We start from the raw sequence: 72,089 nt of genomic DNA on the forward strand, positions 1-72,089 counted from the left end.
TCGACCCGCTAGGGGCCGCTGACGGGGCCAGGTGGCCCAGCCCGGTGCTGCCGCTCGGGGCCGGCCGCCGCTGCCACTGGGCTCGGTCACCCCGGGTCGGCGCTGCCCCACGGTGGCAGGCAGGGACGGAGCTTCCCCCGCTCCTACGGCAGCGGCGGCGGGCGGGGACGGAGCTTTCCCGCGCCCGTGGCGCCGGCGGCGGGCGCAGACAAAGCACCCCACCCCCCTCCGGGCCACGGCAATGGCGGCGCGGGGCTCCCGTCGGCTCCCCGAGACGCGGCAATGGCGGCAACCCCCCCCCCTCCTCCCCTGGGCTGCGGCAGAGGAGGGAAGAAGAGAGCTCTCCCGCCTCTCTCCCCGCCCCCCGTGCTGCCTGCAGGGAGCCAGGGCAACACGGTAACACTGTAACAATTGCGAAATGCCGGCTTTTACTGGCCGGTGCTTGGCTCGGCACTCTGGCTGGCACGTCTGGGGTTGTAAATGTCAGAAAATTATTAACATATTAGCCGCACCCGACTATTAACCGCACTTCCGGGTTTCCACCAAAATTTTTGTCAAATTGCTGCGGCTTGTATTCGTGAAATTACTGTAAATTGAAATCTACAGTGGTCTGCTGAAGGCCTTTTCAGGATGGACAGCTTCTTGGCCAATGAACATAAAGGGAATCAGATCTGTGATTTTAATAAACTTCCTAATGAAATTAAACATTGTAGGTAACACATTTATCCTGCAACCCTGACCCACACATGTACATGCAAAATTGCTTGAAGTTTAAAACAAAACCATTTATTTCTGAAGTTTCTTAGCCCAGTTTAATGGCATACATATTCATACAATACTTCAAAATCTAGGTCTGCACTTACACTGTCTCAACAGCCGCAGATTGGATGATGTAAATTTGTTAATTTCTACACTCAACTCTCTGCTTAGGGTTGCAGTTTTGTATCATTCTGCTCAGCTGTAGGACAGGGTTTTTCACTTGTTTCCAAGTTGCAAACAATTTGAGGTAGATATTGTCTTGGTTTAGTTTTTTGGGTTTTTTTTTTTTGCTTGTGCCAATGTACCTGTTGCACTATGGTGTCAGGACCAAAGCTTGAGGCTGCTGCGATGCTGCAATGATAACATACTTTTGGCTCTGTAGCGCAGTGTTTTATTGGTTTTTCCACCATATCACCTCATCAGTTTTCTAGCACTGTCTGCTTTCTTACACTAATTTACCAAAGAATTTTCAAACTGAAGAGCCAGCACTTGAAATACAGTTTCAGCTTGCAGACTAGCATGCTGTCCTTTAGAGGTGGAAAGGTCTCTCAGTGTTTTGCTACTTGAGGACAAATGGTTCACAAATTTTACTTCAAAGAGTCATGTGTCTAGGCATTGTCACTTGCTTTATAAATGGGGAGCTAGGAGAGAAATTCTGCTTATGATGGAGAACCTTTACTCCCATTGCATGCCATCAACCACATTTCCATGTATCAGTAAAAGCCAAAGAACAGGACATGCTTACTCATAAGTAGTTTTGATAATTCAAAGTTACACGAGCCTGCATTGTGTCGTGCAATTCTGAAACATTCCCGCATAAAGAATTGCCTGTGCATATCCAGAAATTGCATGGAAGTTTTATGAAGGTTTTTTCTAGTACTTGGCCTTTTTGTATTCCTCTTCTAATTGCATTGCTAAGAGGACAAGAGATGAACTGAATTCTGTACACATACACACCTCCAGGCTCTGTGGAAAGAGCTCCTGAATTTGGTGGACTAGATTCTGACTCCCAGCTTTTGATATGGCACAGCATGTGGTTAAAATGAACAAACTTCAGCTGTTTATATCTGGTTATATGCCTTTTTGCTTTGTTGCTAAATATTGTGGAAGATCTTTCTGCATCATTCTTTTTGTTTGTGGCCAGAAGAGAACAGGGTTCATGGTTTGTCAGGTTACTTTTACTGTCTCTTCTCAACAAGGATCCTTTCAGAGAGACTCACATCAGCTAGGCATCTCTGTTTTTTTGCCTGCCTGTTGGATATGTTTCCATCTGCTTTCCTTAGTACATTCTCCCCTGCACAATCTAAACCCAGGGATGACAAAAGTTGTAGCAATATCTTCAACATGTCTGATTCTCGTAATCTGCTGCCTCGAGGTTTGTGGACATACAAGTCCCACAAGAAGAAAAGACATCTGCTCAAATGTTTTTCTGTCATTTTTGGAAGTTTGTCCCAAAAAAAAAAAAAATTTTTTTTTTTTTTTTTTAACCCGACATACATGAGGTTGAAATTTCCAGCAGTTTCCATGGTTTTAGCTTTAAAGCGCTAGTGCATAGAGTATATATTTAAGAATCCTTTCATTTTGACTTCCAGTTTTAATGTGATTTAAAGATAAGTTAGGCAGCAGGTGGGAAACAAGTATTTCCTTTCTGGTCTACATACTTTACTACTGAAGGGAATCATAGCTGAGGACAGAAAGTGCTTATAGAAAAAGAAAATAATGGAATTAATATTTTATAGCGATGATGTCGCTTCTTTGCTTGCACAGTAAATGGCCATCAGCCCCAAAATTTGCTACAAACCATTGAGCAACAGGAAAACATGGCATGAAAATGAGCAAAGGGAAAACATAGAATCATATGATTAATGGATAACATGGAAAACTAAAAGCATAGAATATGGAATAGAGATGTATAAACTGCAGTTTCTACTAGTTGGTAAAGATAATTTAGAAGTCAACTCAGAGAATCAGTTCTTTGGGGCTTCTTTTTGTTCATCCCACCCTCTCTTCTCTCTGCAAGTGTTTTGATCTAACTGTGAAACTGGAGGTTTGAGTCTTCAATTCATACCATTCAGAAACTAGAAAGAAATTTTTTAAAGAGAAATAAATTTACTATGTGAGAAAGAATGGATTGATTATCAGCATAGACATTAGGAAATAAAAATGTAGATTCTCTTTCAATATTTTGGGCACATACTTTGCATTAACTTTTGGCACCTATCCAAATGTGTAATTTTTGCCTTATATTTAAGAGATACTTTAAAAGGGCAACAGGATCCACAGATAACTCATTACCTTATGTGAAAGTGTTATATTCAGTACTCATTCCGTATTCCTTTCTTTGGGAAAAAACAAGTAGAAGAGATTATAGACTAAAACCAGAACAAATAAAGTAAAATCATTGTTGCCACTTTCACCTTTATTCAATGTAATATGGCAAATGGTCATTGTTGGTTAAAGGAAACTACACAAATCAACTGCCTTAATGGGAAGAAATCAGGAAGCAACTTGTTATAAAAATTTGTACTGTCATGCACCTTGAGACTGCAGGGACCACAGCTAAACTCTAGAATATATTTTGTTTCTTCTTTTAAAAATCAGTAACCACTAATGATGAGAGTCAGGAGAATTTTTTTCTCCTTTTTGTACATATTCTAAAAAGTTCTAAATATTAGAAATTTAAAAGGATCTCTGTGACTTGGTTTGCTCTAGTTTTCTGATTTCTGATATGACATGGTCAGAATGAAGCTGTAATCCACACGACAATGAAATACCAACTTTCATTCAAATATCTCAAAGGCTTTAACCAATTAGTAAGATACCACAATTTTCTGTGAAATTCTATGTAAATAGCCATTTTTCATAGAGTATATCGGAAACATGAGGCTTATATGGCTTCTGCAACAAAAATATCCTCTCTGAGGATGCTGGAGTAAGTAGATTTGAAAACTTTTTTCAGGTCTCTTTTTCATGCTAACCACTCCCTTTACTATAAACAAACATAAATTAAAAATAAAAAATAAAACAAAACAAAAAACTCCCAAAAAAACCTCAAAAAAAAAAAAACAAATTAAAACCACCACAAATCCCCCACATTTAATGACTGATACTGACATTGGAAGTCACATTCTGCAGTGTTCTTGTTTTTTTCAGTTAGACTGTGGTTTTTTAGAGCAAAATGGTCTTTTTAAGAACCATACATCCTCCCTGCGTTGTATTTTTCTTATTACTTCTCCTTTCTCTCAGTTATGAATTCTAACACTTTATGCTAAATGGTGAAAAGTAGTTGTCCTGCTGTTGCTTCTAACTTTGCAGTTTCGTTATATCTGAGTAAGTCAATATGGAAAATAGCTTGAAGTCACTTTGTGCATTGTGTTTACTGAAGAAAATAACAATTTAAGCTATTTTTTTCATCTGTAAAAACTATTTGCATTTATATTTTCTCTATCAATGTGTTTCCTGAATCATCTAAACTGATTTATACAGGTGTCTGCAGAAATTATATCTATTCTATAATATATTATAGGTTTATGCAAAGGAGGCTTAGTGCTAAACTTCATACAACTGTATTTGTGCTCAACTCAAATTTAATGAAGATGAGAAAGGTAAATGTGAAAAAGCTTGAAGTCTTTCTTTCTGTATGATTTGACTACCTGGTCTGGAAATTTTTCCTTGGGATTTTTCAATCCGTTTTACTGTATTTAAGCAGAACCATTAGTTCTATGTTTGTTTGGGGTTTTTTTGTTTGGGTGATTTGTTTTTTGTTTTGCAGCCTGGCCTATATTATATTTTGTTAATCAAACTTTCTGTTGTCATTTTCACTGTAAATACTGGTCACTTCTAATGAAAATGCTGATTAGGGGATGCTAAACTTGAAATCCTTTGTCAATCAGTTTTTTTCCAAGTTAATTTGTGTGGCAGCAGTATGTTTTTAGGCACTTCATTTCATTGTCTTTGTTTACTTTTGTCAGTATACGCTGTCTGTGTGAATTAGTAAAATTGGATAGAAAAGTAAACAAAATTATTCTGAGTCTTTCATTAGACATAAAAAAGTGTATTATGACTCAAAATCATGAATAATTTCAGTTTTGGGAATGTCAGAGTAGAATAGTTGTTTCTTGAAATTTCCAGGTCTTATTTTCACAGAAAGTTGTTATATGTATGATAGTCAAGAAGATAAAATTTTCTTTCTTAAGGCATCAGGCATGGAATAAGACAAGAAAATGAACTTTGAATTTATTACCTTTGGTATTTCTGGATTTTGAAGTAGATATCCCATAACAGTCCAAATCTTAGACTCACAGAACTGAGTCTAGTAAACTCACCTTCAGTTTGTGCATCTATCTGCATTTTGTATGATCTTTTTGCCTTTTTAGAAATAGGTCTACAGCCATACTTGGTGTTTGGAGTTGGTTTGGAAAGTGGGAACTTCAGAAATAATCATGTAGGAAAAGAATTTACCTTAGATAGAGCCCTGATTGAAATCAGTAAAAAAATCTTAATAATAATTCATCAGTTACTGAATTCCCTCTTGTTGGTGACGCATACTAAAGCAAAGTAAAATGGGGGTTATGTCTAATTGTAATGGCCCTTTGTAGTGACATAGTAACGTCATTTGTTGCTCAGATGGCCTATTTTTGCTATAACTAATTAGTGAAGGTAATCAATATTAATGATGACTTTATCATTGACAATAACTCACTGCTTATTTTAAGGGTAATTAGTGCTAACCTTATTAGAGAAATGGCTAATAATTGGCAGTTAATAATTTGCAGACTCTTCAGTTGATCTAACAGCGCAGTAACATAGCAGAAGTTGATCATGCAAGGACAATAGGGTCAAAACAACTTAAAGAGAAACTGTAATTGTCTGATGAGGGGTGCAAAAAGATCAATCCACTAGCATACATTGGTAAAGAATTAAGAAAGAAATCAACTTGTAATTAAATTTTGAATTGAGTTAAAGTTACCTGAACCAAAACCTTGAGTTGGTGAAAAATGTAGATTAATGAGTAAAATTAATATTTCCAGGTCTCCAAGACATTATTTGGGTCGGGTTATATAATTTATTTCCACCAAAATATGCAGATAGTTAATGCATAGGGATACACAAAAGCTAGAGTGATGTGACTGATGTCCCAAAATATTAGCCTCACCAAGACTTTCACTTGATTGTGGTATACTCGGGGAGCCACTGCATAATACAAGGGTTTCATTTGTGTTTAAGGCTTTCTGGATTGGTAAGGAGGTTGCAATGTTCAAGTAGTAAGCTCCTGTAGCTCCTGCAAGACATTTAGTTATGGTTAATCCAAACTGGAGGGATCACTAAGAGGCTGAACAAACAGGCACATGGAGTGGGCAGCAAAAACACAAGTGGAAAATGTTATGGTGAAATAAAAAATGGAACATGTGTTTAGACAGTTTCATGCATGTTGCTGAATTCACTCTTCCCTTCAGTAGCTATGTATGGTACAGAATAGTCTCAGTCCTGTAGGGGTTTATATGTAATACCTGGGGAGCTAATGGGCTGTTTCCAAGGCTGAAAGCTATTCTTAACAGTTCTTCCATTAATTTGACATTTTCCTCCAGTAATTCTGATCTTTGTCCCTGTAGCGCAAGCTAGTGATGAGTCCAGTGTAGGTGATGTCATGGGAGTACAGAGAGGAGTTCCAGACACATAACACCAGGCCAGGGCCCTGCTTTTTTGATATTTGCTTTTGCAACCAAGATTCCACAATCAGGAGCATTTTTTTTAATGTAGTGTGGAAAACACTGTGGATGTGCTGTCCCAGTATTTTCTGAGGAAATCAGAATTTCCTGATGTCTATAACCAATATATAGCTTAAACTCTGAGTTGTATTTGAATGATCAGGGTATTTGGGAATGATACTTCAGGGCTGGAAGAGAGCAAATGTCTCTCTCATCTTGGAAAAGGTAAGAAGAGTGCAGGTAATTATAGATCAGTCTACCTTACCTTGAAGACTGGGAAGATGACAGAATAAATAATCTGGGAAAACTTTACAGGTATGTGATGGGAAATCAGTGATGAGTAGTCAGTAGTTAGTATGGATTCATAGAGAGGAAGTCTTGTTTGACCAAATTTATAGTCCTATGACCTGGTAGATGAGGGATATTAACTGTAATTTGCATGACAAAGCAATGTAAAAACCCAAGCACACCTAACTCATTTTAAAACCCTGTAGTTTCTATTGATGCCTGCAGCAAATCTTTGACATAAATTATGTCTGCAAACATAGGGTATTGTCTTATCTGCATCTATTCATCAGAAGTGCTTCACTACAAACATTGGAACTGCAAGAGCAGAAACTTTTTAGTAATTTATTTTGAGAAGTTAGTGGTTGATACCAACAATTTGCTTTGTAAAGCAATTCCATCATCTACCTTGTTTCCATTCATTTTGCATTTTGCAAGGCAACACAAATGCATCCCACTGTAGTTATTTCATATGGGTCTGTATACTAGTTTGAAAACAAACCAGTGGGAGATTCTAAGTCAGAATCACACTTTAGTAGGAAGATTAAAATAGAGGCAGAAAACACTGGCTTAAACTGACTAGTCAGGATACAGCCTGACACCCTGTTGGTCAGGGTGGTGGTAGCAGTTCGATTAGATGGTGGCTGCAGTCCTGTTGAAATGATGGATTTGATTCTGTCAAAGTGATTATCCTGTAGATGGATACAATCTTCCTCAAAAAGTCCAGTGCTGGTCATGTAGCTCCTGTCCTCTGGGAACACAGTAGGTGAGGCTGCTCATGGTGTTCCAAACCTCAGATTATATCCAGGTGGGAAAGCTTGGTTCCTGCCCCTGGGCAGAGCATCTCACGATGGGATGATATAATTTTATGAGTCGTGCATCGAGACCTTGATGGCCCATTAACAGAGGATATCCCTTGGAGTGAGTAATCAGGGATGTGTCATGGAAGAGATAAAGAGTGCTGCCCCACCTGGTTTTGACAGTTTATGAAAATGGTGATAAAATACATACTTTTGGTTGCATCTTACATTGTAACCTAAGACAAGGTCAAGAACCTTGGCATGAACCTCGTGACATCCCAATTAATGCATAGTTCAGAGAGGACTAAAGATATGCCAAAATATGCCTTGATATGCCAAATTCTTGCCCGAGGAAAGGCAAGTTTGATACTGTTCTTGTCAGTGCACAAAAGGGAAATATTGTCACTTATATTCTGAGACAACTTTGTGAAATGTTTCCATTCTGTAGATGATAGGTACTGGTAGATATAATGCTGATAGATATTCTGATTTACTTTGGTGTTGAAAATTCTACTCATTGCCCTATACTGCCTTTTTCAGGTGTTATTTGAATTTGAACAAAAAATAAAGGAATTTTCTTTTCCTCTCTTGAGAGTCACTCTAGAAATCTGGAGACTAGGGCAATGTTTCAGTGATGACATTTGATGCTGGGGAGTTGGTCCTTGCTCAGCCATACTTAAAGAATTAACATACATCTAGATTTTTCCTGTTAGAAATGTCTAAACTGGGGTTTTTTTCTTCAATAGAAAGCTTTTCTCTGTACTGAATTCAGACCTGTAACTTAAATTCTCAGAATAAATGGAACATGCAAATGGAACATTGATGGTGTTCCTATGCTTATGCTGGCCTGATGATTAAAAAGTGGATTTTACATTCTACAAGCAGAAATGTCCTAGCAGTTATTTTGTTACAGATAAGGAGTCTATTATTTTTTATAATTTCCAATTTATAGTCCAATATTTTGCTAGCATTGCTGCATGTCCTTCTGAGATATTTTGCGGATGATGCACAAATAAGAAATTTCTACTATGTTCCTGGTAAGTACATACCATGAGAACATCTGTGCTTTGCTGTAACAGAAAAATTTGAAAAAAGAGGACTTGGTAAATGCTGGATATGTATTAGGGTTTTTTATGGCCAAAAGACACTACCCTCAAACACCTTGATAATGTAAGGGCTTGTGTTTGATTCCTCCAGCATGCCTGAGTCCCTGGAAAGAGAATGGGAAACTTTCAGCTTTGTTTAAATGATGTGGCTCTGCTATAGCTCACTGAGTAATCCTGAGTAATGTACAATTTATTGACCATTTGGAGGCTACTTAAAACCTGTTTAATAGGCACCTCAAAGCAACAGCTCTGCCATAATAATATTACTGTAATACAACTGCAATACAGCAAAGTGCTTTTGCTGTAATGATGTATTATGGAAAATGTGGTGCAGGCCTGAAAATCACCAAGGGAACTCATAAAATATTATTCACCCTTTTGTTAATTTAAAGGCTCCAATATTATCTAATTTATTTATTATGTGAGGAAAGTATCTGAAGTCAATTACACTGTGGATCATGAGATCTGTATATGGGCTTCAGCTCTGCTATAAATTATGGATATTGAAAAGCTGAGATGTAAGCTTTTAAACCTGCCCTCAAAAGCAGACAAGGTACAGCTTAATTTGTATTAGTGACAGGTATTGCTGTTCAAATGAAAAGATAAAAATAATTTGAAACTGTGGTCAATCCCACTGCAGAGTCTGTTTAGAAACTGCGGGTCTTAGTCTTTGATCTTTCATTAGCAAATTCCAGAGTAGTCTGTTGGAGTTTTTGCATAAATAATTATGACTATTCTTTTTGAAGTGTTTTAAAACAACTCATTTCAAAAGGTGTAGTGCTTTGCACATTTTAATGGGATGTTACATTAGGTGCAAGCTGCAATAGCAAGAATGAACTATGTAAATCTGTCAGTGTCAGTTCACTGTGATATTGTAAAGAACATGAGGCTCAGATTTAGAATGGTTGAAGAGAAGAAGGGTTCCTTGTGCAAGAGCTCTCTAAGGTGCACAGAGACACAGCAGTAACCTTTTGCATAAGAAGTCAGTTGTAGCATTCAAGAGATCAGGAAGTGTTTGAGTGATGAGGAATTTCAGTACCTGGCCTGTCACTACCAGGTGTTATTAGCTGCTGCAGAACACTGAGATACCAAGCTCACTTATAAGCTGTGTGTGATCTGTAATCCAGAAGGAAAAGTTTCCTGCTGGTCAAAGTATAGTAGCAGATTTACTTACAGTAAAGTGAGTGAAATCAATACAGTTGTTTTACTGGTTTGTTTTTATGTTTCATGGAGTACACGGTTCTTGTTTGGCTGTAATTCAACCTTGTGCAAGTAAGTGTTTAGATTGCACAGGTCAGTTACCAGACTGACAGTTGAAATCTTTTATGCAAAAGAAAAACTCACACGTTTCCATCCTTACTGTGAATGTGTAAAAGACTTAAAGATCACACTTCCCTTAAACACTATTAAGATCACAAAGGACTTTTCACAAGGACTATGGCAAATTATATAAAAATGCAACTGGTCATCTTGGGATACTTCAAGGTAAGAGATTCCCTGCTCAGGTAGCTGGAGTAATCAGGCATAGAATCTCCAAGGGAAAACTGAGGTGGCAGATAGTGCTGTGAATGCTGATGCAGTATATATTTGTCCCATGCATAGGTATGCATTTTTGTGAGCCCAGATATTATGCAAACATCTGGCATTTCTGCAGACATATTTGAAGACAATACTTCAGAAGAGTTTTTCAGAATATTGGTGTTGTTTTGAAATGCAAGGGCTGTATATTTTTTATTGGAAGGATATGAATTTTCATTTCTTGCTTGCTGTCAATATGCCAAAGTAAATCTAACCTTTCTTTTTCATGTCTTAAGAGTCTGCTCTGTGGTAGATCTTTATCTTCATCCTTTTTACCCTTGTCACGCCAAGTGGGAAGTATGTTGGCATATATCATAGATCTCTCCATCCTCAACTGCTGGATTTCCTTCCTGCAGAAACTGTGATGAAGACCAGGGATACTGGCTATGTAGAACTCATTCTAGCATGAGATGTTAATGCCTGCTCTCAGAGATGGGAATTACAAAGTTCCCTCAGGTACCACAGTTTAGATGAAGCCTTTGCTTACCAAGTTACAGGTTGCTGAGCACCTAACAGTTGTACAGCTGTGTTGCACTAAACAAAGTAATAAGTTCATTTATTTTCCTTGGAACCATTGCCCCTAGCAACTAGTGTAATTAATTGGGAATTATTTAATACATTATATTTGACCTGATATGTTGGCAGTTAGTAAGAGACAGATTCTGACACCTCCAGCATGCCAGTTAGAGACTGTAGTCAAAACAGGACTGCTGTCTTTATATACGCTTCGCTGAAAGCAGCAATTAATATCTCAAGGTAGATTCCTGCAGGCTTTTAGGATTTTCACATTGCTGGTATCCCGTGCTCAAAAGGAGTGTGTCTAGTTGGACCATGGCTTTATACCACATCTACTTCCATTTTAAAGCTAGTACTTAGGCTAGGATAAGAAAGTGTTTATTCCCTCAGTTCCTCAGAAAACATTCTGCCAACTTGTGTTGTCTGTAGCCAGAATCCTGCTGGAAACTCCCTGGGGTAAAGTGTTACTCTGAACCCCTCTGCAGTTCCCATACAGACCTGAGAGTCTGGGGTAATTAGAGCCCTGCATCTGGAAAGTATATTCAGTAATAGAGTATTACTCCTTGCAGACTCCTGAGGTGCTGCACAGATGCTTCTCTGTTCTGTCTCTATTCGTACCCTAAAAGTATCTATCTCTCTATGTTGTAACTGGTAGATACCAATCTTTCTTGGCTCAGCTGTTTCATCTTTCCAGAGGAAAAGCAATCACCCAATTATACACACTCATAAATTAACTTGACAGCCCACATACTGGAATTGTCATGCCTTCCTGGACCATTTAAATTTTTCATGAGTTCGGAGTCTCTGCAAATAGGGGCCAGAAAGGCCACTTTACAAGCCCCTACAGAAATTGTTTCTTCTTTATTTTTCTGGCTTACTGGCAATGCACTCAGAGAGGTGATGGTTACGAGCTTCTTTTTCTCACTGGAGTTATTATGCTAAAGAGGCCTCCTGTGTGCTTTCATATAAACATATTCTTAGTAAGATAGTTGGGATCACTGGATCATTCATCGTGTTCACAAAAAAATGCTGGATATAGAGGCTTGAAGGCTGCTGAAGTTTAAATTTAAAAATAGGAGGGATATTTCTCAAACCTTCTTTCCCAAAGCATCCTTGCTCACTGACATCTAAAGTGTGAAAAGAGAAATTAGGGTAAATTAGGACCACTCATTACTCCCACAAATACAAAGTGTAATCTTCAGGGTCTTGTGGAACAGTGCAAGGAAGTGCAGGGCAGTTAAGGTTGTATCCAATTTGATGTCTGATTCTAGTCTGCTCCAAACACCATCATCATCCCCTTCGAAAGAAAGAATAGTTTCAGAAATATCAAAGTAACAGTAAGTGTTTTCAGTTCTTGCTCTCATTGATATGCACTATCAGTTCTCATTTTCCTCTGCTTTTACTTATGTATCTGGATATTCTCCTTTTTAGAAGCTTTTAATTAGGCCTATTTTATTTTATTTGGACTTATTTCTGAAAAACTGACTAGATGGAGAGTCCAGTATGTCATTTTAGCTCTGATTCCAGTAGACATATAGATGGGCTGAGTTATATTTTGCTGAATTTTGTGATTCACTGTGGTTCTATTATTGATCCAATAATATGTGGGAGATATACATGTTGAAGAAATCAGATGTAGAAATCCCCTTAGAGTTTTTGTGAAGGGACTATTTAGCCTGTATTTAAACAGTTGTAGACAGTCCCCTTTGCAGTCCTCCTAGTGCAGTTTCCCAGTCTTAAAAGTCAGTGCAACCATTTCATTGACAGTGCTTAACTCACCGTGGTGCCGAGGGTAATATGCACCAGTGCAGGTTTACTCAAGGCCAAAATCAGGCGAGTCCTGAGGGACTGGGAACACCTTGGTGCTAACCCCAGGAAACTCCTCCATGTAGAATGCTCTCACAGCACACTTTTAGTTCATGGAGCTAAATCAACACTGCACTCTGCAAGATACATCATCATGTTTGGATTCACAGAGGTAGCTCATAGGCTGGTGGCATGGCTTTTTCATCCATGTGTGCTGTGTGCAGTAACATTTATTGCTTTCCCTTATATAATACAGGAAAAACAATTGCTCCTTCAGACTGCAGAATGATCAGATTGGGGTTTTTTCTGGCATCATACATACACTATGAAATATGTGGGGTTTTTTTCCCCTCAATGTCTAAAAATGTTGTTCAAAACACACAACCCTGTGCAGTTCATACCATAGAGCTTTTCTATCTTTTTGTATGAGTTTAGTTTCTTTACATGGTCAATGAGACAGAGAGCCATTCCTTGGTATGAAGTCACTGAATTAACAGACGTGGTTAACAAAAAGAAGAAGGAAGTACAGCGGAAGAAAGTTGTGATTGTGTGACATTTAGAAAAATCCTTGATAAATAATCCTTTCAATTAACCAAGGTGTCAATTGTGATGTTAAAGAATAATACAATATCTGTTAATTTATCCTTAAAAGAGTACCCTGTAAGAAATTCCTGCTACTTTTCTCTGTTTGTTTTTATCCCTGTGTTAACCTCTTGAGAAAATTAACAGGAATGGCATAATGCAATGGCTGCTTTCAGTTCTGCTTTGAAAATCTCCTCACCAAATTAATCCTGAGAAATGGTAAAGTAAAAACTTGAAAGAATTTTGGCACCATATATATTAAGATAAGGCATTTGCTTTCAGGATAAAACTTGGTGCTTCATAAGTTGGAAGTCTGGAATCTATGCACATTGACATTTATAGCCAAGCCTTTTTTTTAATATCAGTCTTGCCTCAAGCCCTGACCAGCCTTTTTGAGAAAAGGGACAAAACTCTTGCTGTTCCTTCATAGCAGCAAATTTTGGAAATCAAACAACTGTAAGAGAGAAACAGAAACAGATTAGATAGATAGATAGATAGATAGATAGATAGATAGATAGATAGATAGATAGATAGATAGATAGAAAAAGCCTGCAATTAGAGCTGTTGCCAAGAAAATAACACACTATCTTTCCTTGCCTCCTTGCTTCCTGGGAGGCATATAAGCTGCTTCACAATTGTCACAATTTGAGCTGTAGAATTATAGTGCCATTCTGACTTCACTAAAAAAAACCAAAAAACCCTTGATATTTATTGCTTGCTTCATAACAGTGGTAGCTCTCAATCATAATGATCAAAAATTAGTTTTCTCTTTCAGCCATTGTGCCCTTAATTTTCCTTTGAACTTGCTTTTAGATTGCACTTCCTCCATCATCAGCTGACTCTGCTGACAGAGCCCACTGTTTATATGAACTGAAACTGAGAGAGTACGTCTGCTAGGGATTTTCAGAGATACCTCCACCAGTCTTGCAGGAACCTGAGACAGTCATTAGACAATTGAAAATGCTTCCTAAGAAGCATTTTTAGTTGTGTGGTTTTAGCAAAAGCAATTGATGGATGTGATCCCATACACTTGTGTGATTAGCTGTTGTTAATACAGTGTTCACAGTGTACTGATACTCTCATTCTGACACAGAGAACAGCTAAAATTTCTTCCAGGTTAGGAAATTAGGTCCAAAATGTAATGAAATATATTTCATTCATTAATAATTTGCTACAGGGAGAATTCAGTAAAATGCTACAACATAGTTTGCTAAAGAGAGCAAACAGTATTGCATTTTGAATTTGTTTCTTTTTATTTGTAGTATTCAAAATATAAAATTATCTGTTTATTTACTAATATGATTAAGATGGGTAAGCGTATTTAGTGCAATTCCCCCTCTGCACAGTACTGCTACTGGGAGTTGGAGCCACATACTTGAAGGTTGCAAGCAGGATCTGAAATATTTTTGTTTGCAACCTAAGTGATGCCTGAGGTGAATCTGTGGTGTTAGAGCAGTGATAATTGCCTTCTCCTGGCTTTCCCCACTAAAAGAAATTGAAATTCAATTGGCTTTCAGTGGAAATACTTGTGGAGCAGCAATTGTCATTGCTGTGACATTGTGTATTTCTGTGTCAGGCAATTTTCAGAAGCCAAAAGAAAGTGTTGTTGTAGATTAGAATATGATCTAAGAATGCACCTCATGGAGGCAAGACACCACATGTGATGAATTTCATATTCTCAGTAGTAGGCTTATGCTGAATGGTGTTGTGCAGGCTGTGTGTCTACAGCACAAAAGACACCGGGGTGTACAGCTTTGCCAGATGCAGTGATACTTGAATGATAACTTCCTTTTTTTTCAGCGTAAAAACAGTAGCTTCAGCAATAAATCAGAGGCTGAGGCATTTATTATGTGAAATGAGGGATATTTAAAAGGTATCTGGATATTCTAGGGGTACATTTTCTGGGCTGATTTTAAATGATAGGGAGCTCATTAGCTCAAAATAGGTTTTACAGCAATCTTCTTAGTCAAGACATTTAAGCTGTTAGATATTCTCACTGTTAGAAAGCTTTTCTCTTTCTCTAGTCTAAATACTACAATATAATCCTAGTTCATTCCTGGAAGATGCAACACAGAAGTTACTTTCTTATTTCTAGCTGAACATTCTTCAAATATATTTTTACTATTCAAAGCTTTTGTTTTTGTCCCTTCATTCTGCTCTTCTGTAAAGATCCCAGTGAGTTAAATATATCTCCATTTCATAGATTTGTTTCTCTAACAACTCAGTAGTTTTATTGACTCAGAATACCTGAAACTGTCAGGGCCCATATTTGATATTAATATAGATCAGAATGGGAATATTCAGGTATTCACTTGCCTTTCTGTTAATATTCCTCTTTATATTTCCCTCTATGTTGAAAGTGTTTTCCTTAGAAGTTACATCATGAGGTGTTCTTCTACAGACTTACCTGCCCATGCCCTCATGTCCCTTCCTCCAGACATATTAGTCCTCACCACAATTGTACAAATGTACATATTTTGTACGTTTCCTTGTGGAATTAAATATTTTTATTCAAAGTAGTTTTACACTTTCGAAACTCAGCTTTGTCTTTCAAATTTCATATCCAGTTTTTCATGACCAATGTTTATGCTGATAAAGCAACAGTTTTTAGCACAGAGTGTGCAGTAAAGTATTCTTAATTACTGAGACCTTGCTGATACCACTTATAACAGTTGTATGTGGTTTTCAAGAGGGGAGACCTTTATCACAGTTTTGTACAAGCCATGTTTCCCTAGCTTGCCTGGAAGCACCTTAAAAATGCCAAAAGCTGACCTAAAGCTAAGATATATGACATATTCACACACCTCTCTATTTACAAGATATGTGACTATGTCATAGGAACAAATTAATAAATTTGATGCTAAAGTTATTTATTACTTAATTTCCTGCTTCTGAATTATTATTTAATTATTTTATAGATGCTTAATTTCTTTAAACCTTTTGTGTCAGTGGCTTCCTGACCCGTCTTCCGGTATTTTTAAGGACAGAAAAAGCAACCATGATGCTCAAGTCTGCTGGACTCTCCCTTGTTTCCAAGAAAGGAAAAGGGAACTACCTTTAATTCCTGCATCACCAGTCGGTTCTCTCTAGTTTATCTTTTCTTCAGTACTCAAAGACTGGTTTAGGCTGATAATTTGTCTCCTTCCTGTCACAGTCTGCAGGTATCTTATGGAAGATGAAAGTTTAAAAAGATACCAAACCTCTGCCTTTCAATGTCATGTTGGTAAATCTCATTCTTCAGCAAGAAGCAAACTCTTTGGTCTGCTTAGTATTAGTGGACTTGAGAAACAGAGGATTTGGGCATTTTTGGTGCTGTTTAAATTCCTCAGACCTCTGTGCCCTGAATGTTGTCCTTGCTAACAGCATATTGTAGCTTTGTTTCTTTTTTCTGAACTCCTTGGATGGCAGCATGTGTACTTTCACTCTAGAAATATCCTCCTTCTGTTAAATACAGTAATTTCACAATTACAAGCCGCACCATTTTGACTAAAATTTTGGTCCCACACCGGAAATGTGGCTTACATTCAGGGGTGGCTAATATGTGAATAATTTTCTGACGTTTCCAAACCCAGAAGAGCAAACCGAGGTGCCGAGCTGAGCACCGGCCAGTAAAACCCGGGTTTATGTGATTATTACAAATTGGTTACTCTGTTGCGCAGTGGGTGGAGCCGGGATGCCTGCTGGCAGCGCAGGAGGGGGAGGGAGGCAGGGGAGCTTCCTCCTTCCTTCCTCTCCTGCAGCCTGGGGGAGGCAGGGGCTCCGTGCTGCCAGCCCCACGGCTTGGGAGGGAGGCAGGGTCTCCGTGCTGCCATCCCCGCGGCTCAGGAGGGAGGCAGGGGCTCCGTGCTGCCATCCCCGCGGCTCGGGAGGGAGGCAGGGGGCTCCCTCCTGCCTGCCGTGGCGGGAGTGGGGGCATTCCTTCCCCTCCTGCCACCGCCGCCGTGGGTGCTGGTGGGCTCCATGTCCCCCCTGCCACCGCGGGGCAGCGCTGGGCCAGGGTGAGCGAGCCCAGAGGTGGCGGCCGTCCCCGAGCGGCCCCGCTGAGCGGCAGTGCCGAACTGGGCCACCTGGCCCCACCCCGAGCCAAGCCAGTAAACCCCCGCCCCCGAGCCCACGATCTGTTACTAATTGACAACTTTGTTGCACGCGGGTCCTCCCTGCTAACGACAGAGTGGCTTATAATTGGGTGCGGCTAATTTATGGACAAAGAACAAAATGTTTGCCAACACCCGGAAACGCGGCTTATAGTCTGTGCGGCTTGTATTCGTGAAATTACTGTAATGAATGTTTATTTCAACAGTAATATACTCATACCTTAAGATGCAATGCAGTTAATTTTGTTTCCTTCATGGTCACAAGTGACATCCTTTGGTCTGCTACCAGATGGCTTTGTGCCAGACTCCAGGTGTTTATAATACTCCGAGAAATTTTGACTGACAGTTGTCCTAAGCTGGCAATTTTTCTAGTGTCTGGGAATACTGCCTTTCTTAGTCAATGAAACCAGGACTATTGGGATGAGACTGAGGTGAATTTAATGGAGGGCACTTAATTCTGTAGCATGCTTTAATCCCAGTTATCGGATGCAGCTTCCCTTACAAGACAGTTTCATTCATCATAGTGACTGAAAATATTCAGATATTCCTGTGACACTTAGCCACCCTCAAACAGTACATAGGTAGGAGCAAAAACTGTGGAAGCATCAGCCTAGGGGCTAGTTTTACTAGTTATTCAGGTTTTGGTCTGTTATTCCTATGTATAGAAAGGAGGAAAATCCTCTTCCTGCTCAAATTGTAATGAACAGGACATTAGCTGAAAGGTTGTCTTCCGGTGTTCAACTCTTCCCAGGCTGGGGAAGATTTCTCTCAGACTTGAAGAGAAATGGAATGTCACAGAAATTATATATTTTGGCTCCATGTGGGGAAAAAAAAACATTTCAAATTAAGCTTTCAGAGATTTTTTCAACTATTTTTATCATATTTTCCTGTGTTTCACATAAGAATTCTGTGAGTGAGCTGTTCAATTTGATTGGGAAGATGCAGCAATGAAACCATTCCTAGGCACAGCTTCATTACAAGAAAAACTTTTTCTTCTCTGAAACAGGGTTCTTCAGGCAGGAAGCAGAGGATGTCTTCAGGAACTCATTTTTTAAATGCTTTTTACAATTACATCTCTTAAATTCTGGCATTATTTACATTTCTTGATACAAAATTAGTTGCTCTTGATTTTGGTAATTTATATTGGCAAACTTGGGGAAAAATATAGCAGAATAGCATACAGGGCTTCCAGCTTTTTCAGTGGTTTTTCTCTTTTCCTTATTCCTCCTGGAGGATTTTAAATCAATGAGAGGGATATATTTCCTACAAATAAGAAGGCTAGGTATAAACTTTGATAGAAACGCATTGTAGAGATTGTTTTCCCCCCATCCTTGAACTGATGAACAGACTCACAACATGAACTTGCTTTTCTATACAGCTCAGGGTCAACCTTCAATCACCTTGTTATTTGGAATGTTTTTGAAGTGTTTGTTCCATATTTTATATTGAGCTTGTGCTTCTGTGTGCTGCTGACAAATGCCTTGTTAAAATATTGTTTCTGAAGTACAATTTGCATTTATGTGAACCAGGGATTAAGCACCGTGTGTAGATTAGGAATAATTTATATCTAGTTAGTAATAGATGGGTTTTTTTTCCTACTGCCTCAAATTTTATTTTGCACGAGAACAGCAAAATACTCCCTGGTGATGACAAAGGAGAGCATTTCTTAAGTGCAAATAACATGAAAACATTTAAATTGGAAGAAGTGAATTTTGTTTTAGCCAGTCATTTACTGACCAGTAAATTAGTTCTGACCATGAATGCACCCTCTTTTTTAGACATGAACACAGCTGGATGTTATGGGTAGTTAATTTAAATGGACAAGCTTCCAAGCCTATGAAAAGGAGTTTACCTTAGCAAAAGTACATTGGTATAGTAAGTATACAGTTATATGTAATGATAGAAATTTTATTTAAACATGTTAATAATGATCTGATGCATTTTAATGAGAATCTTATATTTTTAAAAAGAATCTGTTTCATCCATAACTTTAACACTGCATGCAAAAGGGCAGAAATATACAATAAAAACATTAATAGTTCATTTTGGTATCTAAGCATTTAATTATGCTTTTCTTCATTGTTTGACTGATTTGTAGCTGTAGGCAGTAATAGTCATTTCTGTTATGGATGGTTAATTTAGGTTGGTGATATTTATTGGGAGGGCTGACAGAGTGCTTTGCTGTAAATAATTTCAATCATTTTAATGGTAACTTTGCAATCAGGGAGAAGCCAAGAACAAATAATTTGATGACATAGATCTTCCTTGAAATAAATGTTCCTTCTCTCCTTCGTTAAGGAAGAAATGGATTATGAAGTGAGTTAATGAAGAAAACATCCCTACAGACTAAGTCTGCTTTTCTGAAAAGACCAACTGTTTAAATGAATTGTTGAACCTAGGTCACTTCTGCCCACCAGTAGCATCTGTGAAGAGAATCCCTTTGTCATCATAAACACATCTTTACCCATAAAAGTGTTTTTCAGCATCCAGACATTGTGAAATGCTTATGAGTATCAGAGGCAAAATCCAGTAACTACTAATCTCAAGGAAGTAATCCCCTTGGTTTGAGCAATCAAGTAACTGTCACCACACAGGATTTTATCATGGCTACACAATGCAAAGGCAGTAGGAACTGAGCACGAAAATCCCAAGCAATTTACTACTGTAACATCAAGTGTCTGTTGCACTAAAGAGCATCCATGTATGATGCTGCTGAAGGAGGGAGTGCCATGAGAAAGGAAAAGATGTGGGTTTTCTGTTTCTGTATCTATAAATCTGAACTGAACCAGGAAGATGAGGGTACTGAAATGAGGATAGTGTCTATAGGTGAGTTGTAGCAGCTTAAAATCTAGGTTTCTACCACCCAAACTATATGCCATATGCGTTTTTCAGAGTCCTGTGTGCATTAAAAAAAAAAAAAAATTACCATACCGTGGAAAGACTAGAATTTTTTCCAGGCAACTAATTTCTGCACATTTTGAGACTTAGTTGCTCACTTAAATTATCCTTTTTTTCCCCCACCTGCATTCTTGTCAGATTTGCAAGATTTACAAAGGAACATATTTTCTGACATAACAAGTTGTTAATACTTTGCTATTTTTCAGTATTTCAATGACTGTTTCCTGGGCTGCTGGTTTAGCACTCTGAAGTGCTATGTATGGTTGAGAACATAAGATGGTTTTCTATTACCATGAAAAAAAATACCTGTTGCATTATGAATGAATTTTTAGTGCATTATCTGTGCAAAGATTTTCCCATGAAACAGTGGATTTTTAACATTATCGACCCTCAAGTGATCTTTCTTGTCTGCTGTGGAAGATTTTCTTTCACATAAGAGCAGTGACAGTTGGTCTAAGGGGCAAAAAAACCTTTGCTGGAAAAACAGAAACTCAGAAGTATACATGACACACATATCTAGAAGTGAATATGTCCCTAACTAAAATATTTGACCTAAACAATGTACAGTTTCTGTTAGAGGGCTTTTTTAAATTAAATTTAATCCTAATTTTAATATATGAGGCTGTTTTTCCACTCAAAGTCAGGCTATTGAGTATTCCTACAGCTGTGATCTCCAAGTCTGAGTGATGTAGAAATGGGGTATACTGAGGATTGATGATAAAGAGCCATAGTTGTTATACAAGGCTAAAATACTTCTCTAATAGGCAGTCATGTCAAATGATAGCAGAGGAATATTTGATTTGTTTGGAAATTCTCATCTTGTGCCTAGAAATCATTTTTTAGTGTGGAGTAATGCTCCAAGCTGTTTTATACTGTAAAATGTTTGCTCTTAGAAGGGAGTGCTACAGACAGTAGGGAAAAGCTTAGATATTCCTTATTTTTTAGCAAAATTTGCCTACATATTTTCTGTTTTGAAATGTGAAATCTATATAATAATATAGATTAAATAAATTATTAATGCTTTAAACTAGAACAAAAAATATATATTTTTTTTTTATTTAAATGGGGGAGGAGGAGGCGGAGGAGGAGGAAGAGGAGGAGAAGGAGAAGGACAACAACAACAACAACAACAACATTATGGTCTGGAAGAACTTGTGGGCATTACAGGTACTTAGTACCTGAGTTCCATCTCATCAGTTCAACTTCTTTGCTGAAGCTCTTCCAGAAACTGCCTTAATGCAGTCTCGATGTGTCTGCCTCCAAAAAGTGCATGGGAGGCTAGACACTGTTATTCCTGCGCTTAGCTGAAGGTGATGGGAATCACAAGTGAGAAAAGACTGCATAGTGGGATTTGTCATCTTCAGATGGAGTGTACCTCCTGATACATGAAGTCCCTGGTTTCTTCTTTCTTCTACTTTGTCCTGTGAATACAATAAATCCAGGGACTGGATGGTGGTCATCACTTTCATTCTAGAACATCAGCAATTACTTTATCATATCCAGGCTGATTTACTGGGTATCAGTAAAAAATGTTCTTTATACATCTGACCATGAACAGGATTGTCATAATGAAACAGCAAAAATTTCGTAGAACAGCTATTTAGTAGGGGAAATGAGAAGGACTTTTCCATGTGTTGATTTGGCCTTCATTCCATTTTTTCTTTCTCGCTATGTATCTCTTGATTGAGATGTCAGGATGATCTTTTCCAGTGTATGCCTGGCTTTGTTGCTGTGTAGCTGAATGTGAGTTCTTACTCCTCACAGTTCTCTAGTCCTTCTCCAAACAAGAGTGAAAACTCAAAAGCAAAGGACAGAATTAGCAAAGTAGAATGGAATTGTTCCCAAAAAAGTACTTTCATAAGCCTTGCAGCATAGAGCACCTCTTTTGTTATCTGTTTTACTGCACTATACATGCAATGTATTAAAATACAAGTGCATAAGAAAAAGGAACTGTTGACTCTACAACAATATAACAAACACCAAATGACTGCATTCCTGAAATTCCTACTAAAAAGTTAGTAAATTAGTTTCTTTGTCTTTAGACATTTACACGCACAAGAATGACAGATTGTGCGCAAACAAGTATCAGGGTTCCAGCATGGATTTCTATGTATGTCCCGACTACCCCTTCTATGCTACTGATACTTATATTACATGATATTACAATAATGTGGTGTTTGGGCAGTAGTAGTATTGAGACATTAACACTGATTGCTCACAATATTTTCCCAATTCAGGTGGAGCAATTCATTCTGTGAGACATATAAAAATCTAAAATACTTTTTCTTGTTTAGTTGTTTGTTCTTTTTTTTTTTTCACCACAAACTTTCTGAGTATGTGTTCAATACCACTGCAAGAATTAAGTGCAGATAGCTCAAGGAGATAATCCAGTGACTGAAGAATTTTTAACTTCTGTTGTAAAGTTATAAAGAAATGAGCATTTCTTCATGAATACTCAGTGTACTCATTAAACTGTATGAGATCTACCAAATGCTACATAGAAATTATGAAAACAGATGGCTCTGATTTGTAAGGCTTTCCCAGATGAAAATTCAATTGTGTAATCAACATGCATGTGATGTACATAACATAATGCTGAAAAGCAGAGAAGTTATGCCTTGCACTTTGATCACTTTACTTAATCAAACTGCATTTGAAATTGATTCCTATACTCAGAAGCACAAGAGATTCCACATACAAACAAACAAACAAACAAACAAGGCTTTTAAAGAAGTTGAACTAGAAAAATAAATGAAAAAAAAATATGGATTTTTTTTTCTTATATATTATTGACACTAATATTGCCAAATCTACAATACTCAGCATGGACTAGTACATAGACCTAAGTACCAAAAAATTAGTTTTAGTTGTTGATGATTTTCACAGCAAATGAGAAACTTAGAGAAGATATTAGTATCTCTATAAAAGCAAAACACTTCTACCTTTCATTTACAGAATAGCATGAATAATTTGGAGGACTTTTTCCTTCTCCAAGTGTTTCTAAATAGCTGAATTTATTCTTGCCCTGTACTCTGAAAGTTCTTCAGTCTTACAATCCATGCAACTTCTTTGACTCCCAACATTCAATGAGTCTTTTTTCCTTTTTCAGTCTTTACCTAGTTTAAATATGGCAAGCTTAACATTAATATTAACATTTTTTAGAAGAATGTGGAATTGCAAAATATATGCCAAGCTTCTCCACATTCGAGTTAAAAACTTTTCTTTACACCAGTTACTTTAGCTCATTGTATTGAAATATATGGAGTAATTCTTAACTGTATTTATCCTCTTGTGAGGAAATCTGGAACTGTATCAACTTAAATAATAAAATTTACCACAGAAAAGCAATTACATTTGGTTATTAGAGATATAATTGTGACATACCTGTGTGAAAGTTACATCAGTGTGGATAGACCTGTTGAACCAGACACTTTGTGTTTTTCTACTAGAAACCTTGGGTTTGAGTTAATTGAAGCAGCAAACTGAGGTGGTCTTATATCTAAATGAAAGTTTTAAAAGCCCCTAGAGGTACCATACTGTAATTGCTCATGTAGTGTTGGTTAATGTAGAAAACATTAAATTCATTTCAGAGTAAGATAAGTCTTGTCTTCCCAGCTGTTCAGCTGTTAATCCATATCTAAGTGGCAACAATGAATTGAAAAGGTTATCACCTTAGCATCAATATCTGCAGCAAAATCTACGAAACAATTTTTCTCCTATTCCCAAATCATCAGTGCAATATTGCATCCCAAGACATTTAAGAACCATCATATTCTGCATCAGAAAATTGAGAATCTTTGTGGTCCTCTGTAAACCTCAAATGGACTTTTCTTCCCTAACCACAACAATTTTTTTGTCAATGTAGGATGCTATATAGAGGGAGCATTATTAGAAGGTCTCAGTTCTGTGCTACACAAATGCTTTCCAAGTCTTTTTAAATTTTCAGTGGTTTGTGTATGGGAAACAGGCATTTTAGAAGAACTGAATTAGAAGTAGTCAATTTTACTGTAATGATTATATATTTACTTGCTACTCCATCCAAGGCTCACCCTGCACCCTGGTAATTCTGTAGCAGGGCTAGCTTGGGACAGCAGCATGAACAAGGGTAAAAGATACAAAGAGGCTCTTTTCTCCAAAGGGGTTCCGAGGTTTAATTCTTCATGGCATCCAGGGGGTAAAAGAGGAAGTTTCCCAAGGACTGGGGTCTTTTCTAGGGTCAGGAAGAGGAGGGGGAATTGGCATCCTGCCAATAGGGTAAAGCAGAGGGATAGGGTCAGTCGAGTATTACAGGGGTCAAGAGTCAAGGGACATACCATCTCAATACATCTTGGATAGTGGGTTACAACCTTTACTGACATAAATACTAAACTATTTAGAAGGGTGGCATGTCTTCCATTAATCAAATGTAAGGTGTTTATAGCCTTTAAAATTTTTAGCACTCTGCTGTACATTAATTTAGACAAAGCAACTTGTTTGTGTTCTTACTGGGAAAAAATAATTAATGAAGGCTAAATTTATCCTTTGAACTTTAAATGAAACAAATACCATCCATGACTTTTTGTAATGTTGATTGCCCTGCTGGGTAAGTTTTCTATGAATTCTTCAAACAAAGTTAAGTTCAAATATATTTGTTAAACAGCAAGCATTCATCTTGAATGTATTTTCATAGAAGCAAGAAAAAAATTCTCAGGGCAGTTCACCTTCCCACATGTACTACAGACCTTTTTGAAGTGTGAGTCTACATGGACTACATGGTGATGAAAGTTCAAGCCAACTGCAAAAGAGAGTGTGGGGGAAGTACTGCACCGGATGCCACTTTTCATCCTATCTCTAATGAAATTGTAAGATCAGCTAGTAAAGAAGGCATTTAGACCTATATTTGTTGAAACTCCAGTGCTAGTCCTGTTACACAGTGGAATTTCCTCTCATGGTATGAATATTTTGAATATTTTTGAATAATGACATCTTAGATGTCAAGGAAAGCATTACCCTTTGAGGCAGATGTTTGGATGGTCCCCACTGCAGCTGAAAAAGCGTATTTTGAAGGAGCCTCACCTCTAAGGTTCTGAAGCTGTGTTTTGTACACGTAAATTACTTAGAGGACATAATTACATCTGCTGACCTGATGGTACCCTAATCACTAATAATACTTCATGCAGGGTGCAGAACTGCTTTTCCAGCTTAAAATAATAAATATCTGTTATAAACTTTTCTGTTTTCACAGCTGGCTGTTTTTAAATCTTCTCTTAACAATCCATAGGGCAAAAGCTGTATCTTAAATTGTTATATTGTCTATGACATGTCTATGACAATGGCAAGAAGGCAAGTGAGAATGTACCCAAGAAACAAGAGAAGATGCTGCAAACGATTTTGCTAAATCAATCCCAAAATACATTTAACTATGTTTCTCATTGGTATGTAGAGATATGGAAAAATTATGGGTTGGAGATCTGTGTGCACAAAAGTTTGACTGGTTGATATGCAATTTTGTGTACATTTACTGCGGTTTTTTTCGTTCTCTCCTTAATTACCACTATTAGACCTATGCAAGCAGACTGAGGCTCCAAAATTACAATTTTTTTTGTGTAGGTTAATAAATTTTTCTTCTCAGCATAAACAAATTTTCTCTTAATCTGAAATACATTTTGTTTGAAATTACTGAGCACTGAAATTTGTAAAACTAATATTAGTATGTTTAGATTTTTTTTTTTAATGAAATAATTGGGAGTTCTGTGTTTGCCTAAATCAGATGAGGCTTAGCGATAGTCTCTCTGTGTTTTAGACAAATATTAATGCAGGGCTTATTTTCAGTAGTGTGTCTACATTGACATTTTCAAGGGTGTGGAGAGAATTTCAGGATCACAGAATTACTCGCACATCACAAAGTTTGAGCTCCTGAAAAAGCAACAGGTAGGTCCTGCAAAGGCAGCAGGTAACAGTATTCGTCCAAACCATATGAACGTGCCACAGAGGGGTCACTGTTTCTATGAAACAGAAGGATCACAGACAAGATGCCTCCTTCACAAGCCACGTGGTTTGTGTAGAAGTGGAGTTAAAAAGTGTGACTATGATCCTGAACCTGATTGCTTCTACGTAGACTTGATCAAAAAGAGGGACGGACAGGACAAGCTTTCATGTGAGCAAACTGGATAGGCAGGTTTAGTATGGACTTGTTTCTTGTGAAGAACAACAGTCACTGGTACTGAGCAGAGTGTGGAAGAGAGTTACAGGGTAAAGAAAAAGGAGACCAATTACATTTGGATACCAGAAATGTAGTTATGTAGGTGAGGAGGAGACAATTGGATATGGGGATTTATAACTGCTTTGTGTGCATGTGTGGCTCCAGCAGAAACATCCATGCTTGTTAATGAAGAGATTGAAATTTATTTTGGTATCTTGAATCAGGATCATATCCATTTCATAAAGATATAATTTTACTGAAATATCATCTTGTTCCAGGTCCTCTGATTATGGTGTCAGTCTGAAATCTAGGCTAGTAGAAATCTGATTTCTGCACTAATTTTGGAAGGACACAAAAAATCTTTCAGGAAAAAGTAGGAGGGATTTGTGAAAAGAAAGAAAAAAAGAAAACCAAAACAGAACAAAAAACAAATCATGTAATTCTTTTGCAAACCTTAGGCAAAATTAGTTATTGCTCAGTAAACATGAGAATTAATGAAAACTCTATTTAGTACTTGTTTAAATACAAATGATAAATACAGTAACTTCACGAGTATAAGGTGTACTGAAGTATAAGGCGCACTTCCAGGTGTCGGCAAATTTCCGAACATTGTTCGTATATAAGGCGCACCGCATATAAGGCGCACTTTTTTTTGCAGCGAGGATCCGCGCAAAACAAAGTAACAAATTAGTAACAGAATCGTGCAGTCACGGGGTTTACTGACAGGCGCTCAATTTGCAAATATTTTTCACAGATTGGCACAGCCTTTAAACGCAGCCCCAGGTGCCCTCCCCATGCCGCTGGCAGGGCTGCCACGGCTTGGGGCTCCCATGGCATGGCTCAGGGCTCCTGCAGCGTAGCTCACAGCTCGGCGCTCCCACGGGGCCGCCCTCACTCACGGCTCGGCACTCCCGCAGCCTCCGCCCCTCACTGCTCACACTTCCAGGCTGGCAAATTTCCAAACTTTGTTCTTATAAAAGGCACTCTGGGCTATAAGGTGAACTTCTGGGTTCGGGCCAAAATTTTAGTCAAAAGAGTGTGCCTCATACACGTGAAATTACAGTAATTTTACTCTCCAAGTGAAACCATTCACTGTTTCAGAACATTTTTCACTACAAAAGAGGGAAAATGCAGCCTTTGAAACCTACACTTGGAAATCTTGAGAGTAGCTTTCAAACTGTTGCCTAATGCTTCTGGTAATCTAAAAATATTAGGTGCATTCTATGGTGTTTTTCTAACTGAGGTTGAATAAAATTAATAACCTAAAGTAATTAAATGTAACTTATACTGTGTGTAAAATATTGAATTATGTAAGAATATAGCACTAATTACACTCTGTGAGAGAACTGGTAAGAATAGCAATTAACTGATGTTTGTGAATATTTGACATCCTTGTATGAAAGATGCTGTACACAGCAAGTGGCAAACATGATGATTATCATTAGTGATATCCTCCTGACTCAAATTAAATGATTGAAGGTCAAGCCCTTGAACAGTTCTGCACAAGACAAACTGTTCAACATTGAATCCCTTAAAATTTCCATTCTATTAGCATGCTAAATGAATTAGGGGAAGAGCTATGTATTGCATTTTCTTGCTCACTTAGATGTTTTTCTCTAACATGGTTGTTGCAAATCCTGCTTTGGGGTTTGTTTTGCTTGCTTTGAAGAACTTGCTCAAAATTGCTTGATTGGAAGAATTTTTTAGGTTTGTCTCTGGGAACAAATATAGTGATGAATGATCCTTCGTTATTGTTGTCTGCGCCAGCACTCAGAAGAATAACTAATGTTTGCACCTTTGCTGTAGTTTTAGTTTGGAGACAGGCTTGCTGGCTGCATGATGTTTCTCTAAGATTTTTTTCAATAAGTTGCAAAGGCCACAGATTGACAAAAAAGCTTAACACATTAATACCATGTTTTTTCTTAAGTCTCAGATAGGATTTCCTGTCTTCTGTCTGTATCAGGTGATAATTAAGGATTGCGAATCAGATTCACACAAATGATAAATCCTTTTAAAAAAGAATTGTATCTTTAGTCATACACTCTTACACAACTTCTATCTATTCAATCCTATGATAAAATTTCTGGACTTAGAAAAAAACTCTTCTTCCCTCCCTAGCAGCATACTTTGAAGAATTCCACTTGAGGAATGCTCAGGAAAGAATGAAAATACTTTTGTTTCAGCTTTTGCACAAAGTCTATGCTCACCTGGGAGGTTAAGGTTTGGCAGCAAAGACGATGGACTTTTTCTGATATCCAGTATTAGAAGAAGTAATATAACCTCCTAGAGAAATCTGCTTTCATATTAAAACTCAAGATCCACATATATATGTATGTGTATACATGTCTTACACATATCTGGGAAGGAGGTTATCAGCGGTATTGTTTTCAAAGTGAAACTCAAAACTGCATTAGTCACAGTGTAGAAATTATTTTCACAATGGAATAATAGAGTGGTCCCCTGTTGTCCTGGTTTCATCTGGGATAGAGTTAGTTTTCCTTTTATTAGCAGGTACAGAGCCGTGTTCGGGGTTTAAAGTGAGAAAAACTTTGGTAACCCTCCAGTGGTTCAGTTGCTGCTGAGCAGTGCTTGCACTAATTCAAGGATATTTGAGTTTCACATGCTACCCTGCCAGAAAAATGACTTCAGGGCAGAAGATTGGAGGGGATACAGCAGGACAGCTGACCCCAACTGGTCGCACAGATATTCCATGACATATGGCATCATGATGAACATGTAAATTAGGGGAAAAGCTGGCCAGGAAGTGCCGGGGTCTGTAGTAGTTGGTGGTGAGCATGTTAGTATTATTACCATCATCATCACAATCATTATTACCAATACCATTATGGTTATTGATATTACTGTTACCATTAGGATTAGTATCATTATCTGCAATATTGCATTTATTACTACATATTATATATTGTATTATACTGCAATTTGATCTCATGCAACACATACATGGATACTAAAAAAAAATTCATGCTGTGCTCAGATAAATTACTACACTTATTAAATATTTTCAGTAATACACAAAGAAATGCTACAGTTCTGTGTGCTCCAGAAATGCATACATAATTGTGATAGAGAAGTTTTCAAATTAATAAAATAAAACTGGGAACCGTGAGTATGTTCTCCTGTGGAGAAGATGGATACCTCTGCAGAAAACCTAGAGAGGCCTTCATGGTATTCTCTTTCAGATAAGAAAAGCTACTTACATGGATTGAATAATGAGATAAAAATGTCAGACCCTTGCTTATCTTTCTAAAAGATAATTGGTTAGAATTAAAACTATATAACTGGTTATTCTGCATGTAGAACTTCAGTGTAGTTGGAAGGTTTGTAATCATGTACCCTATTGGTCATACTGCAAAGCCATATTAACCCAATAAAATAATTGCAGTACAGCATGTATTTGGACTCCTGAACGACCCCACTTTCAGAGAAGAAATAAAAGCTCTGAGGAATAGCCTATGCCACTTTGTCGATCTCTTTGTATATGTGGAGGAAGCTTCGAGCGAAGATGGTCTCACAAAAGAGCTGAATGCCTACACCCAGGCAGCGCAGGCAGACCGTGTGGCTGAAGTCTGCGAGAGGCAGATAGCCACATTTTGGAACCCAGAAGAGTGTGACTGAAACCTTACCAGAACAAATAAAAACGACTTCTTGCATTGTCCTCAACTCCCATGAATTTCATACCATCTCTTAGAATCTCTTGGTTTATCACTGATCCTTCTTTGATTACCTACACGTGTTACATAAGCTGAAACAACAGCACGTGCCTTCTATCCATTGCAATGAGATACATTATCTTTTGAAAACAGAGCACACCAAAGGGGAAAATGCAAAAACAATAAACAAAAACCCCCTCCGAAAACATTTGTCAAAGAATCTGCATGAGCCCTTCTGGGATTGCTCCAGCAGCTCCCCATCCTGACGTTGATCCCGCTGCTGGATACAGCTCTGCAGGTGGGGGCTGATGGCTCTTATTCTGCTATGTATCTTTAAATTTTTTTTCTTCCTCTTTTCTTTATTGTTTAGGTCCTCGCTATAACCTTTTCCACCTTCTCCTTCCTCATTTTTGATGTTGTCCTCTCTGACTTCATTGTCTCTGTCATTGGCATTGCCTTCATTGTCATCACCAACCTACCCTTCAGCTGCCCCACTCCATTGACTCCCTAAATACTCTGGGAACTACAAAAATTGTTGGAACAGCAATTCTGATGCAGAAGCTTCTGTTTCCTACGAATCTGACCCCTGGGCTGAGACCAAACTGCAAGCAACGCATGAAGGTGAATGGCTATTTCCCCAAAAAATGTCTGCGTTTCCTGGGATTTATAAAAAAAACAGGAGGGCAGGAGCCACAGCAAACTATGAATGGCAGGCATTTACCTCTAAACAATTACCAGTCTTTTCTAAAATAGCCACAGAACATGGCAGTCATCACAAGTTTTTAAAAACTGTTTTGATGCAACTTTTTCTTCGCATGCCCTAATCCTACATGATTTAAAAAATCTTTCCCAATGTCTGCTCACCCCAGCTGAATACATGGTATAGGACAGGCATTGGAAAAAACAATTAGAACTATTATCAGATAAATATTCTGAAGATGCAAACAGAACAAAGTTTACCATCCAACAACTAGCTGGAGAAGTTGACCTGTTAAAGCCTTCACAACAACCTGACACTGTTCCAGAAGAGGTTCTTCACGAAATAGCTAACGCAGCAAAAACATCTTTACTCCTTACCCGAGATTACTCAAAATCTATACTCCATTTTTCTTGTATTAAACAAAAGGTGGAAGAGAGTTTAATCAAATTTGCTGACAGACTTAAAGATGCCCTGGAAAAAGAAATAGAGAGCACATAGGCACAAAAGGAACTGTCATGTAAACTTGTTTTCAACAATGCAAATGAACAATGAGAAGCTATTTTAAGGGCTTTGCCAGTCAATACAGAACCAACCATCAAACAGTTGGAGGAAAGCTGTATATACCACATGTCTACCAAGAACACGGTAGCCAAGGCAGTTTCAAAAGGTATTTCACAGGGAGTCCCTGAGGTTTTTGCAGTGGTAACCTCCAAAGAAAATGCTCGCGTTTTTTTACTGTGGGGAACTTGGACACTTTATAAAAGATTTCCCAGAGAAAGCATCTACCCAAAACCCTCATAACAATTTCTAGAGACCCCAGAAATAGCAAAAGTACCACCAGCATGCAAAAAAATTCCAGCAGACTGCAGTTTTGGTGCCAGGACAACAAATCAAAAGCTGCCTCCCACCCCAACCCACCTATGAAAAGTGGGGGACATCTCAAACACCAACATAGGGGATCCCAGATCACATCAGAAAGATTCAATGTACAGAGCATTTCAGATGGAAACTAGGCGCCAGCTGGTAAACAATTTACCTTGAACTTTATAGATAAAAATTTTTACTGTGTTCCCACAGGAAAGTGGGGACCACCCAATGGTCCTTGGGACATTCTAATTCTTGGTGACACTTTCCATAGTCCAACACAGGTTTTTGTTTTGCTAGAAATACAAACTATTTTGCCTGGACAAGAATTATTTGTTCAGATGTGCTATATGAACATTCCTTTTTATCTCCCACAGAAAACTCCAGTCGTACAGGCCTTTTTACTCCCAAAAAATCACATGGAACAGATTCCCCTCAAACCCACAATAATGTGGTCTCAAATCATGGGCTCAAACAAGCCGATCATTGAATGCAATATTTTCTGCAAAGGAGAAAAGATAACAGACCAGGGATGCTTTACACCAGTGCTGATGTTATCATAATTGCTTGTTCAGAGTGGCCAGCGAACTGGGAGCTGCAACCAGTAGCAGGCATGATTTCAGGCATTGGTGGTGTCACTGTGTCAATGCAGAGCAGGCACAACATCATTGTTGAAGGCCCTGAAGAAATTTGACCACCATCCGCCCATTCTTGGTAAGGGCCCCCATCACCCTATGGGGCAGGGATGTCCTATCCCAATGAGGGGCTTCTCTCAGAATTCGTAACCAGGATTTCTGATTGGGGCCACTGACACATGCACTCGGCCACCTACACCTCGCCTCACCTGGAAAAGTGAGGACATACACTGGACTGAACAATGGCCCCTTTCTAAAGTCAAATTGTGTGTGTTACATGCCTCGGTCGAAGAGCAGCTTGCCAAAGGACACATTACCAAAACCACAAGCCCTTGGAACTCTCCAGTCTTTGTGCTATGAAAACCTTGGACAGACAGGTGGAGGCTGCTCCACGACCTTCACAAAATCAATGACATCATTGAGGACATGATATCCTCCAACCTGGCCTGCCCTCACCATCAATGCTGCATTGAGACTGGACACTTGTTGTCATTTACATGAAAGACTGTTTTTTCAGCATTCCACTGCACTCTCAAGATGCACCATGGTTTGTCTCCTCCATTCCCTCTCTTAACAGAGAAACCCCCCTCAAATGGTACCACTGGCTTTTCCTCCTTCAAGGACTTAAAAATTGCCCCACCATATGCCAATTGTATGTGGCTCACATCCTCTTCCCTGTCCTGGAAGCATTCCCAGATGCAATCATACACCACTACATGGATGAAATCCTAGTTTGTGCATCAGACAAGACTTACTTAGATGAGGCTGTCGCAACTATCATTAAAACCTTAGAAAAAGCAGGATTCAAAATTTGAGAAGACAAAGTACAGTACACCAGCCCATGAAATTACCCTGGACTCCAGATCCATGAAAGAACCATTATACCCCAGCAACTCTCCATTTGAGACAACCCAAAGACCCTGAGAGATTACACCGTCTCTGGATCTATCAACTGGATACACCCCCTACTGAGAATCAACCTTCTCCGTGACAACGAAGACCTGGACTCTCCATGCACCATCACACCAGGAGCACGAGAAGCCATCACCAAGGTCCAGGAAGCACTGTCTTCACACCAGACTCATCGCTTCACACCAGACTCATCGCTTCCCAGTTCACCATCCTGGGAAAGGCCCCTCATTTCCATGGACTGGTTTTCCAATGGGATCCTCAACTTACCAACCCTCTGTTAATCCTAGAATGGATCTTCACAAGAAATCAATCCACAAAGACAATTACTACATTTCAAGAAATCATGGCATACCCGATCAAAAAGGCCAGAACTCGCCTCCCCTCTCTACAGGGTGTCAGTTCACATACATTTAACTGCCACTGACTGTTGGCCTGGGAACCAGAAGGCAGCCAGGATTTTTTCTCAGGCTGCTCAAACCTGGCTCTCAGTCTCTCCAAGGACAGAAACTCAAAACGAAGATTATAACACCTGCAGTGTATGTGATTCTACTCACCAAGTGTGTTTTTAAAAGGATGTTTCTGTCCAATGAAATGTCTTTAAATTGTTTTTCACTATGTACACTATTTAAATCCATGATTTCCTTCAATAAATGCTCTTTCTTGCTCATGTAAGAAAGTCGCCATGTTACTGTTTCTTTTCACTGCTCAGAACCACATACAGTAACACTGGACATCTGCTCCAAACCAGTGAGAGTCTCCAGTTTGCCCTAGATAGCTATACAGGACAAATTTCTATCCATTTGCCAAAATACAAACTTTTTCATCAGAATGCAGTCTTTCATTTGGCCCCAAAATTAGTCCAAAGTAGGGCACCCCTCAAAGTCTGTTTTCACAGATGGCTCAGACTCCTTTCACAAATCGGTAATGACTTGGAAAGACCCCGAAACTCAAAAACGGGAATCTGATGTCCAAATGGTGGTGGGATCTCCACAAATTGCCAAGCTAGCAGCTGTTGTTAGAGCCTTTGAGAAATTCAGACCCTTTAATCTGGTCACAGATTCTGCCTATGTTGCTGGTATATCCATGAGAGCAGAAAATGCTCTCATCAAGGAAGTTTCCAATCCCAAATTACACCAATTTGTTTCTGAATTGACACAATTGATTTCTAACAGAAAACAGCCTTACCATTTTATGCGTGTAAGATCACACACTCACTGGCCTCCCAGGTTTCGTCACAGAAGGAAATCAGAAACCCGATGCACTGGCCACGTCATCAGAGACTGCAATTGTCCCTGACATCTTTGATCAGGCAAAATTGTCGCATGCACTTTTCCACCAAATTGTACCAGCTCTCATCAGGATGTTCAAACTCTCAAAAGATCAGGCAAAAGCTATTGTGGCAACATGCCCAAACTGCCAAAATCACCAAATACCCTCTATGGGTACAGGGGTCAATCCCAGAGGCCTAAACAGCTGTGACAGACTGACGAGACCTATTTCCCATCCTTTGGGAAGTCAAAATATGTACACGTGTCAGTTGACATGTTTTCTGGAGCAATTTTTACATCAACTCATGCAGGAGAAAAGGCCACCCATGTAATCAAGCATCTTCTTGCATTTGCTACTCTGGGAATCCCAAAAAAGATTAAAAACCGATAATGGACCTGCCTACAAATCTCAAGAACTAAAAAGGTTCCTCAATGAATGAGGAATTGAGCACACTAAGGGCATTCTAGAAAACCCCACAGGACAATCCATTGTAGAGAGAACCCATAAAACCCTCAAAAGAGTCCTCAACCAGCAGCACAGAGACACAGTAATTTTGTCTCCGGTTGAAAGACTCTGCAAAGCTCTTTATGTCATCAACTTTCTCAATTGTACAATGTTGGAGCTTGACCCACCAATACTCTGACACTTCACAAATTCAACCCAAACTAAGCTCACGGATAAACCACCAGTGTTGGTGAAAGACCCAGAAACACACCAAATCTCTGGACCATTTCAACTGATTACCTGGGGATGGCAATACCCCTATGTGTCCCTACCTTCAGGCCCAAGATGTTTCCCAGCAAAAAATGTAAAACCGTATCTAGGCACTGCAAAATCACCCCTAAAAATACCAACAAGAGTTCTCTTGAGTCAAATACTAAACCTTCTCAAAACCAGACCAGTTCTGCTGCATCGCTGTGCACCCACAAAACAAAGAAAAGATCTTTCTGTCACACAACAGCAGAAGAAACAGAAAACTAAAGAGCGTTCTGCTGTTTCAGTCAAGTCGTAGGCCAGACTTAGCCTGGCAACAAAGCAGATGTTTAGATGTTGCTAACTCTGCTGAAAAACCCCATTGTTCCCTCCTTATAACCCTTATCACAACCCCCAATCCTGTATCCACTCCCCTATCCTTAGAGTAAGGTAAAAAAAAATAAGAAAAGAGAGGGGGAAGGAATGAAGGAAAAGGATGAAGGAGAAAACCCTATTCCTTGCCTTCCAACATAAAGATAACGAATTTTGCTTGTATTCCCTATCAGAAGCCCCATCCTTGTCCAAAGCTGAAAAGCATCTCCACCAGTGCTGCCCTCACTGCTGCCTGGATGCTTCTCACTGCACCGCATGCCTGCGGCTGGATGGCCCCACAGCCCAACCAAACTGTCTGGGTGACTTTAGCAAAGGCGCTAAAACAAGATAATCTGTGTTTATCCATGGGCAACCTTGATAACCCACTTTCCACTTGTTTGGTAGGAATTCCCTTGGTAGCAGATGACTGGCCTGCTTATAACTCAGAGCTCCTCTGCACCACAGGTAAGAGACCCAATCCAGTGGACAATTGGGATGTGTGGACAAAAATGCTGCCAAATGCTCCAGAGGAGCCCCAAGAATTGGACTTGCTGGGGTCCTCCAAGGCAACATTCTGTGTCAAATTTTACTTTAGACGTCCAAAACAAAATCCACCCAATTTTGATCTGATAAAAAACACATACAGAAAAGATATTTCACCCATCAACAAAGCTCCTAATTCTCCCAGTTGGTGTAATTGCACTGCTCATGCACTCTCTGAGTTCTCTCTCCACCCCAAAACTTCAAAACTTTGTCCCGAGGAGTTCCTTATCTGTAGTGATTGAGTTTGGGCTAGGATCCCCTCTCATCTCCAGGGGGGACCCTGTAGCCTTGGCAGGCTTTCTACCCTCACCCCCAACATTACCTTGTTGCATAATTGGAAAAAAGAAAGTGAATCAAAATGTGAAAAAAGATCCTGCATTGAATTTGATGAAAGTTGTGATCCCAAATTGTACAATTGGACCAAATCCAAAAGACTTGCTGTCTCCCTGTTCCTACCACGGGTAGCAGCAGCTAAAGCCCTTGGCAAAATCAATCATTTGGGGTGCTGGCTTGGTAATCAGGCCAACGCTACATCTGCAGCCCTGAGTGACCTCTTGAAGGATGAGGATACCACAAGACATGCTTCTCTGCAGAATTGTACCGCAATTGACTTCTTGTTGCTTGCCCATGGACATGGCTACCAGGACCTTGAGGGGATGTGTTTCAACCTCTCTTCATGTTCCACGTCCATCCACGCCAACATCCAGAAGCTGAAAGAACTCGTAAAGGACTTGAAAGTGGAAACCAACCCTGATTGGGTCCATGATGACCTTTTCGGTCAATGGGGACTGACGGGATGGGCTTCATCCTTGGTTAAGGGAATTTTGTGGATTTTGATTGTAATTGTCATTGTGTTAGCTATGTTTTCATGCTTTGTTCAATGCTTCAAGAAAGTTGCTGGAAGTGCCTTTTTAGTAAATGCAGAGAGATGATTTGTGGAGGAGATGGATCCCTCTGCAGAAACCCTGGAGAGGCCTCCTTGGTATTCTCTCTGAGATAAGAAAAACTACTTACTTAGAATGACTAATGCTAGAAAAATGCTTGACCCTTGCTTATCTTTCTGGAAGATAATTGGTTAGAATTGAATCTTTGTAATTGGTTATTTTACACATAGAACTTATATGTGGATGGATAGTTTTTAATCTTGTACCCTATTGGTCATATTGTGAAGCCACTTAACCCCATAAAGTACCTGTAGTACACCATGTATTTGGACTGTTGCACGACCCTGCACAGAAGAAATAAAGGCCCTGTGGAATCATCTGTGACAATTTCTGTCTGCTGAGGAGGCTGCAAATGAAGATGATCTCACAAAAGAGCTGACTGCCTAGACTCAGGCACCGTTTGCAGACCTTTTGGCTGAAGTCTGCCAGAGGCAGATAGCCACATTCCCTTTGCTTTTTCTTTCAGTCTTATGTATCAAATCAGTTCAGGTAGCGCATTTTTGTTAAATGGGCAGTTTCAATGGAGATTGAAACTTGATAGTAATTTTTTATCTATTTCTCATTGTCAACGTGTGTGAAATTTTTTTACAGATTTTAGAGATTTGAAGGAAAAGGATTAGACATTGTTCTTTTTGAATAGCTTAGCTGGAACATGTTGCTTGATCATGTACTCAATATGGGGAAAATATGTCTTTTTTCTTTAGGAATTAGAAGCCAAAGAATTTCTGTCAAGGTTATCACCATAACAATTAAGCAGACTATTGAAGTCAAGGTTTTGTCTTTCATTTTACGTTTTTTTGTTGTTGTTGTTGCCATGGACTTAGAGGTTTGGATCAAACTCTACAGGCCATGAGAGATCATGTTCATCACAGCAGAAACCATACTAGTGTCATATTCCAATTGCTGGCTTCAACCAGCAGAGATATCTAAAATATGGGATTGTGTCCCACCCAAGTCTTTTTGAGCTTGTGGGTGAACTGAGAGACATCTGCATGTGATCTCCCAAGAAAAATCCTTATGTTAGTCTTCTCCTGAAGGTATACTTCAGTAGGGACACTACTGTGGAGTAAAAACAAACTTGAACAAAAACTTGTTAAGCTGACTAGAATATAAAAAAAATCTTATTTTCTGTATTAAAAAGCAGTGTATTCTTACTATGGACTTACTTTTGTGAGGAGAGTATGGAATTTTCCATCTAATTTGAATTTGAAAAAAAAAATATTTAAGATGTGTATTAATTGCATGTAATTTGGATGTAGCAAATTTCAAGAATTATACGAAAGCAATATGGAAAATGATCTTGAAATATAGTTTTCCTTTTAAAACCATGCTTCCTTAACACTTACAACTTTGGTTTTTTTTTTTTTTAATTTATGTGTAACTGTTATCACAAAATCTTAAATTCGTTAGTTTCAAAATTTCAGCAAAAAGTTATTTCTAAATAGATTCTAACTGAATTGTACACAATTTACTTATCATTACAAGTACCTTACCAACTGTTTACTACAATATTTCTAAGAAAAGTGGTTGAAATTACTGAAATGTCTTTTATTGCCCCAGTCTGCAAAAGAAAAAGAATACTGAACATCAGACTCATTCTAGCTCTGTGCTACACAAGAGCTAAAAATTTTAAGACACTAGTTTGTTTACCATTGATGGAATGAATTCAGACTCTCAAAGTATATAAATAGTTGAGCAACAAATTGACCCCTTGTTCTCAATGGTCTAATTTAAATTTCAGTTGTCTCTTAATCTCTCCACCTTGCCCTTTTTCCTCTTGTGTTATTTTTTTTCCTTTGGAATCACTCTGTTCTGCGCTCACAAGAACAGAAGGTAGTCTATGTATTAGTTGTTTTCCTGCTGAGACATACTTCATATCTCAAAGCTGAGACATACTTCATATCTCAAACATAATGTACTTCTTAAAATGTAAAATTTAAAAAGATTGCTAGGCATATTTAATCTCCAATTCCCTGTGGTACTATTTTTTAAAACTATAATAAATAGCATAATTTTTTGATATCCACAAGGTAAATGGCTATATTGCTAAACACATTTCTCAAAAAGTCTTAAAAGAAAAGAGAGCAATTAACCATTCACTTATTGCAGTTTAACTTCCTAATCTATCATCAGTGTGATATAAACACAATTCAGAGGATAATTTCATTCCAGCAGACAATGAAGCTATACTGACTAGTCACACACAATTTTTGTGGAAATTTGATCGGCTCATACAAATTAGTAAGCAGACAGTGCTAGCTCTTGACTCCAGTAAAATTCATTAATGAAGTATATAAATAGCAAACTGCTGAATAGGCTTAAAATAAGTATCCAGATTTGGGGAGGTCATGGATACCTATCATCTTAGTTTTACCTGCTCCTTACAACCAGTGCAGGTTTATTGCTCTCTTAAAGACTGCTTTTAGAAAAGAAATAGGGACAACTTTGCAGACATCTAATTTTTGGATTTTCAGACAGCAAAAAGTCTCCAGATCTCCAGCTTTGCATGATCCTTTCTGAAATTCAAAGAAACTCTGTCATCTTGAATGTCTCTTTGAACAGGTTGTCAAAGTATAAAATCTGATTTGGCATAAGGATCATCATAATGATGAAAATTTAATTGTTTTTGGGTTTAACTACTTGAGAAATACAGGTGTATCTGATCTGGAAGATGTTCTACGAATAGTGTTAAAATTGAAAACATTAACATGTTAGGTCATTATCCCAGAGAAACTTTATTCTCTTCAGTTAAATTGAAATAACAGAACCAGGAAGTTTTAAAAATAATGCTTGTATGGAATGTATAAAATCAAAAGTCCAAATAATTCAGTGTAAAATTTCTTCAGATTAACAATTGTCTCAGAAACAGTTATAGCACATCTGCTTTGTAATGTTAATAATTAGTGGAACATTTCTATGCTCAATAGTTAATTGTAGCAGCAATAGTAGCAGCAGCAGCAGTGGCATTTTTGTACTTATGCTGGAGATTTTAATCTTTGATATTTTTTCTCTCTCATCTCAAGTTCAGCTCTTCATTGACTTGGTAAGTTTTGACTCTGGTAGTGCTCTTTGCAATGAGTGCTGTCAACTACTTAGTGTTGCTAGGAATAAGCAATCAATTATTTTAAAATGCAGACATTATTATTGGCTACATTCAAAATTTATGATTATTGAATGAGGAAGTGAAACAGAACCTCCTTTTTCCTTATGCGTTGTACCATTTGATTGTTTTGAACAACTTATACTTCCTTTCTAGCTCAATATTTTCTTCTACAGTATTTTTTCTGTGTCTGTAAGCACATCTGTTTCGTGCTGTCAGAACTTCCTGATTTCTAATACATTCTAATATACCTTTTCTATGATGCAGTTGCCAAACCTAGAGTTAAATGTTTAAGGGGTAAGATGTTATTACTTTCACTAGCCTCTTGGATTAGTTAATTACCTCCATCACTCCTCAGGTATATATTCTGTCACTTGGTTTCCCTTGCCACTGTCCTTTCACAAGTATGCACCTAAATTAATCTGTAAACATATTTGTAATTCTCAGTAGGGACACTCAGGATTTTAGCTGCCAGCATTTTCTCAGGATGAAAACTAATAATTAAATTACCATATGTTTGATCATTAGTAGTATTTTAGCAGCTTGTAGCCCTTTGTTGTACTCAGAGCTGAGTTTAGGTCCCTATCAAAAAACTTTTGGGAGACCACTTATATTACCAGCTTACTCTTGTCTGAATTTTCCCATTGCACAGAATTCCAGAGGACAAGTAAAGATGGCTCCTTATGTCTTGCCTTTCTGATTAGATGTTATCTCAATTGACTGTGTGTTTATGATTCAGCATCACACTTTGTGCTTAGTCCAGGCTTTTGCAGTCCTGCCCAGAATATTTCTATGAGTATATGAATGTGACCCTCTGTGCTGTAGGGTGAGGTTCTGTCTGTAGGTGTGTAAAAGAACTGAGGGTTCTGGATACAGCCACACACTGTGACTGTAGTGCAGTGTTGCATTATGCAGCCCATGCTATTCTTTCAGATGTATTTCCTAGAGGAAAGAAGGTTTTCAGAATTCAGGTGATGTGAGGATCTTCTTTATTTTTGTGTTATGATGGATATAATAATTTTGGAATGAATGGCTTGGCTTCTTGGAACATCTGTATGTATTGGATTAAAATGACAGATGGTAATGTATACTTCATTTCTAGTAGTCACAGAATTGCACAACTGAAAACCTTGCCAAGGCTCTTAATTTGAGGTGATGCATATATAGTGTTACTTGGCATTGTTTTAGTTGTTCTAGCAAAACAGTAATGTAAATGTCATGTGTTAATGTAATGTAAATGTCACGTGTCGCCTCATGTCATTGAATGGACTGGGCTCCTGTGTGTGTATAAAGATTAGTCTGTTTTTCCTGTTGAAAGAAACTACTGAAAAAGGGATATCTGAGCTATGCTTCATGCCTGGTTTTCTCAATATTGTAAGGCTATGACACCTTCTATTTTAGCATATTTCCCTGTATTTCAAAACTAATCTGCACATAAGATACCACAACTCCTCTTACCCAGCAGACGTAGTCTGTAAGAAGTATCCCTTAGGAACTCCTTTTGAAATATTTCTCCATCTAAATTACTGCAGGAAGGGTCATAGCCAATAACTCTCCATGCTCTAGTGATTCCTGGCTGCTGGAAATAAGGATACAACCATAATTTAGTGCAGCCTCAGGGCTGTGCTGCCATATGCTAAAAGTTGAATTGGCCTTTTGGCAACTATTAAAATAAGATGATGAGATGCCATAGAGGCATTTTTGTCCCCTGTTCTGAGGAACTAATTTCTAGGGATGTACCCTTTTCTCACGACCTAAGCATGGAACATATGGAATTTGTCCTGAGAGATTGCAACTACGTTTCATTCTTTTCTCTTGAATCTTGGCCAGGTATCAGAGGAATCTCCTGTCAGCCTCTTCATATGTATACCCTTTTCATCCTCAATCTAACCTCAGGCTCAACCCCTCAGCTGAAAACATGTGACGTGTGTAAGAAGAAAATGTCTCTTCTGACCCTTCTTCTACCTGCTCATTGCAGCTCCACCAAATGCAGCCATATGGCAATTTTTGTGAAGACATGGCAAGTCAATACCACGTAAGTACTTCCTCACAGGGGTGCTTCTTCTTCCATCATTTTCAGAACTGCTCTGCTTCCTTATCTATATTTTAAAATCTCTCATTTTATGAGGGTTAAGTTAATTGAGTACTTTTATATAGAAATATAGATTTTTTTTCACCATTTGTGCAGATTACAGTAATTTCACGAATACAAGCCACAACAATTTGACAAAAATTTTGGTGGAAACCCGGAAGTGCGGCTAATCCTCGGGGGCGGCTAATATGTGAATAATTTACAACCCTAGACGTGCCAGCCAGGGTGCCGAGCCAAGCACCTGCCAGTAAAACCCGGCATTTCGTGATTGTTACAAAGTGTTACTGTGTTGCCCTGGCTCCCTGCAGGCAGCACGGGGGGCGGGGAGAGAGGCGGGAGAGCTCTCTTCTTCCCTCCTCTGCCGCAGCTGGGGGAGAGATGGGGGGACCCGCGCTGCCATTGCCGTGGCTTGGGGGGGGGGGGGGGTGGGGCTCTGCCCCCGCCCTCCGCCGCCGTGGCGGGAGCAGGGGGCACTCCATGCCCAGCTGGCGCCGCGGCGGGAGCGGGGCCGGGGCAAGCGAACCCAGAGGCGGTGGCTAGCTCCGAGCGGCAGCGCCGAGCTGGACCACCTGGCCCCGTCAACAGCCCCGAGCAGGCCGAGCCTGCACAGCCTTAGCTGAGCCAGTAAACCCCCCGCCCTGCCGCCGTTCTGTTACTATTTGGCAACTTTGTTGCACACGGGTCCTCACTGTGAACGACAGAGCGGCTTATATTCAGGTGCGGCTTATTTATGGACAAAAAACGAAATATTTGCCAACACCCAGAGATGCGGCTTATACTCAGTGCGGCTTGTATTCATGAATTTACTGTACAATGTATTACCAGTGTGCTGATAAAACAAAATCAGTCTTTGCAAACCATTTTGCACAGAAGGAGTAGCTTTCAAAGATTATGGCTATTGGTTGTGAGGACATGCTTGGAGCTATTAGCTCATTCTCTTTTGCAGTCCCTTTTGTTACCTAAAACACAGATTTAGTGTTCTGGATAAACTAAAGAGTGCCATTTAAAGTGAACACTTTACTCTGTCATCTGCAGTTTAGCTCCTTAATCTTAGTAGGTACTGCTGAATTCAGGTGAAGTGAGAATATGGTGACTGCCTTGAGAGCAATTAAAAAAAAAAAAGGAAATATATTTTCCTAGAAGTTAAATTACAGTATTTAAATTGTTTTAAAGATATTGTTTTCAGATAGAGGATGGTCATGTTGGACAAGACCATGACTTATTTTACAGAGATTTTGCAAAGAAATCTTGTGTAACAGTTGTGAGGGCAAGAAGATGAGCACCAACTGTGAGAGGACAGAGTAAAGCTGCATGAAAGATCATCATTGCATAAATAAATCTGCCTGGAGTAAAAGGATTTCTGCAATTTGTTTCATGTCCCTGGTTAAGAGCTCAGCCCTGAAGACTAAAATATGTCTGAGCTGTAGGTATCTGGAAATACCTGAATATGCCTACAGCAGTTGACAGTGAATGAGGGTGCTGAATTAGGACTGCACTCATCACTCAGGATTCCTGGAAAACATCCACCTATGGGAGTCAAAATTAGAAGAACCTAAAATGAGAACTTTATTAAAGTTGTGCCGCTGTGACATATACAAGGTCACACAGGGGCAAAACAATTGTGGAGACCCAATAGGTCCTTTGCATTAGTATCATGGACTCCTTGAAATTGCTGGTCTTAGATTGCACCTCAGATATTTTTATACATCCTGAAAATGGATTTTAAGATGTAGGTGCCTATTTGGGTATTTTTAGCCTAATCCCAGTTACATTATTTTTTTGCTATTTATAATTATTTTCTTTCAGGCTACAATTGATGGCATCATCTTTTCATGATGCTATTATAGCTGTATAATTTTAAATGCTAAAACATTAAAGAAAAAAAAGAGCAGTGTAAAGGCCCATTGCAATCTGTTCAGGGAAGAACTGTAAAAGACCACCACAAAAATATGCTAATGTAATTAAGTTTTATGAACACTCTTTGTAAATTAAAATAGTGTCTGGGAAAAAGCAGTTCTTTGATCAGAGATACTACAGATTGATCCTAAAAGTTTCTCAGGAAAATTAAAACTATTACAAAAGCTGCTGAGCCGTGTGGGCGGGCAACCGAGCACCAAGTGGAGTCATATCTCCGTGCTGGCACAGCCGTCCCACTCAGCCCCGCGGGCGAGCAGCCGAGCTCCGAGCGGAGCTGTATCTCCCCCCGCTCATCTGCGCGAACCCAGGGCCCTACCCGTCCTGTGAGCTCAGCCCCCCGCCCGCTCAGCCCCCCACCCCTCCTGTGAGCTCAGTTCCCCGCCCCTCCTGTGAGCTCAGCCCCCTGCACCCCCACCCCACGTGAGCCCAGCTAGCCGTGCAGCCGCACAAGGACAGCCAGCCGCGCAGCCGCACAAGACTGAAAACACATAAAAAATACAGAAAAATATCACACACTTTTATTAAACTTTTAAACAGCTTCAATTTTCATTCATCAGCCGCTTCATCAGCGGCTTCATCTTCCATGAAACCTCCGAAGTCTTCGTCCTCCGTATCGGAAACCAGCAGTTGGGCAATGGTGGGATCCAGCGAACGTGAGGCGGTTTCGCCCGTACCTTCACCGTCAGAGTTATCACTTTCGGTACTCTCCGTGGCATTGCTGGTCAGTCCAGGAATGATGTCAGCTTTGGAGAACCCTCGGATGATAGTTGTGGTAGTTACTTTACCCCAGTATCCACTGGCAGACTGTAGCGTAACTTGCCCTGCGCAGCATCCCGGTGTCGGTGTAGGAATGCTCACCTTCCATCATCCACTCTTCCCACAGAAATTGCACTTTAGCCTTGAAGGAATGAATAATACCTATGTCCAGAGGCTGCAGTTCTTTGGTCAAATCACCCGGTATTACAGCAAGCTCCGACTTCTTCATTCTCACGATTTCTTTCACGGTTTTCCTCATGTGGGCACACATGGAATCCAAAATTTGCAGGCAACTGATTAAAGAACCTATGCAGTGTGCCACCATAAACTTCTGTTAGCCAAATCTTCATTGCGTCTTCATCCATCCAGCCTTTTGAATTAGCGTGAACCTTTATTCCATTTGGAAATATGTCTTTAGGGAGAGTTTTTCTTTTAAAAATTACCATGGGGCGCAATTTCTGCCCAGCTAGCGAACGCAGAGGACGACCATAAATGACGTCTTTTTGTTCCCTGTGGTTCTTACTGGTACCGTTGGTGTTCCGGTGTACTCCACGGTCCTTGTCAATAGCATATCGATTGTGAGGGGGACTTCATCCATGTTAATTATACAATGCGGCTGTATATTTTTTTCAGAGATCTTGCTTTTGCAGAAACACCAGAAGCTGGCTACCTTTTCCTTGTAGTCTGCCGGCAACTGCTGACACAGCGTGGTCCTTGTACGAATGGAGAGCTGCTGTCACTTCATAAAACGAAAGCACCAAGACACTCCTGCTTTAAATTCTTCTATATGCAATTGATTTGCAATTGCTTTGGCTTTTATCCGAATGGCAACAGTAGATACACTTCGGCCAGCTGCCCTTCGCTCAGAAATCCAGTGGTAAAGTGTGTCTTCCAGCTCTGGCCATCTTGCTTTACGGCCACGGAAACTTTTCTTTGTCTTTCTTGTAAGATGAAGTTCATCCTCCTGCTGTTTCCATCTGCGTTAATGCTGAATGCTCTAGCTGCAGGTCTATTCCCATGTTCTTTTGCATAGTTAATCGCTTTCAATTTAAACTCCACGTCGTACGCTACTCTCTTATCCGCAACCATGCCGAGGAAAGAACTCGCCGAGGGCAGAACACGCCGAGAGAAGAAAGCGCCGAAAAGAGAATGCTAAAATACTCCCCCTGCCCCTCAGTAAAACCATCATCCACAAGCAGGCAATAAGCTGTTCTCTGATTGGTTCATCGTCGGAACAACAGGAAACCATGGATTTCAAATTGTTTCGGCTCAGGACTGGACCGGCATGATACTAGGTAAGGGCAGATATCACATTTTTGTTCATAAATTAGCCGTACCCGAGTATTAGCCGCACTTCCGGGTTTCCACCAAAATTTTGGTCTATTTGCTGCGGCTTGTATTCGTGAAATTACTGTACTCTTCAGTCTGACAATTTTTCTTCATTTTTTCTGGTAGTCTCTGGAAGGTGATAACATGAAGAGTACACAGCCTCTATCAAATGTCTCTGAATGTAGAAACCAATACTCACTTTGACCATGTCTGTATTCTGGACTAGCAGTGGTGCTTCACACAAGTACTATACTGAGAAAAATACAAGCGTAGTATCTGAGAAGTTGTTGTAGGAGTAATAGCTGGATGAAAGCCTTGAGTCACTACTTGTAAAAGTAGGTTGACAGAAATTTTGAGATATAGAAGGCAGAATCAAAATCAGGGTATTTTGGTTGTAGTCCATCTTTTATTAAACCTGCTGTAAAACTGCTCTCTATCTGCCTATGTCAAAGGGTAGGCAGTTCCATTTGCAATGTATACACACCTGTATTTCCAGATGATTCACTCAGTCTTACAAACTGGGACTCTGTGTCCAGAGGAAAGACAGGAGGGTAAAAAACCTTTCTGGCAAAAAATTCTGTAAAGCGTTTTGTTTCTGCCAAGCTACATTTATTTTGGGGATATGAAAACTATTGCACATTGAAAAGATGTTGGAACACAAAGGGGTATGAACATCAAAATTTTTGATACATATGGTCAGGATAGAACCATAGCAGTTTTCTTGCTTCCTGAAGTGCTGAAATTCCTTGTAGGTTTTTGCATTTTAAAATACACAGAGAATTCTGAGTCCTCTGCATGATGAAAGAAGTACGGAAGTTAAAGATACGAAGAAAGAAGGTAGATGAGAGTGCAATGGAATTTTTTAACCTGAATTGTGGATTCTGAGAACTTTTTGTGTCCAAAACTCTCTCACAGTAAGGTACACATACCCACATACACATACCTCATGGAAGTAACTGAAATCAATACAATACCCAGAGACCCATGGAATAGTTTCTGTGGGCATGGAATAGTTCCTGTGGGGAGATGGGCAGATGTCTTTTACTTCTGATATTTGCAAGTCAAGGCAACAAGAATTCTAATAAGCAGGATCAAAAGTGGAAAACATGCTAGCAAACAGCCCTTCCCACAAAAACAAAAACCCACCACAAACTCCCCAGGAAAATAGCAAACAAGGAAAACACACCAGTATTTCATAGTATTTACAAACTTCAGCCTGTATTTATTGAGAGGTAGAATCTCATATTCTCTGACAGCAGTTTATAGCACCACTAAACAGTCTTCACTGCAGTGACTTCTGCTGGCCTGTGCTGAAGACAAGGAGAGTTCACTCCTGGTTCAGTGTGGTAATTTACCTGGCAGTTACAGAAAACTAATAACACATCATATTTCTGTTGCCATTCTTCTTAGCTAAATACTACAAAAATAGGGTTCACATTTTGATCCTAGATTCTCCAATGTAAACGATGAAATATTATCATCAATGAAAATGTTTCTAAATTCTCATTCATAAAACTGAATATAACAAACTCTGGCAGTGAAATTAAAAGAAAAAGAAAGTAGGATAGAATGAGGCATGTTGCTTACAAAGCAGTATATCTTTTTTACCTTAACCCTGTTTGCAGACGTAATATATTGTTGTGTTAGAACAGTTTCTATGTAAGCATGTTTCTTTCCTTTTTTGTAAATGAAAGGTGATTGCTAAGTCAGACAACAACAAAAATATCTTTTCTGCTAAGTATATGGTACATGGTGTATATAATACATACTATGCAGTACACACTCTGGGATTTTTTTGCTCATAGCTGCAGGTGTATGTGGACATGAATATAAAATATTAAAAACCTTCAGTCACCATTTCTTCCTTGCATTTAACTTATATTCTTTGCATGAAGACTATCCTCATGCAAGCAAGTAGGTTTTTCTAACTATGTCTTGCCTTCAACTAAAATAAATGGAAAATATATTCCTGATAAAAAATTAGAATTAATCTGCTATGCAGAAGATCATATATGGGGCACTTTACAAAGCTGAAGGGCTTGGATCTTTTTAGTTCGGTGTGCTACTCTGAATCTCACCTACATGCCTACGGTTTTTATTATCAAGACATTTTTTATTAAAACTGTTTATTAAAATTTAAAGAAGAATACTCCAAAACAAAAGTCTTGGAGTAAAAATTGTATTTTAGAGGTAAAAATTGTGTTTTATCAGCTTTTGAAACCTTGAGACTACAGTAATTTCATGACCATAAGGCGCACTGGACTATAAGGCGGACCCCCCGGGAGTCGGCAACTTTCGCAACTTTGTAGATCATATAAGGCGGACCGGACTATAAGGCGCACTTTTTTTTTTGCAGCGAGGAGCCGCGCGGCGCGCAGCAAAGTAACGAATTACTGGAAGGTGCTCAATTTGCAAACATTTTTCAAAGATTGGTGTAGCCTTTAAACCCAGCCCCAGGCACTCTCCCCGTGCAGCGGGCCCCGATACTCCCGCCCACCTCCGGCACTGGCAGGCACGGCTCATAGCTCCAGGCTCCCACTATGCGGCCGTGCTGCATCACGGCTTCCCCTCAGCCGGCAGCTGCACCACTTCTCAGCGGTTTCCCGTGGTGCTTTTCGCCACTTTTCCACGGCGCCTTTTTGCCGCTTCTCGGCACTTTCCCGTGGCACTTCTTGGTGCTTCCCCTTGGCCGCACTGCTTCCTCCCGCTTCTCCTCGGCTGGCAACCGCGCCGGTTCCCAGTTTCCCCCGCCCGGCGGCCGCGGCCCCTGCAGTTCCTGACTCCCCCCGCACGGTCGCAGCTCACACTTCTGGGTTCACAAATTTCCAAACTTTGTACACCATATAAGGCGCACCGGACTATATGGCGCACTTCTGGGTTCGGGGGGGAATTTTAATCAAAAGGGTGTGCCTTATAGTAGTGAAATTACTGTAGTTTTCTTTGCTATATCTCTATGATTTTTTTCCCTCAGAGTCATTGTCTTCTCAATTATAGAGCTTTCAGTGATGAGACACAGTCTGGTCTAGCTGGAAGACTGATCTCAGAGGAAGCCTTGTTTCCACACAGTTCTTCAGGCAACAGCAAAACGTCTTCTCAGTGAATTGGGAGCACGCTTGAGTTACATCTCCATTTATTAAGATGAACCTCAACACAAAAGATCTCCACCTAAAAATCTCATTACCACACAAGAAGGCACTATATACTAAGAAATTTATTCCTAGTTGCTGTGAGCAGGAAGCACTGGGGACTGACCAGTCCTGGAAAGCTGTGTGAAATGACTTGGACCTTTCTCAACCCTATCTGCCTCCGGTGCAGAGAGTACATGGACTAGAATATGTTCATCATCAGCCACTACCTTCCCTGACCTTCCAGTAGGATTGACTGTAAATGGAAGTGGCTTGTTTGGATGCATCAGGCTGATAACTGTGGTCCCTGAAGACCTTGATGCACAGTCCCTGCCAAGCTGGAGGAGTCACAATCTTTAGATCTGTGTCAAGGTAAGTACTCTCAGCCTGAGTTGTGGTTGGTAATGAGCATTACATTACTTTCTAAGAAACTCAGCTTGCAGTAAACGTCTTGATCCTTATGAGCTGGGGAACAGTAAGTCAAAGTAGCAGAACGCGTTGCTGGAGCCTCAAAGGGTGAATTTTGCATTTTGTGTACAAAACAGTACAGATGAAAAACATTTGATTGTATGCTTAAAGAACCCAAAGTGAAATTATGATATCTGATCAGTCATAAGTAACATCACTTGGGGATTTGAGTATTTAAAATGGCATTGCTTGGGGCCCACATTAAATCAATAGGGACATTCAAACACTAAGCACATTCAAGAGGATCAAGAATTTTATACAAGCACTCAATGATCTGAAAGACATGTTAACTTCATTCAATAAATTATTCATTGTTACTAGCTTTTTCAGCTGCAAAGCTAAACAATCTGAAATTATTTTTTGAACCCACATCTGAAATCCAGATCAGATAAGCCTTTCCAAATAGAAACATTCAATCTTTTAAAATTAAAAAAACCCAAAAAAAACCCCCAACCAAACAGATTCCAACCACCAAAATAACAAAAAACCTCCACCTATATTACCAGAATTATTAGCATTTATAATTGCTGATTGGACTAATGTCCTAAAAATACTTCAAATTAAGTGTGACTGTCTTTTTAGCTGTAGTGGAAGAGTTATCCCTACTGTGAAAAATTAGTTGCACGAAAGAACATCATTCAATTATTAGAAACATGGTAGCAAATGTGATACTTTGCTTTGCCTTCTCTTCCATAAAACTTAGGCATAAGCACTCCTTATGGAGGTGCAAAGGCATGTATCATTGTATCAGATTTTAAAATAACGTGTGCAACTGAGTAATTAAATTATATGACACACATTTATTTTAAATGCCATTTAGTTGTCTAACGTCACTACTAAAAAATGGAGGGGAGGGGATAGGAAAAGCAGAAAAAATGTTCATGGTGCAACATACTAACATTTATCAAGTTTGATGACAAGAATGCTCAGCAGAACTTCTATAAATCAACTGAGACACTTTGTTTTCAAATAATGGGGTATCAAGACACTATGTTTCAGGTACAGCACAAGCAGTGCTGTTGTGGGCCCTTGCAGAGCTGTAATATTTTTAGCAAGGCTGCCATTTCCACTGCATAGTTCACTGTTCATGGTACGGATAGGGATTCTTGTAAGTTCTCACCAGTGTTGATGTCCAGCATGCAACTTAATGGGTCACATATATGAGGAAGATTCATTACTCATTTCCACAGGAGAAAACAGGACAAAAATTAAATACACATTAATGCAAAATTTGTTAAACAACCTAAGCTTCCACACACCATTATGAAAAATTAGGTTAGAAACCCCAAAGAACAACAACACAAAAAAAGAATTCTTTAAAACCGGTCTGCTAGTCCTGACAATAACAATAAAACAAGACATGGGAATATCAATAGGAGAGGAATTTTATTTCCTACTTCTATGTCACAAGGTTAGCAAGAAGCTAGTGCTCGTCTCCTGGCAAGGGGAGTCACTGTTCATTCCATTGTTTACTGATATATTCTCTTTTTTCTTTTCACTGATTTAGAAAGACAATGCTTTTACCCACAAAAAATGCAATTATAACATAGTACATTTATCCAATGAAGTGGCAAGGAAGACACAGGGGTTGGAATTTGAACCTACTGAAATTATTCTGCCATTTGCTGACCATTCCAGCCACCCTGTGTTCCAGGAAACATGCTACAGATAAAATCACACCCTGGTTGCCTACACAGACAAGCTGGAAAACAAACAAAAAGCAATGTGGTAGCAACAGCTGTCCTTCAGGAAAACAGGGAGGAAGGAACAGAGGCAGGAAAAGAAACACAGAAGTTTTGTATGGAAACAAAACACTGAAAAGTAGGGAAGCAGACATTTAAGATGCAACTATGATGCATCATGGTTTTCGACAGGCTGATGCATTAGAGAGGAAAGAAGTGAACTGACAGATGTGTGCTGGCAAAGCAGACTACCAGCAATACCATGAAGAAATATGGTCTTGCTGGCTTTAGTACTTGGGTATTTGACTTCTTGCAGGCTAATGACTGACTTTTAGCCATTTACTGGCTCCTTGTACTTTGTGTCAGCTATGCTTATGTCTTGCTCTAGTGTTAAATTTATAAGTGATATTCAGAAGCATACTGACAAGCAGAAAAGTCCTTTTTGACTTCAGGGTATGGACTAAAAATGCCAGTTTGATTCAGTAGCTTTTATTCATGACACAAAGTCTCCATGCATATAGAGAGCATATATTTGTAAAGTACTTATTTATAATTAATTAAAAGGATTATTGAGGAGAAGGTATTACAAAATTTGATTGCAGGGTTAAATCCAAAGTTTGAAATCTTGTAACTAAGCTTTAATTTAAAATCCGTAAGACTCCATAACTGTAGTAGGGGCAAAACATTAATGAGTTAAATTATAACTGTGTTTATTTATTCCATCTATGATCCTATTCAATAGTTCCTGTAAAGCAAGACAAACTGTAAAGCAGTAGCTTTCTTTTCTTTTTCTTGCTATCTTAATTTTCTTTTTTCTGAGTGTTAAGTAAAAAGTCTGCAAACATATACCTCAGTAGGTAGAATTTTTCTTTTCTTATTTATGCATTTGTTTGACTCTTGGAATTTTTAAGCAGAAGTTCAGAAAACAGTAGAACATTTCTAGTAGCCAGCTGTGATGCCATCTTTGGCAATGACACAAATATCAGGAGTTCTAAATGGAGGATTTATTTCTTCATCTATAATTTGCTCATAGCAGATATTTAAATGTATGTATGTACTATTATGTATTTAAAAGAAAATTCTGCTTATCATTTTGGTTTTCAGATGTTTGAAAGAGACCAGGAAGTCTTTTATGCTGTCTTGATAATTTCTTGTAAGATAAAAAGCCCAATACCTAGAATCAACACCTTGGTTTTGGATTTCTGCTAGCCAGCAGGACTTTTAAGGTAATTCTTACATTAAAATCCCCCATTCAGCCAGAACATAAATGTATAAATAAGTTAATAATATCCGATTGCTTACCTGTTTCAACTCAATAGGTCAGGAAAAATGCCAAACCATCAGTAGCATTGGTCATGATTGCATTAGGGCCTTCAGTCCTCCAAAAGTGTGTTTTAAACATATATACCATGTGTCCTTGCACAAAGTCTGAGATACCATCGGAAAAAGATATTTAGAAAATCAGTTTTACAATGGCAGTTCAATTTGTGAAAAATTCAACCTCCTTTTTCATCTCACTTTTCTCCTTTTAAACTAAATTTAGTTCAAACTCCATATAGAGAGGTAACACTGACCTTTAACGAAGAGGCTGAAACTAAATGCTAATAAATTAAGCTGCAGAATGGCAGATTTCCTCTGAGGATGCTATAGAACAATTTGTTACTTAGCAACTCTGGGTATTGACTGTATTTAGCTGTTCAGGTGCTGTTTAGTTCAGAGCAATCACACGAGCCACATGTTGTTTTACTTCATGCCTTGTCCTAATGCTATCTAATAGCTTCTGAAAAAAAATTCTTACTCTACTAAATAGGAAAGTCCTCTTTCTACAGCATTCGTGCTGCTGACATCTAGCCTTTTAGACCTGAGGAACCAATCCAGCAGGAGTTAAAATTGCAAAGTATGAGCAAACATTCAAAGAAAATGCTTTTCATGGTGGTCCCAAGGCACTCGATTTCTTTAGGGGGCAAAAAAGGGAAAGGACAGATTTTATCAGAGATAGATTTTATCGGCTAGTAAATTTTGTGCAGTGACAATTTAGTAAGGATTTTGCCAAGTCTAAGCAGTGAGTCCAGGTATTTTATTATTGTAACAATATTTATATTCTAAGTGTGTAGATGTCAGTGTTCAGTTGTTGGGTTTGGAGATGGAAAACTATGGTGGAATAACAGAGTTCCCAAAAGTCCAGTTTTGCTTTGATTTTTCTCCTATCCTGAGACTGTGTTCACAAAATTTGGTCAGGATCATTGCCAGTTATTTCCCTGGCAATGGTCCTGTCCAAATAACAAGAAAATAACTGACTGTTTGGAACTTAGAATTATATGACTCCAAATTTTGCTTACTGCTTCTTTAAATTGACCGTGAAGTTTAACTTTCATTAATGAGTAGTAATTAAAATCCAAACTAAATGTACTTTATGGTACCTTTTTTTCCTCTCTAAATTTAGATTGGAATCTACAGCAGCCTCAAAAAATGTACAAATAAGAACACAAGACATCGGGTGCTGAAGAGGGAAAGCAAAAGAAACTATTTATCATGTGCCTGCAATCACTGCTGAGTGATGTATAGTAATTACAAGTTTGGTGGTTTTTTTTAATTGTCAGGCTTCTGACACTGCAAGGAAAATTGGTGACAAAATGATGGATCAGTTTCACCACATTGGCTTGTTGATTCAACAAAACTTAAGTGGTTATTGGCATTTGTCATTCAGCTTTGGACCCCTACAGACTCCTGCTGCTGATTAGTCAAATACTTCACCTCCTTGTAATTATTGTGTCAACAGCAGAGGCTCCAAGACATTCTCAGAGGAACAAACTTTTACAGCATAACTGCAAAGAAGTGCTACTTAGCAGTAGTTGAGTGAGAAGAAGCAAGCACATGGGAAAGGGGAAGCAATCAATGGCAGTGTTTGAGCAGCTTAACCCTGTTGGCCCTTGCATGTTAATATATTTTTATGCATTGCTTCCTCAGCAGGAAGAAACTAGAATGATTAGCATTTTCTCTTTATCTACTGAAAATCACAAACTGGAACAATGTTTGCTTGTATTTTTGTTTATTCCCTTTGAAAGGCTGTGAGGTCAGAACAACCTCTCATCCTTTGCACTTATTTCTCAGGCTCTACTAGCAGAGTATTTTCTAATCATCTACAGATAGTCTGTTTTTTGAAGGTTAAAGGGAACTTAGTCAAGTAAAGTAGGCTAAAATGGAACAATCTTTCTTCTAACTGGAATAAAGATAACAAACACACTTGCATGCATTGAAAGGCACCATGTCCTTCTACAAATGGCAATTCATTATTTTAAAAAATATGTTCTCCATGGCTGTAGCTGAGATTATATGGTAATATGACATGATTTTAATGTAGCAGGATTTGGGATATTCTGATAGAGCAGCTGAGGTGTCCCCAAATGGGTCATGTGATCTCTAAGTTGTGCAGTGGAGAAGTGTGCATGGTTTTGTTACATGTGAGAATATTTGTTGTGATATGAAAAAGATTGCTTGATATTTTGCTCAGAGCTTTCCCAGTAATACAAATTTTTAAGCTACACAAAACTTTGCAGAAAGAGAAAGCAAAGATAAAAATATATCAAGATGGGCAGAAAAAAAGAAAATCAACATTAGATACTATAAAAATTTTCCTGCAGAAGGAGCTAAGAAGCATAGGGATGTAATGGTGCCACCACCAGGTGAGCTTACTAAACACTTACTGAACGGGAATGATCAGGAAAAAATTGGTCTTACGTTATAACAAAATGGAAGATCAAGTGATCTGAGGTGGCTCTAAGCCTGACTTTGCTGTTCTCTTAAAAAGAGGAAACCATTTTAAGATGTTTTGGATGCAAGACTCAAAGAGATACTAAGTAAGCTTCCTGATGACACTAAATTTGGAGGAGCTCTTGACTCCCTGGATGATAAGGGAAGCCCTGCAGAGAGAGCTCCAAATCAGAGGGATAGGCAATTACGAACCATGTGACGTTTTAACAAGGAAAAGTGCCAGATTCTGCTCCTGGGATGGGGCAACCCTGGATGTGCAGAGAGAAGGGACAAAGGGTAATGAGATACTGGGCAACAGCACCATGAGAAGTGGTGTCCTGGTTGACAGTGAGTTGAATACAAGCCAGCAGTGCCCTGGCAGCCAGGAGGGCCAAGAGTGTCCTGGGGGCATCAGGCACAGCATCACAGCCAGGCAAGGGAGGCGATTGTCCTGCTCTGTTCTGAGCTGGGGCAGCCTCAGCTCCAGTGCTGGGGGTAGGTCTGGGTGCCACAACACAAAAAAGACATTGAGCTGTTAGAGAGTGTCCAAAGCAGGACCATGAGGATGGTGAAGGCTTTGGAGAAGAAACCGTGTGAGGAATGTCTGAGGGCACTTGATCTGCTTAGCCTGGAGGAGACTGAGGGGAGACCTCAGTGCAGTTACAGCTTCCTGTGAGGGGAACGGGAGGGGCAGGCACTGACCTCTGCTCTGTGGTGACCGTGACAGGACCCAAGGGAATGGCCTGGAGTTGTGTCAGGGGAAGTTTAGGTCAGGTGTCAGGAGAAGGTTCTTCACCCAGAGGATGTTTGGGCACTTCCTTAGGGAATTGGGCACAGCACCAACCCTGACAGAACTCAAGGGGCATTATTCAGCCTTGTTCTTAGGCACATGGTGTGACATTTGGGGATGGTGTTGTGCAGGGCCAGGAGCTGGATTTAATGTTCCTTGTGGATCCCCTCCAACTCAGCATATTCTGTGGTTTTATGTCGGTACTTTGAGCAATGGTGGAGAGAAAAAAATTAAAGTTATCATCTGTGACATTTTGCTATCTAAATGATTGATATGGCTTCTGCTACACTAAGTAATCTTAATAAAATACAGTTATTATTCACGTATTCCATATGCATACAGTTTTACTGTATGATTAAAATTAAATCTAACATTATAATGAGAAATGACCTTTGAAAATAATGAGATTAAAAGACCTAGCTAGAAGGCATTTTGTAAAGGTATTTCTTCAAGAATACGAAATTTAGACTTTTTAAACTTATACAGCAAAAGTTTTCTTTCTCCTTTTCAGCACATTGTCATTTCTCCAGAAGCATTTCCTTCCCCAACCTGACTTTGCCTTTCTTTTTTTATTTTTTAACCTTTTCCATTGTTGTTGTTTGTTTGTTTGCTTGTTTGTTTTCCACTAATAATTCTGAAGGTCTTTGGGCTCTGCATTTTTCTCTTAAAAAAAACACATCAATTTTTCACATGCCTGTGCCTTTTTTGCTTGCCCTGGCTTAGGGGATTTTTGCTATTGCTAATGATATCTCCTTAGACAGAATGTTCTCTCTGTGACAATATGGTAGATGATAGTGATTTAGAAACATTTCTGGTGGGGTTATATCAAAAAGGGCGAACTTTTTAAAAAGTTAGTATTTTTATTTTTGGTTTTAATTTTTATTTTTTGTTTTACTTCTTACTGTCTCTTTTCCCTCTCTTCTCTTCTGAGAGATCCCTATTAGTTATTTTTGTTTGGCTTTTCCTGCCCCTCTGGATTTCTTAGTTGTTTTCAGTAGTGTAACTGAAGAAAAGGTGACAAATGGTAGACAAAATTCGGGAAGTTTTATTCTTTTCCAAAAATCACTCCAATGCTGGCAATCTAGCTACTTTGGGAAAGGCTGACTAGGAAATTCTTCTGCTCCAAATGCATACATATGTTCCTGAGCACATATTCTTCTTGGTATTTTTCTTGGTGTTAATGGAAAAAACATTTTCATTTTTAACTGACACAAATCCTTTACCTTCCTTATTGAGCCTTGCTCCAATTTTTTTCTCGTTTTGGGCCATGCATTGTTGCTGAACATGATTTACTTCATCCAACTGGTTGCAAATTAGCAAACCTCGATTATACCTGAAGGAATAGTCAGGTTTTTTCCCTGGGACCAAATTCTACCACCAGCTCATTTTCATTTATGCCACCATATGGATCTTCTCACTGTCAGGAAATTGGCTCCAGAAAGGTGGTTTTGTCAGGCACTTGAGTTATTACAAAGAGTAGTACACACCTGGAAAGAAATCATGTCAGAAACACACCCTTCTCTTTAAGACATGAATCTGTACATTCATGAGCAGCATGAGAGTAGTCATTTCAGATGAGACACCTGAGTACGCCATTAGTATTACAGGGCTAGGAAAGGATCTGTTTGTAAGTACTGCATTGTACCTATTGCATCAGGTATGAAAGAAGATGGTAGAGAATTAAATATGTGAGTTGCAGGTTCATTTTGACATTGCACTTGTCATAAATATCTGCATAGTACGACAAAGATTTTCAAAATAAATGTTAAAGTTTAAGTGCATCTTTTCCATCCCACTCTATTCCTCCACATTATTTTATAAAGAGAAATAATGTTAAGCTGTCACCAAGCTATTTGTGAACCATTCCATACCTCAGTGGACAGCTTAGTGGCTCACCTTGAGTGAGGTTTTCTCCCTTCATGTTCTCCAGTTCTGGGAAGCTACACAAGAACTTTCAAAACTGACCAAATATTTACCACAAAGGTTTGCAAAAAAAAGGTGTATTTTGATCCAGTCTTCTGGCAACAGAAATGAAATGGGTTCTTTCCATTCTTTTGTCAGGGGGAGAATCTATCCATAGGTAGCATATATGAACCAAACATTTAAAAAAGCAGATAAATAACTCTCCACCCTGTCTGCACCCAACCTTCCATCAGGTAAGGGAATATAGTAGCAGGGTGAGAACTCTCTGAAGAGGAAAGTATGGGATAAACAGTAACATGCTACAGTATGTCTTCTGGGTGTGAGCAGAGCCCACATAACATTACCCACAATTACAGTATGTAGCGCAATTACACAACAAATCTGGTAAGAGAAATGTTTTAAGCAGTTCATGTTCATTATGTGTTATTCAAAAAATAGTGAAATTGGACAGTAAAGGTCTGACGGCTTGTAGAACTTAGTCAAGAGAATCCTACCAATTAAAATTTGTGTTAGATCAGGCCCTAGCACAATTTTCATGTTTTCTTCTTATAAGATCTATTTTGGAAGTTTTTCTTTGAGGTGGATAGGTTAATTACAACTATGCAGACTCCAGGTTTGAAGTTAGATGTTCTTTGAAAGTTTTCTCTTCCTACATCAACTATGCAATGGTAAAATAATCTTTGTACTATCTTGCTTTAAAAATCAAAGTCTGCCATGTTGAGAGTAGTGAGATTAGATGGATTTGTCCTGCTGTTATGAACAATTTTATTAATGTTTTCTATTTTAAAAAATAATTTAGATAGGATACGCTGAAGTAATATAAAATCACCATGCTTGTTAATATTAAACCCAGATAACTTGAAGTTCTGGGACACAACAGAATGGAAGATAAGAGGAAGAAAGAGGAAAAGAGGAAAAGAGAGAAAAAGAGAAAAAAGAGGAAAAGAAAGAGAAAAAGAGAAAAAGAGAAAAAGGAGGAAGGAAGGAAGGAAGGAAGGAAGGAAGGAAGGAAGGAAGGAAGGAAGGAAGGAAGGAAGGAAGGAAGGAAGGAAGGAAGGAAGGAAGGAAGGAAGGAAGGAAGGAAGGAAGGAAGGAAGGAAGGAAGGAAGGAAGGAAGGAAGGAAGGAAGGAAGGAAGGAAGGAAGGAAGGAAGGAAGGAAGGAAGGAAGGAAGGAAGGAAGGAAGGAAGGAATTTGTCATCCTTTTAATAAAATTATCTTTTTTATCTGATTTTAAATATTTCTGTTTGTTGAGGAGCTTATTTCAGGCTTGTAAAAGGATTTCATGTGCTCTAAGACAGTTTTGGGAAATAAAACTGATCTGGCAGGGATCAGACCTGGTTCAGGTGCCTCTGGTGCATGGAGATACTTTTCCCAGTCTCCTACAGACTTCTACAATGACAAGGTTGAACACAAATTGTGCCTCCACCCATTCCCTGTAAAGTTACATGATCTTTCCCACAAAGTGGGAGCAACACATTTTCAGGGCTCAGGGCACCAGTGCTGCAGAGAGGTAAGCAGCTTTGCTGCAGCCCTGGTGTTTGTGACGAGTGCTGTCTGTCACCAAAGCACAAGAGGCTGTGGCAGGCTGCAGGTCAGATGCTGGTTCAGCTGGGAATGGACTCTAGTGACATGCTGGGAGCTGTCATGAGGGGTATTAGGTAAGGCGTTTCAGTAGAGCACAGCAGCAGGGCAAAAATTTGTGCCTGTATATTTGCATACTCCACAAGCAGTGGTTGTTTGCCATGCAGAAAGGGTGAGCAAAGCCGGTACAACAAAAGCGTGTGCAAAGCAGATGGATCATTCCTCTACAGTCCAGAACAAGTGAAATAAATAGGGTTACATAATCATTACCAGGCTAGTGGTGCAGTTTGTTGAAAAATTGTCTTGCCAATTACTTTGACTAATACAGAAAAGGGAAGAGATTTCTAGGCACTGCATCTTTTGTTGACAGCGTTGTTGTCTGCAATATTGGGCTCATTATCCAGCATGCAACAAACCAATAGTTACAAATTCTAGAAAGGCATTAATTATTAATTAGTATTACAGTAAATTCACGAATACAAGCCGCACTGAGTATAAGCCGCATCTCTGGGTGTTGGCAAATATTTCGGTTTTTGTCCATAAATAAGCCGCACACGAATATAAGCCGCTCTGTCGTTCGCAGCGAGGACCCGCGTGCAATTAGTAACAGAACCGCGAGAGGGTGGGGTTTACTGGCTGAGCTAAGGCTGTGCAGGCTCGGCCCGCTAGGGGCTGCCGACGGGGCCAGATGGCCCAGCCCGGTGCTGCTGCTCGGGGCTGGCAGCCGCTGCCACTGGGCTCGGGGCCGGCCGCCACCGCTGCCACTGGGCTCGGTCACCCCGAGTCGGCGCTGCCCCGCGGTGGCAGGCAGGGACGGAGCTTCCCCCGCTCCTACGGCAGCGGCGGCAGGCGGGGATGGAGCTTTCCCACGCCCGTGGCGTCGGCGGCGGGCAGGGACGGAGCTTTCCCGCGCCTGTGGCGCCGGCAGCGGGCGTGGACAAAGCACCCCGCCTCCTCCCCGGGCCGCGGCAATGGCTGCACGGGGCTCCCGTCGGCTCCCCGAGCCGCGGCAATGGCGGCGCAGGGCCCCCGTCGGCTCCCCGGGCCGCGGCAATGGCGACGCCCCCCCGTCCTCCCCGGACCGCGGCAATGGCGGCGCCCCCCCCCTCCTCCCCTGGGCTGCGGCAGAGCAGGGAAGAAGGAGCTCTCCCACCTCTCTCCCCGCCCCCCGTGCTGCCTGCAGGGAGCCAGGGCAACACAGTAACACTGTAACAATCGCGGAATGCTGGCTTTTACTGGCAGGTGCTTGGCTCGGCGCCCTGGCTGGTACGTCTGGGGTTATAAATGTCAGAAAATTATTCACATATTAGCCGCCCCCGACTATTAGCCCCACTTCCGAGTTTCCACCAAAATTTTTGTCAAATTGCTGCGGCTTGTATTCGTGAAATTACTGTAATTATTATTAATTATTTCAGATTTGTTCAGGCCTACATGCTCTGTTATATTTCACAACTCAAACATGCCAACAGGACTTTCTACACCATTATTTATATAGAGAATTTCAATGTTAGCAGGTTTCCAAGTACAGTCCTGTTATGGTTGGTTAGTAGTTTCCATGTAACTTTTGTAATCACAACTGGCTTATGCCTAATGGGAAGATCTTTTTGTGAAAGTGTCTTTTTGACCTGTTGATGTGATTTTTGGTATTATAATGACAATTGCTTGACTAAGGGATTGATGGTCCTTTTGCCAGGTTAGCAATGTATGCATAGACATAGAACAACATCTTGATTTGCTGCATTTGCTACTTTCAGGATGCATTTCACCAAGGGGCACTAACTTTTTTTCCTCTGATGAAATATCCTTTCTTGCTGATTAGGAGAACCTTAATTAGCCAGCTTAAATTGTATAAGAAACATGCCATTCTAAGACAATTTTGGTACAGTCCACATTTTGCAACAACATAGTGTTTTATCATTACTCATCAGTTTATGTTTTATTGGTACCTTGGAGCTGTAGGGTTGTATTTAAAATTATATAAAAGCTGATTATTTCAAAAGGAAGGGAAAAATTACAGCTTGGGAAAGTAAATGAAAAGCCAAGAAAAAATTAAATTGTAGTACCTGAATGAAAAATAAAATACATTCAAAGAAGACATTTTTAAAGCCAATGCAGTCAAGAAGGATTTGTTCATATAAAATATTTGAAATATTAAGATTATTTCCTTTGAAAAGAACAATTAATTTGGTGAGTAGAGTAAATAAAAACATTATTTTTAGACCATAATAGTTAAGTAATCAAGCTATTTAGTTTGGTTTTCACAATAAAAATGGAATTATAAGGCAGAAGAAAATTTTATGAAGAAAAAGAAGGTTATTAAAGAATGCAGATTTGGTGCATTGATCTGTGGTTTACGAGGTCAAAAAAGTAAGCTGGCAGAGGAAACACAATTCCTTCAGAAGTCAGTAAATGTCCTTATATTTATTTCAGTGGGAATTAAATCCAGCTCTCTGACAAAATGACGAAGAAAACAAAACTGCAAGAATATACAATAAAAAAATAGAAGTTGCACATGGTACTTCGAGGGCACAGTGCACTAATAAACAAGCATGTCTGTGTCTTTGCCTTTGACAGGCACTATTATGCTAAATTATATGCTTAAATGATAAATGACAATTACAATTTCTGTGATCCAAAGTAATTTAAGACAGTTTCTATTAGCACTAATTAGAGGTACAAGCATCTTTTTGACAAACTAGGCAGTCACAGAATCACAGAATCACAGAAAGTTGAGACATTTGAAGGGACCTTAAAGACCATCTAGTCTCAACCTCCCTGCCATGTTCTCTCACTAGAACAGGTTGCCCAAGGCATTATCCAGCCTGTCTTTGAACACTGTCAGATTTGGGGCATCTGCAACTTCTCTGGGCAGCCTGTTCCAGTGTCTGACCACCCTCACAGCAAAAAATTTATTCCTAATGTCTTCCCTCTTTCAATTTTTACACTCTTATCCTGTTGTACAATAAAACTGTCAATCTAACTGGCATATGAATCCTCTTTTTAAAATTATTTTTGCATTAAATTATTTATTTAATATGTTTTAAGGTTAAGCATAGACCTAAATATAAATACAGTTTAATTGATCTCCAAATTCAAAATGACAGGGAATTTTCTACATAATTTTATATTTCTATTATAAATTTTTTAAGAAACCCCAACAACTTCTGCTCCAAATCCATTAATGCCTTGGTTTGGGTTTCTTTCAGTTCCACTTTTCTCAAAATGTGCCCTTTCTGGTATCAAATTTCTGCTTCACATGCAGGCATTTATGAATTTGCATGGAACATCCTTATTTTGAGGTACTTTCTTGCAAAATACCACCTCTGTCCAAATGTAAACTTCTCCATGTGATTAGGTAGAACTTTAAATAAAGGAAAACTACCAAATCTTCCAAACATCCTTGCGCATTTGCAAGGATCCTTGTGCATCTGTTTTTGGAGCTGCATAGAGCTCATATATCTCTTACTGATAGTCAGTGTCGCTGCTCTCAGGAGTAAGTAGAATGGAATGGTTATAATTTTGAACACTTCATGTGATTAAAGGTCTTGAAAGAAACTTGCATTTCCCAGGCCACCATCCTCACTTCCAGGAAGAGGATTGTCATATAATTCTTAGACACTCCTGTTAGGTTCCTCTGAATACCAGCTGATACTCAGTAACCCTTCCCAGTTTTGCCTAAATGATATATGAGCAAAAGTTTTAGTTTCTTCCTCTTATTCTATATAAAGAGACCATATGCTTAGGATAAGTAAAATGAAAAGTATTCATCTGGTCCTTACACAGGGTACATATATCTGGATAACTGCTATAAGCTATATGTATGTAGTTCTTCTTAAATATACCACCCAGTGGAATTCAAAATCAATAATTTCCTTTCATTTTGAAACTATAAAATATTAAGTAACTAATACAGTTGAAAGAGAAGGATGTCCTTCAAAGAAAAAGAGTTCAATCCTGTTATTTCTAAGTTTATGGGGTTGACATTTTTCTCTCCTTGGAGTTTTGTAGCAGTATGACTCAGTTAATTGGATTGAAAGCCAAGAGCTGTCACAGCTTGAATACAGAAATAAAACATTACATTCATATATGCTTGTGGAAACAGACAAAGGTATAGTATGACTGTTTTAAAAAGTACTCAATACAGGGAATTTAATGGTTGGTGTGGAAGAACACTTAAATATAGAAAAAACAACCATTAATTGTTTTTTGTTTTCAGACCTTCCTGTGTGTAAAAATATACTAGCTGTATAATTTTGAAGTATCTCCTTCTGCTCTGCATGTAACAGCACAAATTTAGTTCCAAAAAGACACCCAACACATCAAATGATATTTTGGTTCAGCTGTCAAGAAAAAAAACATTTTTGAGCAGTGGCTGACCCTTTTCAACTCTCTGTGTATGCTCATCTCCCTGAAATATGCTGAAAATTTTAAAAATTCCAATATTGTAAGCCCAAATTATTTTTTGGGTACTTGCAGAAGTGTTAGTCACAATATCTTTAATTAACGGGCTTATATCAAGATATATTGATCCAGTTGCTGAACATATTTCTGAATTTAAAACTAAAAGGAAGAGATGACTAATACATCTGAAACAGAGATGCTATGCAAATGATCAGTGAAAGACTGTCTGTAAGTCTGACTGTTGGACTCCAGAAGCTGCATATAAAACAAGGTAGTTAGTAGGTCAAAGCTGTAAAAAAGTGAGAAATTTGGGATTTTCTTTCTTTCACAGTAGAGGAATATGAAGCCTGTGCTAGTTTTTAGCAGTGTCTTCTAATTGCATGCATGTGACTGGGTCCATTGGTTATATTTTATAATGCAGACTGAGGTCCCAGACTCAGTGCAGTGAAATATAACCTTACATAAAACACAGTTTAAACATAAAACCCAATAAACAAATGTGAAAACAATTTGTGACAATAATTGCCCTGCCAGGTCCTACACTTAAGAATTCCCATATTCACACAGGATGAAATTCACATACTAAAAATAGTGACAACAGGATCTAGTGCTAGTGTATTTCTATTTTCACAGCATAGTCTTTTTCTTCACGTACCAAACATAAAACTGTACGGATGATAACAATTATCTTTTATTAATTAAAGTACTTTGACATATGTTTTACCTTCTGATAGTAGCACACATCTTATGATATTATGGGGAACAGCTGCTGTCTTGCAAGTACCAAAAGGCAAGTAAGCTAAATGATTTGGTGAAGGTACTATTCAGTTTAGAGAGATGCATTCTCAATATCTTACCTAGCAGACTTAGAGGAACAAAATTCTCCAGAACTACTATTCTAAGAAATTTTTCAGTGGAGTACATGGACTGTGTCAGAAAATATTAGGGTGTGTGGCAAGTGTTTGTTGAGGGTGAAAGAACTTTCAGAAAATAAAGTAAGAGAGCCTGAGAGACTCCCAAGTTAAATGCTTTGAAAAACAATGCTTCTTCTGGGGCTCCCATGTTGTAACTCATTGGTGCCATCTTCATGATGATTTAAGCTGAGATGCTTGGAGGGAGACTGGAAATGTGCTTATGTTCATTTACTGGTTTATAAACCAGTAATTTTGCTGTTTTATTTTGGACACTTGCATTTCTTGTTGGTATTTGAATATTAGGGAATTAAAGTAAAGACAGGCCTTACTGAAGAATGAAGTAGTCAGACAGTAAAATTCAGGGACGTTTATTGGCTTGGGATCAGAGAAAAAACATGCTGAAAAAATTTGAAAGGGATCCAATTTGAAAGGGGGCAGCCAGACTGTTTAGCATGATGCAAACAATTTGCAAAAGAGTGAAGTATTCATCCCTCATCACACCATGATCTCATGAAAACTGCAGTATAGAATGAATACTCATACATGTATGTATATAATATGTATACACATGCATAGATGCATACATATGTATATCTAAATATATGTATGTTTTAAGATTTTTTGTACATGCTCAGGTGTAGTAAAGGATCTCTGCCATCCTTGAGAATCTGCCAATAGCTGCAGGACAGAAATGGCATTGTTATGCTTCTCAGTGGAGGTATATTGCTGCTAAAACTCCAGAGAAAGGGGTTTGTGCATTTTATGCTACTTCCTACAGTAGCACTAAACTGTGTGAGCACCTCCTTCTCCTACATTCACCCACCATTGGATTTTGGTGATTCTTGTCCATAGTGTGAATCCCTTCTTAAAGTGCTTCTCAGACCTCTGAGAGGAAGTCTTTTTCATCTGTTCTATAAATTTATTTTCTTCATGGTTACCTTCCTGATTTGAAATGAGGTAGAAGGGGGAAAAGCAAATATCTTTCAGTACCACATACGAGGCAAACTTGATTTTCAGCAAATGTTAACTTCTTGAATATTTTGAACCTGTAAAGCCCAAACTAAATGATTTTTTAATCATTTTAGGTTCTTTCATAAAGTATGCATCTATTTACTTTATGGAGTAAGTATTTATGTTAAGAGAAAAAAAGTAACGAGAAATAAATCTTTCTGTAATCATAAAAGAAAGGAAATTGAAAAATTATCTTAATAAAAACAATCATACCTGTGAACATAGTCATAAAGACAGATTTAACCTGAAAATTACTTCTGAAGTAATATGAAAGTAATTTTATACTCAGTTCTAAATCAAATGAATTTTTCAAAGTGTTGAAGAGAACAGTAGATGTTGGCTTCCATATTTATTGAGAAACAGTTCTGTTGCTGTAACACAAACCTCTCTGACTGACTTTTAAAAATTATGTTTACTTTGTTATGTTTCATTAAAATCTCTTACCATGAAATTATTTTCTGTAACAACTTAGGATCATAGTTGCTTACAATGACAGAAGTGTCAAGATTGTGATAAGAACCTGCACATATCAAATGTCAAAGCAACACATAGTAGAACCACAATAATGCAAAAGGAAGCAGAGTTAAAACACAGCAAAAGAAATTTCTTTCTCTTTTGCTAATCAAAATAAGGAATTTCCTTGGAAACATGTAAAAAATATAGCAAACTACACTAGAAAAGAATCTAGTAGTATATGTGTTCAATACTTTATTATGCCCCTGTAATTTGTTCAAAATTATTAGTGTAATTAGTGAAAGCTTTATTACTGAATTCTGTGAGGGCAAAGATGCAGATACATAACTGTGCAGATATGTTTTATAATCACACTTAAATAAGCTGAATGGGTATGAATTACCTTCTTTGATGCAATCACCATATATAAGGTTTATAAAGCAACCCAAGCAAAGCAGAGTCAGTAACATAGCTTTTACAGCATTTATGGTAAATAATATGCTTTAAGAAAGTTTAAACACAGAGGATCTGCAGTCTTTCTGGAAAGCAAATGAGCACAAACTCTAGGAGATACATGAGGTGACTCACCTGCAGCTTGGAAGATCTTTCACAGAAACTGCATTTAAAGCATTCTAACCTGTGACAGGGTGAGGAAATGTCATCTATCAGGTGTCTGCTTACCAAAGGGTTCATGACTTGACAGGTTGAGTTGTCCATTCACTCAGGAGATTATTGGAGGCCAGTTCAGATCTGAAAGCAGTGGTCTTGTTCTCAGCATTGACACTGTTTAGAAAAGGCACTGCAGTGAGTAAGAGGTGCCAGGAGCACCAGGACTGAGTCTCACTCACCATACCTCTCCAGTTGTAGTGCAGGTGGTGACTGGATAATTTTGGCAAGACTGATATTGCAGGATAAAGGATTTATTTGTTTTTTCAGGTACACATAAACAAAAAGATTCTTACATGCCCTACCATAGGACCAGACAGGGCTAAGGAGAGCAGAGAGAGTCCTGTGTGAGTAGATTTGTGTGCAATTAAGATTACTGAAATCTCTTAGTTTGGCTTCTGCACATGCCAAGTGCAAAGTCAGGTCCAGCAAAAAAAAGAATAGTGGGGAAGCTGTGGCATTATCCTAAGGAGCAAAGAGCAGAAAAAACAGACAATACATTGTGTAGATAATAAATTGTTCTTATTCCCCAAAAAATTTCAAATAAGCTTTCTAGGATATTATAAAAGTATAAAAATTTATGCACAGAATTGCATAAATACAGTAATTTCATGAATACAAGCCGCAGCAATTTGACAAAAATTTTGGTGGAAACCCGGAAGTGCGGCTAATAGTCGGGTGCGGCTAATATGTGAATAATTTTCTGACATTTACAACCCCAGACGTGCCAGCCAGAGTGCCGAGCCAAGCACCAGCCAGTAAAAGCCAGCATTTCGCAATTGTTACAGTGTTACCGTGTTGCCCTGGCTCCCTGCAGGCAGCACGGGGGGTGGGGAGAGAGGCGGGAGAGCTCTCTTCTTCCCTCCTCTGCTGCAGCCCAGGGGAGGAGAGGGGGGGGGGGGCCGCCGCCATTACCGCGGCCCGGGGAGGAGGTGGGGGGGCGCCGCCATTGCCGCGGCTCCGGGAGCCGACGGGAGCCCTGCGCCGCCATTGCCGCGGCCCGGGGAGGAGGCGCGGTGCTTTGTCCGCGCCCGCCGCCGGCGCCACGGGCGCGGGAAAGCTCCGTCCCCGCCCGCTGCCGCTGCCGTAGGAGTGGGGGAAGCTCCGTCCCTGCCTGCCACCGTGGGGCAGCGCCGACTCGGGGTGACCGAGCCCAGTGGCAGCAGCGGCCGGCCCCGAGCGGCAGCGCCGGGCTGGGCCACCTGGCCCCATCAGTGGCCCCTAGCGGGCCGAGCCTTCACAGCCTTAGCTCAGCCAGTAAACCCCGCCCTCCCGCGGTTCTGTTACTAATTGCACACGGGTCCTCGCTGCGAACGACAGAGTGGCTTATATTCAGGTGCGGCTTATCTATGGACAAAAATCGAAATACTTGCCAACACCCAGAGATGCGGCTTATACTCAGTGCGGCTTGTATTCGTGAATTTACTGTACTTGCTGTTATTATCTGGAAAAAAAAATACATTAGGATATCTTACCAGCATAGTGAATTTTTCCACCTCAAAAAATTAAACATCAACACCTAAGGTAAAACTACTTCTATAGTCACTGACTGCCCAAGAGGTTGGCAGATGTGGGTTCTCTTCATGTGTCCCACTGTCAAGAACCCCATCTTGTATTCTGATTCATCCCATAATCTCATTAATATAATGGGGTCTTCTGAGAGTGGGTAATGGTACTAATTACGATCAAAGAAGTACATCATGTACAGCAAGGCCCTTATCTAATCTATGTGGAAGTGCAAGGGAAAAAATAAAAGTTTCCACATAGCCTGAAATTCCACCAAAAACCTTATGTTCTTTGTGAATTGGCAGTTTTGGTCACTTTGTGCAACATGCTAGATGGAATCATGTACAATCTCTCATCTGATTTTTTTTTCTCTCTTGTATTATTTAAAAAGATAAATCCTCTAAGCTCAAGGCAGAGGGATAAAAGTGTTTTATTGAAGCTTGTATCAGAATGATAACGTAATTAGTACAGTTGTGCAAATTCCTTCAGAACTAAAAAGGAAAGAAAGGCTTCAAAATTGCGCACACGACATCTGGGCTTTTTTTGTCAGCAAATCCTTGGGGTTGATTTTCTGCTCCTGTCAAGCAGTGTAAAATGCTGCAAATTTAATCTAGCTGAAAATATGGGGAAGACTAAATGCCAAACTCCTTCAAGAATATTTAGGAACTATGCTATGGGGAAAAATGAATCAAGGCAAGACAAATAAAGCCAATCTATCCAAAAGTTGTGACATTCTGTGAGAAATGGGAGAAATACCCAAGGATATCCTGTTTGGAATTAATCTGGATACTGATCCAAACAGCTCATATTTGTCAACTCTATAATGGCAGTATTTCACCTCCCAACAGAGATATTTTCTCTATTTTATGTAATTGAAAAAGCACATTAAATCCTGAAGAAGGTACTTGGAGTTAGGGAGTGACTCTTTATGAAAGAATGAAGAAGAACACTGAAAAGGTGTACTGATCAAACTCAATATTCTGAAACTCCTACAGTTGTTCAGTCCTGTGCCAAGTGGTATGAATTCTGCAGAATGACTGTGGTCATACTGAATGCATCAGTTATGAAAGACAGTGTACCTGTTCTGTGTCTGTTTCTTACTGTCCTCCAATAAAATCATGTCTATTTGGCCAGGAATATATTTTCTCTATTTATCTAAGTTTTCCTTGTGAGCTCACTTAGCTCACAAATCCATTATAGTTTTCCATTACTTCTAAATTCTCCAGAATATGATGCGAAATACTCTCTGAGGATATACCAGTAGAGTAACTACAGGGTTTTAAAGGAACATAGCCCCTTCTAGTTTGGTTCTTTGAATAGACAGTGCTGCTATGTAGCCTGCAGTTCTCAGGAGAAGACAGTGCTAGGAGAGGACCACAGGCACTGCCTTCCCACGAGGCTGAGAAAGAGCAGCATCCTCAAGTTTTGAGAGCTGCCTTTTAGCTACCAGGGCAGGCACTGAGTACCAGCCTTGAAGACCCAAATATGGTGTATTTGTAGACATGGACAGTGTGTGAATTCATTCCTTTATTCATATAATGCAATCTCATCCACATTTATGTACAATTCCAAAATAACATGATGAAGTTTTTACATAATTTGAAATTAATGGAATGTATGAACACAGTGATAGGAAGGCACAGAGCTCTGCTTAGTCACTTGCCAATTGCACTCAGGAGCTTTTAAACACATGTTCCAGTTTTGAGACAAATTAGGAGATCCTGTCACCCCAGGCCAAAAGAGTAAGCAAATCAAGGACTATTACACTCCCAGTTGCATTTCAAAGTGAAAACTTTTCTTTTCCTTACCTTAATATCGTTACCAAGCAGGTGACTTTTTAGCAAAACGCACACCCACTCTACATAAAAAGTAAGCAGTCACTGAAAGTATATCGCTTCATTTTTCCAAAAAAAACCCTTAAAAATCTGTCACAGCACAGAATATGTGATGTAAATGTACTTGTGTCTGCTTTTGGGAAAAGGGAATGAACTAAATAACCTTTCATTCTCTAAACTCCCTTTTTCTCTCTTCAAAAGTATTATCTAAAGCCACTGTGGCAGCAAAGGTGTCACAGTTCTTGGCAATGACATGACATATGCCTTGCAAGGTGCTGCTTGCCTTGTGTTTCCAGTTAGTCAAAAAAACATAAGGGACATAAGGTTTTTTTCCCACTGTGGTCTCTGTTCCTTCAAAACCAGCTTTACTTTGTCTTCTTTCTCACTCCTAGATAGGCAGTTAGTAATAACTGGGCATTCACTGCAACACCTTCACAAAGGAGGTCCTCAAAAATAGAGATTGCATATCAATAGCATTTTAAATTATAGTTTCAACAGTACTGACTGACTTTTTTATATAACTTTAAGCTACTTTTAAACTATTTTATGTTATTTTATACCCCTATGGGCATGCTAAGTAACGTAGCTGATCCCACCCTGTTTCACACCTAATGAGCCAGTTATCTCTATGCAATGTCATTCAGATATCTCACTGTAGCCAAAGGCACTTGTGTTTATCAACTGGCAGACTAGTTCAATAGACACCAAGAGGCAAAATTCTACACACTTCTGCCACTTCATTCACTAATGAACAAATACAGTTAATACTTTGTTCTTCAGAAATTAGGTCATGTGTAGAGATGAGATTTAAAGATGTTCTCAGGCAGTAAAATGCATGCAGCTTCTTTTTTAGCCCCTGCATTAATAAATTATTTTAAAATTTTAAAAGGGACTAATAAGTAGGAAATGGAAGTATTACTTTTACATATTTATAATCCCAGAGTACAGTTTTTTTCCAAGCACTGTGCTGAGCTTTCCTGTGGTAAGTCAGTATAGAATGGAAACAAGCTGGAGATAGGTTGGTACAAAGACATGAGGTACTTAAAATTCATCAACAATCTGGGCAGGAACCATACACACAGTGGTCAAGGGAATGGAAATGTGCAGTCAGTGAACAGAGCTTAGCTAAACAACAACGGTTATAATTATCTGATATCATCTCCATCATCAAGCTGACGTGAGTCTATCACTGGACAAAGAAAAAAAAGCTTTAAAATACAATTTCAATCTAGTTTGTAAAAGAGATTTAGATGTTGAGCTACTGCATTGCCATTGAAACATCATCATTGTCCAGAAAATAAAACATATGAAGGCCATCTATCCTCACTGAATGGATTCTCTAAGAAATTATCTTAATGATTTTTTGAGCAGCAAAAGGTGTAGTTACATTTAAATAAGAGTCAGTGTTCTAACTAGAGAGATTCATTCTGAAAATCAGCACCCGTAATCAGAGAGCTACCAAAGTCATTAGGCAGCTGGTTACCTAAAATTCAATGTAACAGACTTTCAAGTTATATTATTCTGTTTGGATTTATTCTCAAGATACATTTTTCACTTAAACTGTGTGAGAGTTTGTTTATAGATGAGAGCTTCCCTCTATAGAAGAGTGCAAGCCAATGCACTAAATAAACAAACAAACAAATAAATAATGTCTACAAGATGCTAGACTTTAATTAGCCATACTAACAAATTTTGATTTATATTTAATCTAATTCTTAGGGGAAAAAAGCCAACAAAAAACCCAAAGAAGTATGAGGAATTTATTTTGTGGGCTCAGGACAATTCTTAGCACAGATATAGCAATATGGCTTAGTAACATTCAAGCCAGTTACGAAAGATTGAAAACAATATCCATTTTAACTGAAAATTTAA

Source organism: Catharus ustulatus, chromosome Z (genome assembly GCF_009819885.2).
Source record: "Catharus ustulatus isolate bCatUst1 chromosome Z, bCatUst1.pri.v2, whole genome shotgun sequence".
Lineage (NCBI taxonomy): Eukaryota > Metazoa > Chordata > Aves > Passeriformes > Turdidae > Catharus > Catharus ustulatus.